The 69996-nt window shown below is 53.3% G+C and overlaps 2 protein-coding genes across 2 annotated transcripts; one reads left to right on the forward strand and one right to left on the reverse strand.

Annotated features, from left to right (window-relative positions):
• Positions 1-29075: 29075 nt before the first annotated feature.
• On the forward strand, positions 29076-33610 carry DLX4 (distal-less homeobox 4). Its single transcript, XM_030839878.2, has 3 exons — positions 29076-29340; positions 32764-32960; positions 33368-33610. Exons 1-3 carry the CDS (start codon positions 29076-29078, stop codon positions 33608-33610), a joined length of 705 nt encoding a protein of 234 aa, XP_030695738.1.
• A 16359-nt stretch (positions 33611-49969) lies between these two features.
• DLX3 (distal-less homeobox 3) lies at positions 49970-53432 on the reverse strand. The gene is made up of 3 exons (XM_030839775.2): positions 53108-53432; positions 51878-52068; positions 49970-50317 (listed from the first exon to the last, which is right to left on the reverse strand). Exons 1-3 carry the CDS (start codon positions 53430-53432, stop codon positions 49970-49972), a joined length of 864 nt encoding a protein of 287 aa, XP_030695635.1.
• Positions 53433-69996: the final 16564 nt, after the last annotated feature.

The following is a 69996-nucleotide window of genomic DNA, read 5'->3' on the forward strand; positions in this document are numbered from 1 at the left end:
AGGCACCCACACATCCTGGCCTGGCTCCTGGATGACCGTGGCCCATAGAGCTCAGGCCAGGCCCACCTGACTGCCCAGAGGGTGCTCAAGGCTGGGAGAGGGGGGATTCTGGACAAAGTCTCTGCTCTCCCTCTGCCAGATGTGGCTTCTGTTCTTTTCTGATGACCAAGATGTGCCTTGGCCTCAACTCGCCCCAGCCAGAGGAGGAGGCCGTATCCCAAGCTTTTCAGTCTCACCCAGAGACTTGGACCTATTATGTCAGCCTACCTGCCCCCATCAAGGCATCTCCTGCTTCCCTCCCAGCCTCCTGGCAGGCTGCCACCCACCAGTACCACAGAGGACTTATCCTAGCCCACCTATGCTGGGTGTCCTCACCCCGTACTTTCCCCCAAGGTCCTGGAACGGATGGGGCTGGGGCTGGAAGGGGGCCGATGCCTGCAGTGGCAGCCAATCACCTGAGGAGCTGACCGTCCTGACCTGCCACCGGTCAGTTCACCCGTCTCCCTGCCTCAGCGCTGTGCCTGCCTCCACCAGTCTCAGGAAAAGAAGAAGATTTGGGTGAAAAAAATGGCAGTTATCCTTCCAACATCTGTTCTTCCCATTGTCGAGCCTTTTCCCGCAGTCTCACGGCCTCCTCTGGCTTCCCGGTCCTTCAAGTCAGAGAGGATGGGGCAGGACAAGGGCCCTGGAGACAGGAAGTTTTTGGGGGGAGGCCTGATGGAGGGGAGGTTGCCGGGGGAGGAGAGGGCAGTCAGGATGTGCCTCAGGCATGTGCTCACGCTTACAGGGTGAGAAGGGGCAGGCCCCCTTGGCCACACTGGGCAGGGTCTGCAGCAGGAAGCTACAGCCCTGGGAGACCTGGGTCTCCGGCCCTGTGGGCCCCAAGCCCGGGAGAAGCTGTGGAGCTGGACAGCCTGGTGGGGTGGGGGATTGCAGCATCGTGGCCAGCTGCTGTGGCATGAGACGAAAGGCCAGGAGTGGGGCTATTGGCAGAGGGACAGGCGTCTGGAGACGTGGGGTGGGGGGAGGGGAGATAACCCTCTGCGAAGGCTGCCAGGTGTAGACATGGTGGAGTGCGGAGGACGCAGGCGGAGTCTTAGCCCTTGGGATCAGGGCAGAGAGCCTGGAGTTTGAAGGCTTCCCTATGAGGTTATGTTGTCCAGCCTGATGCCTCCACGCCCTCGGCCCCAAACCAAGCAGGCCCTGCCTGGGGATGCTCCTCCCTGGCCCCAGCCTTTCTTCCCCTTGCGCCCATCCTGAGCAGTGCTTCCTGAACTCTAACTCCGACCCACCTCTTGGCACGTTTACAGGCACTGCGCTCCATGGGGACCATCGGCTAGCCTCGGCCTCCGGTTCGTCACCAACTAACTGCTGGAGGACATCAAACGGCTCAGGACTGGGTCCATCTTGGTCACCTTTTGCCCTTGATTCTGAATTTCTCTTACTTTAGCTGTATGATTATTTGTCCGGTGTCCCCCTACTCCACCTTGGTAAGAAGGTTCTAGAGATCGTAGAGAAAAGCAGAAAAAACCTTCTTGCTTCCTAAATATCTCTCTTAACCTTTCTTCACCATCCTATACCCTCACCCACATCTCTGTACAGGATTCCATCTTTTCTCACGCAGAAATTACTTCAACTGTCCCCCCTAAAAGTCCCCCAGACTCCTCATTTCCCTCCAGTCCATTCCCCAGAGCTTCCATGGTGGTCTTGCTATCGTGAGGGTCTAACCATGTCACGTCTCTGCTCAACACCCTTCAATGCAATATGGCCCTTACAACTATCAAGAGGGCCCCCTTCTCCAGGCCCCTCAAAACGTGAATACAGCACTGGCGCTACATTTGTTGAAGCACCCTTGGATGCCTAGGTCATGCAGGATCTGGTACTGAGTGCTGCAGGGCATAAGCCAGAACTTTAAACATCTGCTCTTGTGGTTAACACTGATCATGCCGGGATGGACTTGCTCTAAGTTCGTGAAACAAAAAGCAACTGTGTCGGGGCTTCCCTGGTGGCGCAGTGGTTGAGAGTCCGCCTGCCGGTGCGGGGGACGCGGGTTTGTGCCCCAGTCCGGGAGGATCCCGCGTGCCGCGGAGTGGCTGGGCCCGTGAGCCATGGCCGCTGGGCCTGCGCGTCCGGAGCCGGTGCTCCGCGGCGGGAGAGGCCACGGCAGTGGGAGCCCCGTGTACCACCAAAAAAAAAAAAAAAAAAAGTGATTAAAAAAAAGAATAAAAGGCAACTGTGTCTGTTTGCCATCCCAGTGTGCCTCTGCCAGTGACATCAATGAACACTGTACAATTGCTTTGGGGTGAAATAAAAAATAAGTGGATATACTTGTTAAATCCTTCCTCCCAGCAGGCATACATGTAATAGGTTATTTAAAAAAATTCAAGAATAATGCAATGGATTCTTTCTTTTGTTTTCAATGGATTCTTATATAATAAAATCTCCTGGTGTATCAAGGATCCGTGTTCCTGCTTCCCCTCGAGTTCCGAAGTACACACAAATTAGCATAGTATTCAAGATAGATGCACATTGCAAGTGAGAAACATTTTACTCTACTAAATAATTCATATAACAATTTGTATAAATGTAAGTCTAGATGCACCGTACATGAAATCTGACAGCGAATCTTTGTATTGGCAATTCGATGGGCATTGAAAACTGGAATTACAAAGCATTATATTTTATAAAAATATCTCCTCATACATAGTTATGTTTACAAAATTTTAAACATTTAGATTTACATCAATAATTCTGATTTACTGTCTTGATGTTCATTAGCTATAATTTGTATTTTGCCTTTTAATTTTAACTGTTGTATTAGAATATTTTAGTCAATTAATATTCATCCGTGTAAAATCCACGGCTTTATGCACATTTAAAGTTTGTATTGTTATGAAGGCTTATTGTCAAGGAAGGCAAGAGGAACGTATTTCATTTAGCAGTTTGCTATCTCGATTTGTGGGCCTCCATTTGGACCCTTGTCCTGGGCCCTGCACATCTTGGGGTGGCCAGCTTCATCGCTGCCCACTTCCTGCTGGTCTCCTCGGCCTGGCCCACAGAGGCCTCCGCAACTTGGCCTCTGCCTACTCTTCCAGTCCCATCTGCTGGATGTCTTCCCGCGGCCCTGGTCGGGGGGTGGTTCCCAGAACACGCTGTGCCTGCGCCGTGCCTGAGATGACCTCTCCTCCCCTTGCCCACCCATACTTTTAGTCTTAGCCCACACGTGCCCGCCCCTGGCCCCAGCAGGCAGATGGGTGCCCTCGCGGATGCCCCAGTCTGTTTGGAAGCATCTATTAAGGCGCTTCTTCCACCATGAGGTGAGGCTTGTAGGTTGCCTCCCCCATGGATCAGGACCTTCTCACAGGCAGGGAGGGGCGGAGCTCCGGCAGTAGGCAGTGGCCAAGGTGGAACGGAGATCAGAGCTCAGTTCTGATTCAGTGCTGGGACCATGGAGGCTTTGATACCTCTGAAGTCTATAGGACTTGGACCCTGGAAAAACTAGAAGTTCTAGGGACAACTAGCTGAGAACTTGGTCTTTGCCCAGGTCTCAACTGCCTGAGTAGGACCCAGAGAGTCAAGGCCTGTGAGGAGGTTGGCAGGAAGCCCCATCGCCGCCCCCCGACCCCTGTCAGCTGCCCTGTAGCTATGGGGTGAGCGAGGGAAAGGGGAGGCAGGAAGCTGGAAGGTAGCCAGAATGGGAGGTAGGATGGAGGCTGGAAAGAGGCAGGGCCAGCCAAGGAGGCTGACTGATAGCTTCATCATCGTCTCTGGCTCCCTGGGGGAGGATTGTCTTGTTGGCAGAAGTTGGTGGTGGGGGGGCAAGTGGAGTATGAGGGGAGCCCTGCCTTCAGTCTCCTCAGAGGACGGCTTCAAACGTGTTGGAGCCCCAATATTTATTGAGCACCTACTACGTGCCAGGCACCGTGCTGATGTGCTTCACCTCACTTTCCCTAGAGAACCACAGCCTGTCCAACAGGGAGGCATTAGAGACCATCCAGTCCATCCTCCCATTTGACAGAGGAGGAAACTGAGGCTCAGAGAGGGGGAGTGACTTGTCCCATGGTGAGTGAGAGGCAGGGTCTGGGCTGAAGATTGGGTCTCCCAACTCCTCGCCCAGGGGGCTCTCTCACTATCCCTGGGACCTCCAGGACAAGGATGTTCTCTGCCCAGAGCCGATGGAGCCCATGTCCCATGTCCCCAGCATGGTAGCAGGCCCCGTGGGAGGATTTCCTGACGCTGCCATCCTCTGTGCCCCGCCCCACCCCTGCTGGTGCGTGACGCAGAGCAGTAAGGGCTCAGTTCCGCCTCAGTTCCCCTTTCTCCCATGGACTGGAGAGCCTGGCCTCCCTGGGTCTTGCCTCCCGGGGCCCAGCCGTCTCTTCTCTGGGTCCCTGAGCCCCTATCTAGCCTCCAGCTCCCCTAAGGCTCAGACCCCTGGGATCCTGATCCCTTTAACCCAACAGCCGGAAGAGGAGTCTGAGACAACCCCCAGCACTAGGAAGTGAGAGGCTGGGTCCCTTGTTTTACCTATTTAATTTTTTCATCATCATGATCCTTTGCCATCAGCATCCTCAGAACAATAACAGATAACATTTCAGTGCTTGCTCTGTACCAGTGGCTCCGCTTACAAGCAAGTACTATTATTATTTTTCAGCTGGAAGAACCGAGGTCAGAGAGGCTGAGTGAGGCCCAACAGCACACTATTGGAAAGTGACAAAGGGGCTGACTCCACAGCCCGTGAGAAGGACACAAAGCCGAGCCGTTCCACCCTATCTCCAGTCCCTCTAGCCACGGCCATCGACTCCTCCTGCTTCTCCTGGAACCCCTGAGAACCCTGCCATGACCCCTCCCCATCTGTCCACATCCCAAGACTGCAGGCTGGTCAGCCAGCGAGGCTGTCGGGAGCTGGGTGTATGCAGACCCACCACAGAAGGAACCGGTTTCCTCCTCTTAGCCTTGGTCCTCTCGCCCATCCCACCATGGCTGCGCTGGCAGGTGTCTCTGGATGTGCCGTGAACGGACAGGAACTCTGCTGATGACCCCTGTTCATTCGGCCAACAGGCATGGACTTGAGCTCGTCGTGTGCACCTGACACTGCACTGGACACTGAGCACACAGGTCCAGGCATGGACTCTGCCGCCCTGGAGCTGACTGTCCAGGGCTGGTGACGGAGAAGAAACCTGTTACCTTCATTCATTCAACAGATGATGATTCCCGTGCGCCAGGGTCTATTCTAGGCTGGGGATACAGAAATGAACAGAACAGTCCCAAATCCCTGCCCTTAAGGAGCTCACGTTCTAGAAAAGGGAGACAGAAAGTAGTTGAAAGAAATAAGCAAGTGATATAGCCTGTAGAAGGGGACGTGTGCTGTGGAGAAAAATAACGCCGGGAGGGAGTCAGAGAGTAGGAGCGTGGCTGCAATTACGTCACAAAACTAATTGGTGCTGTGACAGTTTGGGGGCTCCAGGAGCGTAGATAAGGGACCTCTGATCCCTCCTTCAGCTATGCTCACTCTCCTGGAGGGAGATGGGAACAGAAGTGGAGAATTTGGAGCGTCTGAATCTCAGGCCAGTGGAGCCTCCTGAAATGATCTCTGATGCCCACCTGTGTCAGAACTTGCAGTCTTTGTGCTGTGCGTACCCAGAATGCACGGGGACAGGCCTGCACACACGTAGGCACATGTTCAGCTGAACATGGGTGTGCACGTGGGCACGTGCTATCGAACGGGTGCCCAATTACTGAGCATCTATGCGATTTCAAGTACCTTGTGCCCAAGACGCAAAGAAAAGAAGGCATGAAACAACAGCCAGCATGAAGGCAGGGGATGCACAAGGGAGAACCTCAGAGCAAGAGGCTACAGAAAACTTCCAGGAGGCAGCAGAAGCTGACCTGGGCTGGGTTGCCTTCACTACATTAAGCTCAAATAACTACAGCTTGTCTGTAATGGAATGAAATGGGCTAGCTCAGAAGGTAGTGAGTTTTCCTCACTGCAACCACAAAGGAAGGCTTGACAACAACTTGTAAAGGGGGTTCACAGACTGAATTCTTCGAAGAATTCTAGTACTGGTGTCTTCTAAGGTGTCCAGTGAAGCTGAGGAAGCCACTGAAAAACAAGAGGGAAGATGAAGCACTTGGACTTCATCTTAGAGGGCAGTGGGGAACCGTGTAGCGTGTCTGGAGCAATGGAGAGACACAGGGAAAGCTGAGTTTTGGGAAGATGAATCAGACAGCGTTATGCTGGACCAGATGGGAATAAGGAGGGATGTGGAGGGGAGGAGACCAACTGCTGTACTAGCCAAATGCACCAACAGAGGAGTGTGCGTGTGAGGACACGTATATAATATGTGTGCAGGTAATAATCTCCAATGACTAGACAATCATCTCTTGTGAGAGCGTTGAATGGTCTCTATTCTTGAATCAGGGGCTGACCTCAACAATATCTCGGCCTCGTTTCCAAAGTTTTAGGCACGTGCAGGAGTCTGTATGGGTGTGTGCGCACGCCTCGGCAGCCATGAGTGTATACTAGCTGAGCACTCTACCCATCGAGGGGGCTGTGTACAGTGAGCAGCATCGTGCCCTGCAGCATGGCTTGGGGTTGGGGTGGTTTGCAGGCCTCTATTTGGGGGTGCAGCTGGGGAGCTGCATGCCCCTGTCAGAGTGTGTGAAAAGGGGAGTTCAGGGATTCTGCTGTCACAGGCATAACACACGGGTGTCTGGCGTGGGGAGGGATACACGTATGCAGGCGGAAGGACTGGGGAAGTCCAACTGTTGTGTGAGGCTCTGTGAGTGAGTTTTGCTCATTTGCTTGTGTGCAGGCTCAGGTAGAGGACTAACCAGGTGTGTGGCTCCAGGTAAGAGTCTGATTTCCATCTAGTCTGGGGATACCTGTATAGAGGGTCGCCATGAGCCAGGGGCTTTTCTGCACACCAGCCCACTGAACTGTCCTACCACCCTGCGGGGTACATATTCTTGTTTCCATTTCAACAGGTGCAGAAGCCCAGGATCTAAGAACCTTGCCCAGGGTTACAATACTGTCCAAAGCAGAACCAGGGCCCAGGCTTCCTGTCTCTGAGTCCAGCACTCTTGGCCACCTCCAGCATCTGAAGAGGTGAGTCACCAGAGCATCGTTGCGGGAGACAGTGATCAGTTTAAGCATCTCTCCCCAGGCACCCACCCCAGGCCAATGTCCACCTGCCTAAGTTCTCTGCCCCCATCCCTGCCCTCATCCTGACCTCTCCGGCCCCCCGGCAGGCTTGTCTGCTTCCCCCAGGCCCTCTCTCCCCGAGATGCACTTCCCCGGCCGCCACCTCATTGCAGCGCCTGCCCAGAACAGCTTGCCTGTGTATTATCCATATGTTTTCACCCCCAGCTGGGTGCTCAGTTATTGTTCTGGCGCAGGAGGGCGAGGGGGTGGCTTGTGGGTGTAGTGACGCCGGGCTGTCTGCTCAGTTCTCCGCTTGTTATTACCTCTCCTCCAGGCTCCCATTAGCCTGCCTGCTCCAGAGGCCCGCACGGGCTCCCAGCTCCTCGGCACCTTTGTTCCTTAATTATCACTGGGGAGCCCCGCTCACCTGCCCGCCACTTTCTAAGGAGCTGTCTGGCTCCCCTTCCCCACACTGTACCCCCAGGACCTAAGCCGGCATACCTCCTGGGACGGGGACTGGTGTCTAGCAGCAGCTCCCCTCAGGCTTCAGCAGGCTCCAGGGCCTCAGGCCTGGCCACTCCCCAGCCCCTCTTAGAAGCCCTTTAGTTTTTGTCTGCCGCGTCCTCTGAGAACCCTGCCCGGATTGACACTGCCTTGGCTCTCCTGGCTGGAAGGGACTTTACCATGTGATTCAGCACCCACCTCCCCATTTACTGCCTGGATTGAGCCATCTACAGAAGGTAGTCTATGAGTATTCAGGGAGAGGATGATTAACTTCTGCAGTCTCTACTTGAATGCCTCCCTAACGGGTAGCTCACTCCCTTCCAACACAGCCAGTTACACTTGGAGATGGCTGGGACTGTTATAACACTGCTCACCCACATCTCTCCCGAGGACCCTCTGATTTTCATGGTCTTAAATCTAGAGTCCACCTTCTATGTCTCTGAGTCTGGGGCTAAGTCCTGTCTTACCTGCTGGGGGCTCACTGATGCCCGTCTCAGGCAGGAAACCTTCCAGTGTGAGGCTTTGTCCAGGGGACACTTGATTCTCCTCTTGGGCTCGGGGACTCAGCCATGCCCCAGCCCAGCTCTGGCCCCTGGCTTTCCTCCTCTCTCAGGCCTCTGGCTGCCGTTCTTGAGCAGGAAGGTGAGGGGGAGCAGGTACGGGGGGGCTGGGGGGCACCCTCAGGCCAGATAGCAGACAGCCAAGGACAACAACCACGGAGGAGGGTGCTGGCTGTGCACAGGCCAGGCTGCAGGCGGGAAGGCCTCAGGGAGTCGGAAGGAGACAGGAATCTCCCCTCCCCAGCCAGTCTGTTGCCCTGCCTCCTGACCCTTGCCCAGCTCCCTGTCCAGGGCACTGTGGGTATGAGGGGATCAGGGACTGAGCTTCGGGTGAAGGAGCCAGGAGTGAGCTGACCCGTGCCCTCAAGTCAGGACAGCAACTGCCTAGGCTGTGAGTGCACAGTGCTTCTCTCCCCGACCCTCACTCACCTCATCATTTTTTTTTTTTCAGCTGAGTAATTTTTTAAAAATTTAATTGAATTAATTAATTTTTTTATACAGCAGTTTCTTATTAGTTATCTATTTTGTACATATCAGTGTATATATGTCAGTCTCCCAGTTCATCCCCTCCCCCCCGGCTTTCCCCCCTTGGTGTCCATATGTTTGTTCTCTACATCTGTGTCTCTATTTCTGCTGGTTCAGCTGTAGCATTTTTTAGATTCCACATATATGCGTTAATATACAATATTTGTTTTTCTCTTTCTGTATGACAGTCTGTAGGTCCATCCACATCTATACAAGTGATCCAATTTCATTCCTTTTTATGGCTGAGTAATATTCCATTGTATATATGTACCACATCTTCTTTATCCATTCATCTGTCGATGGGCATGTAGGTTGCTTCCATGTCCTGGCTATTGTAAATAGTGCTGCAATGAACACTGGGGTGCATGTGTCTTTTTGAATTATGGTTTTCTCTGGGTATATGCCCAGTAGTGGGATGGCTGGGTCATATGGTAATTCTATTTTTAGTTTTTTAAGGAACCTCCATACTGTTCTCCACAGTGGCTGTATCAATTTACATTCCCACCAACAGTGCAAGAGGGTTCCCTTTTCTCCACACCCTCTCCAGCATTTGTTGTTTGTAGATTTTCTGATGATGCCCATTCTGACTGGTGTGAGGTGATACCTCATTGTAGTTTTGATTTGCATTTCTCTAATAGTTAGTGATGTTGAGAAGCTTTTCATGGGCTTCTTGGCCATCTGTGTGTCTTCTTGCCTCCACTCATTCTGATCCAGTTGGGGAGTTTCCTTTGGATCTCCATCTTTGTGTTCTTTAAGTGGGTTTCGGTCTTCTCTCAGACCGGGGGCTCTTGACAGCAAGGTCGTGCCTCTCCCCTGAATCTGGGGGCTCTGTGAGGGCAGGGCTATGCCGCTCTCCTGTGTCTGGGGACTCCTTGAGGGCAGGGTCATGCCTCTGTCAATTTGGGCCCACAGTGGGACGGAGATTGGAGCCCAGCCACGGCCTGGTCTTGGCTCTGAGCTTTCTGCGTCCCAGGAGTGCTACACTGAGGTCAGGAAGGCGCCTGGTGCACGTCGGAGGGCCCTCGGGACAAGCACCGGCTGGGGGTGGAGGACTTGGGTTGGAAGCCACCTCCAGCCACCAGACTGTGACCTCAGCCGGGCAACCCCACGCTGCTCTCCGGATCTGACTCAGTCCCTTCCCAATTCTGCTGGGCGTCCATTCCCAGGGCTAATCCCCAGGAGGCCACCAGATGCCACAGGCCCCACCCAGACAGAGGCCATCCCCCCCTGGTTGGGCAGCCAGGGATTCCAGCAGGATCTGAGGGGGGAGCAGAGGGCAAAGGCCACTCGCTGGGCCACTTGTTCCACCACCCACCTCCCTTCTCTCCTCACTCAATTTGTCCAGACCTGAGATTTCTGTCTGGGCATCAGTGTGGGCCCTGATCAGGAGCCCCCCTCCTCATGGAGCCCCTGACCCAGAGGCACCCTCATACAGGCTGGGGACAAAAGGACCCCCAAAGGGCAAATGCGGCAGTTCTTCTATGATAGTCACTCCCTTGGGGTCTCCCAAAATCTGTCCTAGAACTTTTTTCATTATGAGGCAATACATGAAAGCATCGCCTCTGGAATGTTCCTTGGGGCCGTGTCCAGGTACGCAGAGGTGTCTGGGGGCTATGGGGCATCGAGATCCTAGAGGGGAAGGATGAGAAATGGCCCTGACTGATCTCAGCACTCACCTGCTCATCCAAAGGGATCTTGATCAACGCAGATCAGAGCACCTCCTTTCCCTGCTTCAAACCCTCCAAGGACCTCTCATCTCGTTCAAAATAATATGGAAATTCTACAAGGCCTACACCACCTGGACCCTTCTCACCTCCTGAGCTTCATCTTCCCCTTTCCCCTCATTCATTCCATTCCAGGGTTACCAGCCTTCTTGCTGTTTCTCATACAGAAACACCTGCCTCAGGTGTACTTCCCACCTGTGCCTCAGAGCCTTTGCATTGGCCATTCCTTCCAACTAGAATGCTCTTCCCTACACCTTTCTTTATTTTTGTCATTCGGAGCTCAAAAGACCTCTTCCTAGGGACTTCCCTGGTGGCGCAGTGGTTGGGAGTCTGCCTGCCGATGCGGGGGGTGCGGGTTCGTGTCCCGGTCCGGGAGGATCCCACGTGCTGCAGAGCGGCTGGGCCCGTGAGCCATGGCCGCTGGGCCTGTGCGTCCGGAGCCTGTGCTCCGCAACGGGAGAGGCCACAGCGGTGAGAGGCCCTTGTACCGCAAAAAAAAAAAAAAAAAAAAAAAAGGAATCCTCCTGCCAATGCAGGGGACACGGGTTCAAGCCCTGCTCCAGGAAGATCCCACATGCCGTGGAGCAACTAAGCTCTTGAGCCACAACTACTGAGCCCGTGAGCCACAACTACTGAAGCCCGTGCGCCTAGAGCCCATGCTCCGCAACAAGAGAAGCCACCGCGATGAGAAGCCCGCGCACCACAATGAAGAGTAGCCCCTGCGTGCTGCAACTAGAGAAAGTCTGCGCGCAGCAACAAAGACCCAACACGGCCAAAGAATAAATAAATAAATAAAAGAAAACTTTTAAAAAAAAGTATTAAAACAAAAACCTCTTCCTAGAGGCCTTCCTAGATGATCTAACTTAAGATAGTGCCCCTGTGTCTCCTGGCAGCCCTGTTTCCTCTAGCTCCACAACTCGGCTTTCTTCTTCCTCACAGCACGATTACTACCTGAAATGAATTTCTCTTTAATATCTTGGTGATTGTCTGTCTCCCCCACTGGAATGTAAGCTTTCTGAGGATGGCTGTGTCCTTAAGGCCCAGCACAAGGCCTGACAGAGTGGGTACTCAGGAGATATCTATTGAATGAAATGAGTGACCTGGGGAGAGAGAGACACACATAGAGATAACCCAAGTGCTGGCGGGGTCAGTACAAGCAAGGACCAGGGTAGTGGGCCGGGTAGGAGTGTAGCGGAGGGAGCTGGTCCTTTGGCTCCCAGGCCTCAAAGGGCACATCAAGGGCTGAGGGAGGAGGGGACAATGTAAGTGGGGCTGCCACTTGGTGCCTCCCTAGAATGACCCCCAGACCCCACTCTGAGGACCAGTGGGGAGACCAAGGAAAGAGGTCCCACAGTCCCTACTCCCTGGGCATCCCCAGTCTAGAGGGGACAAAAAACAGTGCTTGTCAATTCCTCAAGGTCAGGCCTCTGCACTGAGCTCTGAGCCTGGGTCTCCAAAGCTGGGGCTGTTTCTGCTTCACCCAATGCATCAGGCTCAGCATGTTGCAAACCCGACTCCTCATCCTTCCTGCAACTCGCTCTGGCTTCCCCAGTTCTGTCAACAGCTTCCCGCTTCTCCCAGGAAAGCAGGCCCAAACACCCAGAGTCACCTCTGACCGCTGCCTCTCACTCACCCCTGGCCCTCCAGACTCCTCCTCCTTATGTGGTGACCAGAGACCAGTGGTCCCATGTCCTCTGCACCCTATAAGCAGCTGGAAAATCAATCTACCAAGGCAGCTTCACCTACACTGGCCCCAAACGCTCCCAGTCTCCGAGACAAACTCCACCAGGGGCTTGGTGGGGGCAGGGAGAGGAAGAAGGACCCTGCCCAGTTCTGACCCCCATCCTCTTTGGGGGAAACTGGGTTTGGCTAGGAAGCACATGGACTCTAGAGTTAGGCAGACGTCAGTTGTCTCACTTTCTCCTTAATTTTATGACCTTGAGGAAGTTGCTTAACTTCTCCAAGTCTCAGTTTCCCTGTCTATAAAATGGGGATAACAATGTATATCTCACCAGGTTGCTTGGGGATTAAGTACGAAAACAGACAATAAGCACCTAGCAACAATCTGGAAGACAGCTGATGCTTAATAAACGGGAGGCCCACTCCTTCCCGTCTAACCTTCCTCCCCTGCTCAAGAACTCCCCTGCTGTTGCTCCCTGTTTCCTACTCTGTCTGATCTAAGTTCCTCCACCTTAAGAGTTGGCTTAAGGGTCTCCAGCTTCTGGCATGACCTTCTTAATGCAGCCTTCACTCCCAAGATTTCCCACACTCTCTCTTTACTCCTGTGTCCCCAGTGAGTACACCACGATCACCTTTCTGCTGCGCCCTCTGTCTACTGTACTTGTCCCGCGGGACCTCCTTCTCCAGGAAGCCCCCGGAACCACTCCTGCCCTGACCATTCTGTCTCCTGCACACACCTGCTACTCCCTTGGCCTCGTGATAGCTGCACTGTCGGAGTGGTTGGACACTCCACGTCTTTGGATGTCAGCTGCCCACTCAGGCTGGCAACTGTTTCCAGGTGGGCAGAGAACCCTTCCTGGATCCCTCCCCAACCGAGCGCGCTATGGTGCTAAACATATAGTAAGTGCTCAGGAAACATCTGTCTTTTGATTTGCAATAAATAAGGCAAATCAGTATAAAGCAAGCTGAGGTGCTGGGAGGGATTCTGGGAACGGTGGAAGTGCTGAGCTTCTCACCAGGGACAGGAACTTGGCTCAGGGCTTTATGTGTTACCTTTTCATTCTCACCACCCTGGGAGATAGTATTAGCCCCATTTTACAGGTGGCAAGACTGAGGTTCAACTTGGTTTGGTGACTCGACCAGGGTCACCTGGCTAGAAATTGACAAGGGTAGGACTTGATCTGAGGCTGAGAAGGGTGTTTTCTGGAGGAGGACATTCCCAAGGGGGAGGGTAGCCTGCTCAAAGGTTCAGAGGGGGAAGGCCCAGGTGAGTCTGGAGAAGGACAGAGTGGGCAGATGGGTTGGAGGGGACAAGGGTACCTGGGGGAAGGCCCTGGTTTGCCTTTGGAAGAGGAGGGTCTGAAACATCTCTCTGATAGACTAGAGAAAGGTACTAGAAAAGCTGGCTGCAGCTCGAGAATTTTCCTTATAGAAAAAGCCACAGCTAATCTCCTGCATCCCTGCTAGCTAACATACTCAGCCTCCTGTCCCCAGAGCTTAAGGACGGAGGGGCAGAGAAGATGGCGTCTCCATCCCCTCCCCGCAGAGGCAGGGATGTCAGGGAGGCTGAGAGTGACATCACCGGTGACCTCAGGTTTCTCACCCATCTTCCCAAAAGCAGTTTCTCCAGAGTCACTGGTCCAAGTGACTTGCCCAAAGCTCTCATATCACAGTCCCTGCTGCTGTCACCCCAGCACTTGTCCCAGATGTGGCCTTTGCGGAGCCTTACTTACCCCCAGCTCTCATTGGGGTGCTGGGCTTGAATTCCCTGGTTTCCAGTACTTGGCAAGAGACCCTCACAGTCCCCAGGCCCCCACTGACCAAGCCCTCCATGTGGGCAGCCAGGCCCAGCTGGAATAACACAGCTTCCCTCCCTCCCTTCCTCCCACAAGCACTGGACTATTTACAGCTCACCAGGGCCTTCACACCCATGAGCTCACTGGCGCCTTCCCCACCCACCCTGGGAACCCAGCAGGGCAGGCGCCATTAGCCCCATTTTGCAGGTGGAGAAACTGAGGTTAAATGCCTTGCCCAGTGAGTCCCCTAAAGCCCGGCCCCCTGACTCCTTAGTCTGACGCTCTTCTCAATTTCTCTAGGAGGGTGGCCCAAACACCCCTAAAGGGGACAGTTTCAGGCCAGGGTCAGAAGAGTGGAGGGATAGGTTCTGTTGAGTGAGCCAGTCACAGGAGCTAGAAGGAGCCTCCAAGGCAGAGGGCCAGGAGGGCAGGGATGGAGGGAAGCTCTCATGGCTTCAGCCATGGCTGGTAAGAGCCTGGCAGGGGCATGTGGGGGCAGGAGAGCCTGAAGGCTGGGCAAGCTGGCCGGGAGTACGGTTGGAGTGTTGGCTCCCCAGGCTAGAGCAGGGGAAGGGGGTGAGGTCCAGCCTCTGAGCTCCTTCCTGGGCAACCAGCCTCGGGTGCTATATGCAGGCTGCAGCAGGAGGGACACCAGGTAGATACCAGAGGGGACTTCCTATCCACAGAGTTCCCCTGCCACGTGGACAGGTTCCAGCCCAAGTCCCCCTCATCATCTCACATGAGGATTATGCCACCTCACCTCCTGCATTTGTTCCACCCCAGTCCTCCCAGTTGTCCAGCCTCCAGGACTCGCTCTCCCTCCCAACCTGCACCACGTCCCCGTAGCCCCTCCCAGAAGCCGTCTCTGATTCTACGTCAGACTCAGAACATCACTCTCCTCCCAGCCTAGGGAGTAAGAGCTCGAATCGTCTTTGTCCTTTGTCTTAGAGCCTGTGTATTGGAGGGTTCTGACTCCCCCATAAGACTGAGAGCTTCCGGACAGCAACTGTGTCTCTCCCATCAAATTGTGCAGGCCTCTAGCTCGGCCATCTTCAGCCTGGGCAGCCTCTGCCCATAGGGGACGCCCAAACAGTGTTGCTGAGCCCAGGCACCCTAGCTGCTGCTTGAACTGGACCAGGCGTGGATTACCTGCAGTGACACGGATCCAGGGGAGATGTCAAAGGCCCCTCCAAAGCTCCAGCTTACTTTTCAGTTAACCTTGTCAAAGGGAGGAGAGAACTTTTAGATAAGGAGAGAGGCCTCTCAGTTGCGGTAGGAGACTGGGTTCTGGACAATGACCTAGAAAGAACACTCCTTGACCTTCCAGGTTTGGGGATGGTGAATGGCTCGAGGTGCCCACACAGCCACAATGGACCCAGATGTCCCCCTTGGCCCTGCTCTGAAAGTCCCTGGGCTAGTGGGCAGAGGCCCCAAGCAAGCAACCCCTATTTCCTTCCCCAAGTCTCTTGGAAAGAGTGGTGAGTCAGTTGTGGCCATGAACTCATCCTAGGCAGTAAAAATAGGAAAACAAACAGGGCCCTCCTCCAGGCGGAGGAGAGGGTAAGGGTGAGGGGGAAATGGGTTGTTCCCCAGCTGGGCAGAAAGGACAGCCATCTTTTGAAGTCCTCAAGAGTGAGGCCGGCGTCCTTACGGCCCCTAGAAACTCAAGCACATCAAAGCCGCCCAAGAAATGTGGTTTGCGGGGCATGCTGTCTCACACACAGTCCCAGTCACACACAGTGACACAGCTGAGTCCCCGAGGGACACACAGTGACACACAGTTGAAGGCATGTAACCCACCCGGCATAGACGTGCACCATCACAGAGCCAGACTGGAAGGCACACTCGAGACATCACAGAGTCCCAAATCGTCACATACACCCACGACAGCTGTCTCCTCCCAGAGGCGCACACACCCAACACCCAGAGCTCTGGAACTAGCCTCCGAGAGGCACGCACCACACAGCGCAGGCCATGTCCATTTCTACACAGATAGTCACACGAACACACAGCCACACTACGGTCACTTGCAGCGCACAGCCACACAGCCCCCGCGCAAAGCGCAGAGCCACACCCAAGCCACAGAGAGTCACACACATGCAGTCTCAGTTACATACTAGTCACGTGCTCACATCCCCACATCGCCAGCTCCGTCACGGAGACCCACTGTGTTCACGGACCCTCTGCGGCTGAGACCTGGTGGGAGCTGGCCCCTGTGGTAGGAATGGGGGTGTCTGATTCACGGCTGCCAGCTTAACCCCCTCCCTCCGCTTGGCTCGACCTCCCTGGCCATGCTTTTTTCTGAGCACCTACTGTGTTCATTCTCCAGGCTTTGCTGAGTCTCCACACCCATTGCCACCGAGGTGATGGGCATGTAGCCTTGGAGATGATTGAGTCCAATCAGCTTTAAACCTCATCCATTAATTCCACATGCCCAGCTGGAATCATTCGGCCCAGGTGCTGTGCTGGGCGCTGGTGAAGAGAAAGGTTATTGTAAATCAGACCAAAATTTCCCACCAGTGTAATGGCTATTTCCAAATGTGTGCCTGTGTGACCCTCGATGGATCTAGTCCCGGATACCAACTTGCTGCCATGCCTTGGCCTTGGGGAGGCCCCCAGCAAGTCCAAGACTCTTCAATCTCATTCTTCTCACTGGCCGTTTCCAGGAGGGTGAATGGCTCTCGTGTAATTGACACAACCTCTGAGGGTGGCATGGGGGAGAGACTCAGGAAAGACTTCTGTGTCAGCATCCCCTCACCACCTCGGGGGGAGTGAGCCTTGACAGGCAGCTGGGGTGGAGAACACCCTGTACTAGGGTCCAGAGAACCAGGCTTTCTTCCAGTTCCAGCATGTCATCTTGGACCAGTCAAATCCCTCCTCGGGCTCCGCCTCTCCATGTGTAACACAAAGGCAAGGGAGCTGGGCCAAATCAGCTTCTCGTGGTGGGCAGTGGGGGAGGGGTTATTTTATTGATATGCAGATTTCCAGGTCCAGTCCAGACCTTCTTGATCCCAGAATTCCAGACCCACTGGCTCTGGGGACTTCTAAGGTGCCTTCCAGCTCTAAGGACTATGAAACTTTGAGAAGCAGCAGTGCTGGAGGCCAAGAACTACTCCAGGGGCTGCCAAGGGCCTCTCCTAGCCTGGGGTGCCCAGTATTCAGAAGCCATAGACACCCTCTGGGGGTGGCCACATCTACTGGTTTAGAGGCTTGGGCCAGTGAAGGGCTCAAGGTTAGGGCAGGTGACGCCAAATCAGAACTTTGGGACCCTGTTCCTGCCTGAGGCTGGGCTTCCAGTGTGGTCTGCGCTGTCTGGGGACTCTTGGTACCTTTCCCAGGGATAATGATGCCCAGGTTCTCTAGGACCGGGTCCCAATCTCAGGCCTGGGGGCTTGCCTAAGAGGGCGGCAGGCAGGGCAAGGTAGGAAAAGTCCTAGTTCAAGTACCTGGAGACTCTGAATCGGGGTTCTGTTTATTTTGAACCCAGTTTCCTCCGTTGAGTCAATCTGCTTCCGGGTTTCTACTCAGCTCCTTTGATGCTCATAGAATAGAATCATATGCTGTCAAATTGCAGGGACATTGGTGGGAACCTGCCCCATTTCTCTAGCCTGTGATGCAGCCAGTCAAGTATACACATCATCAAAAAGCCGCATTATTAGCTTTTCACGTGCTCTGCACTCTGCTGGTCATATACAGGATGTCATTTGATCCTTACAGTTTTAATGGTTGGTATTATTAATTCCATATTACAGTTGAGAAAAACGAGTATCAGAAATTCTAAGCCAGCTCTCCAAGCAGCAGAACTGGGATTCAAACCTACTGCCCTCTGCTCCAGAGCCCAGGCTCTCAGCCACACCTTAGAGCATCCCCCAGATTCTGACTGATGCCTCCAACCATGGGGACTCCCAAATACTTATTGAGGATGGACTGTACGCACACAGGTTGGAGGAGGCAAAACTCAAAGGGAGGCGAGCCTGTCCCCCAGAATGCCTTATTCCAACAGAGGAAATGAGATCTGAAAGAATCGCTCCGTACAAGGCAGAAGGAGTTGGTGCCTAAGACAAAGGGGGAGAGTGTGCCACCTTTGGAATGCTCTAATTACCTAAAATGTCTTCCTTCTATTGAACCTAAATATTCATTCCTCCAACTTCCATTTGGTTCTTGGTATTCTGGCCTTAAAAATCAGTCTGAAGCCTTTCACGCTTTTGCAGACAATTCTCACGTCCCGCTGCCTACTTTCCATGGGGCTGGTTGCCTTAATTCTCTCTAAGTCTTGATTGCTGTCATCTCTGCTTTGGAAAACCCCAGAGAACCTCAATGTCAGAGGGCGGGGGTTCCAATCCCAGCTCTTCCACATACTGGTTGTGCGATGCTGGGCATGGCTGTGGGCTGCTCCAAGCATTCGTTTCTTCGTCCGTGAAATGGGGATGGCAGTACTTGCCCCACCTGACCAGGTGAGGAGGAGTAGCTGAGATCCTCAGTGGGAAAGTATTCCATGTGCCGCTGAGAGGCAGACCCTCACACGTGTCCCTGTACTTAGGAGGAGCTGAGGGTGGCTCCGGGATTAGCTGGAGAATGAAAGCTGTCCTGAGCACCTTTTGTATGCAGGGCACAGTGCCAGATGCCATGAGGACAGGAGCTGAGGAAGGCAGGGTCTCTGCCCTGCAGGAGCTTTCTATCCTGGGATTGACACCTCCAGCCATCACTGGGTCCTCTGGGAACAAAAGCTTTATAATCAGGTTGGCTCTGGTATCTTCCAGGTAGATTAAGGACAGGCGCATCCCAGTGGGTGAGCTAAAGGAAACAACAGAAAGAGGAAGGGGAGCTAACATATGAGAAACGCCTACTATGGGTCTGAGTAATTTACTGAATCTTCAAAACACTGTGAGGGTGGGCTTATTACTATGTCCATTTCACAGGTGAAGAAACTGAGGCACAGGGAAGTTTTTTTTTTTTACAAGTACTCTTATTTTTTTTAAATTTTATTTATTTTTGGCTGCATTGGGTCTTCATTGCTACATGCAGGCTTTCTCTAGTTGTGGCAAGTGGGGGCTACTCTTCATTGTGGTGCGCGGGTTTCTCATTGCAGTGGTTTCTCTTGTTGTGGAGCACGGGCTCTAGGCGTGTGGGCTTCAGTAGTTGCAGCACGCGGGCTCAGCAGTTGTGGCTCAGGGGCTCTAGAGCGCAGGCTCAGTAGTCGTAGCGCATGGGCTTTGTTGCTCCGTGGCATGTGGGATCTTCCCAGACCAGGGCTCGAACCCATGTCCCCTGAATTGGCAGGCGGATTCTTAACCACTGCGCCGCCAGGGAAGTCCCCACAGGGAGGTTTTATTTGCCCAGGTAGGTAAGGTGTGGAGGCAGGATTAGAATTCAGATTTGCCTGGCTCCCAAGCGGCTGCGCCTTCCTGGCTGCACCATAGAAAGGGCCAGGATCTAGGGAGATGCTGCCATTTACAGCCTCTCATCTCTGAGGAGCAGTGTGGGAGGGTAGGGAGGGACAAGGGGCCTTTTGGCAGGAGCCTACGTCCTGAATGTCACCCTATGGCTTCCTGTGTCATCCCTGCCCCTGGGATTTCTCATTAATGTAAACAGAGGTACACCATTTCACTCATCTTCACTTATTCATTCAGTGCCTACGTACTGAGCATTTATTATGTGCCTGGGCCTGTGCTGGATACTGTGTTCCCGGAGGCAAAAGACCCCATCCCTGCCCTCATGCAGCAAACCCACCCGAGAGCATCCGAGAGGAGCAATGCTGCCAGAGGAGTGGTTACAGTATGGGGAAGTCGGGAAGATGTCTTAGAATCTACGAACTGTCAACTGAGAGAAGCAAGACTCGTATATATAGTGTGATTCCATTCATGTCAAGTTCATAAACAGGTGAAAGTAAGCAGATATGGGTGATGAAACTAAGGAAAAGCAGGGAAGTGAATAACACGAAACCTGGAATACCCAGGTGGAGGAAAGGCTTATAATTCAGAAGGGTCACTCAGTGGGGTTCCTGGGGAGCGAGCAGAGTCCTATTTCTGGACCTGGGTACCTAGTTTTAAGTATTCCTTAACTCTGTGTGCATATGTGTGTTTTAATTCACTCTTCTTTGTATTTTTAATCACCATTTTAATACACAGAAGTTGCCAAATTCACTGTTGGATGGGATCTAGGCTGACCTCCCACAGGGCCCTTCCCAGAGCCGTACCTAGTAAGTGCTTAAAAAGAGTGTACTGGGGCTTCCCTGGTGGCGCAGTGGTTGAGAGTCCGCCTGCCGATGCAGGGGACACGGGTTCGTGCCCCGGTCCGGGAAGATCCCACATGCCGCAGAGCGGCTGGGCCTGTGAGCCATGGCCGCTGAGCCTGCACGTCCGGAGCCTGTGCTCCGTAACGGGAGAGGCCACAAGAGTGAGAGGCCCGCGTACCGCAAAAAAAAAAAAGAGTGTACTGAATTGCAGGAGCTGGAAGTGGGGTACGTGGTCCAGCCAGACAGGAGGGGTATGACCTAAGGTCTAAAGATGAAAGCTTACTAACAAGGACTTAGTTCTTCAACGAGAACTTCTTGAGGACTGAGAGGATTTAGAGGTTATCTGGGTACTTGAGGGTCAGCAGGTCCCCAAAGAAGCCTCAGACTCCAGAATTAGTTTCCCCTTCCCTCAACACAGCACCAAACCTTGAGCAGTACAAAGAGCACGGAGTCAGAGGCCTGGACTGGAAATCCAGCTCTGTACACATTAGCCAGGTTTTCCCCGGCAAGGCACTTCACGACATGGGCCTCAGTGTCTTCATCTGTAAAATGGGCCTAATAAACGACCTACTTCACAAGTTACTACGAGGCCCCAAGGAAATTATAGACGTGAAAATGCTTTAGGGACTGCCATGTGCGTTTATGCTTATAAAGGTCATATTACCCAGGTATTTTTCCTGTCTTCTCCCCTCCTGCCGCCATTTGGCAAAGAGGGCTCAGAATAAAGCCTTACTCTGATTTAGACAGTCCCCAACCTCAGCACCCCCAGTCTTCTGGGCTTGTGATCTTCTGGGCCTGAGCTTAGGATGATTCCTGGAGCAAGTTCCCCAAGTTGCAGGAAGCTCAGCTGGGGAGGTGGCATTCCAGGCAGCATGTCAGAGGGTGAGTCAGGGCTAGGGCAGCCCTCCTCCTCCCCTGGCTCTTGGTTCTGGGTCCAGGCTGGGTCACTCTCATTTGCATACATCTGCATATATGCAAGTTTCACCCATGCACCCTGGCAGGGCCCTGGGGAAATACACCTGTGCAGAGGCACAGAGGGAAACCAGAATGGCTGGCTGCCCACTGGAGCACCCAAACCTAGAATGTCGGTCCACGGTCCATCCACCCATCAAATGCCTGAATCTCTGAACTAAACACATGGCTTCTTCCCCAGGCTCCTCTGGTTGCCCAGGCCTGGAAATTCACAGTCCTGCTTGCTCCTACCCTCTTCCCGTACAGTAGTCACCAGCCCCAGCAGAGTTTGTCTTAGAGCAACCCTTCTCACATGTCCCCTCCTTTCCTTCGCCTCTGCCACCAAGCCTCTGGGTCCACCCTCCTCACTTCACACACGACCCATTTGCAACAGCCTCCTAACTGGGCTCTCTGCCACCTGACTCTTCCCTTCCCAGCCTACTTCATACCCAAGCTGCTCCTGGGAAGCCCCTCGGCTCCCATCTCGGTCCTCCCCTCTGTCCACAGGCCCATCGTAAGCTCTTGGTTGGCGGTGTTGGAGGCTCTCCATGGTGTGGAATCTCTTCCTTGCCTTCCAACCAAGTGGTGTAGACCCTACACATATCTTTTCTGTGCCTCAATGTCGTCTTCTATAAAATGAGGGATAGTAATAGGACTCCCTTGCAGGGTTGTCTGAAGATTTCAATGAGGAAAGGCATGTTAAAGTGTAGTGTACAAGCCCACAAGAACTCTCCGCCATTATTGACATGATTACTTCTCCTACCACCATTCCACAGAGGGCATTCATCTCCTGGGCTCCCCTCTCCCTCCTCGGCCCTTCTTCTTGCCCTTGCTGAGTGGCGCTTCTTCAGGTAAGACAACTCCATGGTAGTTAAGAGGACAAGCTGACCTGGGTTACAATTCTAGCTTGGACAAGTTACTCAACCATTTTGTGCCTCGATTTCCTCCTCTGTAAAGTGGGGATAATACAGACACTTACCTCACAGAATCTGTGTGATAAATAAAATGATACATGTAAGGGCTCAGCATAGTGCCTGGAATAAGAACACACTTAAATGTTCACTGTTATTATCATCATTATTGTGTTACCGAAGACAAAGGGCTTCAGATAATCCAAGCTCGCCTTATCCCCCAAAGGCTCCGGAAGGTTCCTTAGATGCATTTTCAGGAACAGTGCCTCCATCTGGATCCCCCTGTGTCTCCCACAGTCAGAGAACCACTACTTGGCCTTCCCCCGCCCCTTTCCTGTGGAAAGCAACAAAGGTAGTGGTGCCCTATTGGGTTGGCCGGTAGTTGGGGAGTGGGGCTGAGCTTCCGCGTCCCCGCTAGTTCTGGGGCACTTTCCAGCCAGAACCTGGGCTGGGGAGGGCTTGTCTCCCCCAGAGTTTGGGAGCCGCCCTTCAGACAAGGTGGGGCCAGGACAGGTGCTGGTCAGCTCACAAGCTGAGAGGAGTCTTCAGGGGAGGGGAGGGGAGGGAGGGGAGGGGAGGGAGGGGAGAGGAGGGGAGGGAGGAGGGGAGGGAGGGGAGGGGAGAGGAGGGGAGGGAGGGGAGGGAGGGGAGGGAGGGGAGGGGAGGGGAGAGGAGGGGAGGGGAGGGGAGGGAGGGGAGGGGAGAGGAGGGGAGAGGAGGGGAGGGAGGAGGGGAGGGAGGGGAAGGGAGAGGAGGGGAGGGGAGGGGAGGGGAGGGGAGGGGAGGGGAGGGGAGGGGAGGGGAGAGGAGGGAGGGGAGGGGAGAGGAGGGAGGGGAGGGGAGAGGAGGGGAGGGGAGGGGAGGGAGAGGAGGGGAGGGGAGGGAGGGGAGGGGAGAGGAGGGAGGGGAGGGGAGAGGAGGGGAGGGGAGGGGAGGGAGGGGAGGGGAGGGAGAGGAGGGGAGGGGAGGGGAGGGAGAGGAGGGGAGGGGAGGGAGAGGAGGGGAGGGGGAGGGAAGGGGAGGGGAGGGAAGGGGAGAGGAGGGGAGGGAGGGGAGGGGAGGGGAGGGGAGGGGCAAACTGGTCCCAGAAGATGGAAAGGATAACTCAGCTCAGTTCAGCTCCCCTTGGAGGCCACGACCAGTGCAGCCCCCACCCCGTCCCGCAAGAACAAACGCTTCCCCCTCTCTGCCCACTTCTGTGTCCTCCAGCCTTTTCCAGGCAGCAGCTGATGAGCCTCTAGTGTGTGATCCTTTTCCAACGGGAATTAAGGAGGGTGATTGACGACGAGGGTAGTTGTGGGCGGAAGTAGCTGCGCGAGCCCCCTCCCCATCCTTGAACAGATGGGAGTGGGCCGGGCTCCTCCTCTCGGCTTCGTGCCCCTGCTCCCCTTAGCTGTGGCGGGTGCGGCAGGGTTTGGAAGAGCCGGGAAGAGTGGGGCAGGGACTGAGCTGCTTCTCACCCTCCCACCTCGTCCACCCTCCCCCCACACCAGGCCTGACACCTGGAGCCTAGTGTGGTGGTACCCAGGCTGCGGAGTTTGGTTTTGGGGGGTATTTTTGGTACTTGTGATTATTTCTCTCACTTTGGGGGTGCGGGTGCGACTGCGGCGACCGTGTGACGGTCCCGCTCCACCCCCCAAGGCAATATCCCCCTCATTCTCCCAGGCCGGGCCCAGCAGAGGTAAGGCTGTCCCGCTTCTCCCTGACTCGGCAGCCCAGATGAGACGCGGGGACAGGACCTACCCTTTTCTTATGAAAGAAAAACACTCCGGACCTGAAAAGGGTCTAGTCCCGGAGTCAGAAAGTGAAACCAATAACCCAACTGCTTAGACCTTCCGCCCGATCCAGGGGGTCCAGAGGGATGGGACTGAGTAACATGCGTGTGCCTGTGTGGTGGGCGCGATGTGGTTGTGTGTGTGTTGCTGGTGTGGCGTGGTGGCCTGCGGGGTGAGCGCTGCGGCTGTTGGGTTATGGCAGTGTGTGTCGGTGTGCGCCCGTGCACGCACCCTCTTCGTCGGTGCTCTCTAGAGGCTCGTTCCCCCTCCAGCCACGTCCTACCAGCGGCTTCCCTCCGGGGTCGGGCGACGGAGACTGGCGGAACGCCCTAGTTTCTGTACAGGGGTCTGGAAAGGTCTGGAGAAACCGGCCGAGATGCCTTCTTTCCGGGCGCGCGAATTCGTTGCAGCCGGGCTGGCCTTGGGGCCTCCGCCAGCTCTCCGCGCTCCCCGCGGGCATCCGGCGCGCCGTCCCGCCGTCTGTCCGCCAGACGAGACCGGGTCTGGGACACCCGCCCAGAACTCCCGCGCTCCCCAGCCGGCCGTTTCCCGCTCCCGCGCGGGGCCGGGGCCAAAGCCAGGAGCATGGCTCCTTCATCGCTGAGGGCAGCGCCTCTAACGCATCTTCAAAACCTCCCCATTTTTTTTTGTTGTTGTTGTTAACCGTTTTCTTTTTTTGTGGGGGGGAAGGAGTTATTTGGTCCAAGAGTGGTTAATGGTTTTGTCTTGTTTTTTATGTGTTTGGTGACTTCATATATGTGTGTACTTTAAACGTCTCAGTCAAACCCCAGCTGAAGACGTTTCCCGGAGCGGGTGTGAAATTTGGAAATAAAGCAAAGACGTGGGGAGAGTGGCTGAAGACCGAGCCAGCCGGAGACCCTCGTGCGGAGCCCGCCTGCTCAGCGATGCCCGGACCTCGAGGTGGCGCTGACCCCAAGGCCTCCCCCTCCTCCTTCCTGGGAGCTTCTCCCAGGTGATCTGGAAAATGAGGCGGGGACGACAATCCCAGAGACAGCTCTCGGGAGCGTGGAGGTGAGCGCACCCGGAGCGCGGCGGGGCGGGCAGTGACCTCAGGAGCCAGCATGCCGTCCCGCCCGCGCCAGCGCTCATTCACTGCTCCATCACGAAGAAGAAAAGAGACAATAATTCATCCACATCTCAGGAAGAGTCAGATCCGAGTGTGTGTGTGGCGGGGCTCGCGAGCCTCTACAGACTGCCCCTTCCGCGGCCTCGCGGGCCTCACAGAGGGGGGGTCCTTACCCACCTCGCTCCCCGCCCAGCGGAGGGAGGATTTCTCATCCCCCCCATCCCCGCCAAACCGAATTATTCACAAAGTTTCCCCAAACCGAGTTACTACGAGAGCCCCGACAAATCGTACTTAAATTCCACGGAGAACAGACGAAACTAAACTAAAATTTCCTTCGGGGGTCAGTAAGTGGGATGAAGGAGAAAGGGAGCTGATAATCCCGCAACGGCCGCCAAGGGCCTTGGACCGGGGTCGCGATGGAAACAACTCCCCAGGGCAGATCCACCACAGGTGCTGCGTGGAGAGCCTGCACCAGGTTGCAGACCCGACGCCCGGCTCCCCTCGCAAACGCCCCCCACTTTGCTCAGAAGCGCGCGGTCCGTCCGGTACCGAGTCCAGGGAGTGTGCTGTGAGCCCTGAACCCACCAGGTGTTTGGGGTGTCGGGAAGGGGCACTCGTTCGGATGGAGCTCCCGTCTTCAGGGCAGAGTCCGAATTCGGGGGAACTGCAAGCGAGGCATACGTCCCACCGCCTTGGGCGCTTACTCTGAGCCAAGAATCAATACCGAATCGGATGCGATTGCGTTTGCCGGGCGGCTGCGAAGAGCCTGCAAACCACCGTGCACCGCACGGATCTTTCGCGTCCACTCACGGCTGACTCCCCAGACCTCAGCGGCGCCGTGTCCCCCACTCGGGACCCCGCCCCACTGTCGACGTCCAGCCCCTCACTTCGGTGCTGGGGCTCTCCAAGCTGGCCCCTTTTCGCTAAGGGAGAAGACCCGCGTGAGAAAGAGCTGGGAGAGCCACTTCTGGCTTTTGTGACAAGCAGTGGGTTGAGGTATTGGTAGTGACAGGAGACAGTTCCTATGTTTTGCCTGCCTTCCTTCCTCCCCTCCTCCAACTCCCCCTTCTCCTTCATCTTGGTTTTATTACGTTTTGGGATTTTGGGTTTTGCAATTCATTCTAAAGCAAATGACAATGGCTTGGAGGTCTTGAGCGCAGCTCCCTCATTTTATTGGATAAAATAAGTCTGAGAGACTGTAAATGGCTGACCCAGGCTATCACAGCCAGCCAGCTCGTGGCTGAGCTGGGATGGGAACGCAGGCCTCAGGCCTCTCAGTCTCGCCCTCCCTTCCTTCTGATCAAACTCAGATTTACAGCCCTTCCTAGCCCCCGTGCCTATCCCTTCCACCTTTCCCCACTGCCCCTCCAGTCTCCAAAGTTGGTGAGATGTGGCACCTGTTGGAGGGGACCACTCCCTGGGGATTCTGCATCTGAGCAGACCACGATGTTTCCCAAAGAGGTGTCGCAGCCCCACACCCTCCAGCATGTGGGAAGAGGGAGCCCTGAAGAGGGAGGTGGTGATGGAAGCAGAGATTTCCTCATCTGTAAACTGGGGATAATAACAGTACTCACTTCACGGGTTTTTGGTGAAGATACACAAGGCTTGTATGTTGTGAGTGTGCTTCATAAATTCTAGAGGGCTGCAGGATGTTTCCTACTGGTACGTGGAGGTGAAGATCCTGCATGAGTTCAGCCACGCCCCCTGAGCTTAGGAGATGCTCTCACTATGGGTTGCCTGGCTTTGGAGGATGCCCAAAGTCACTGCTTTAGGGGTCTCTGGAAAAGCTGACCCTGTCCTTTCTTGCTAGGTCTAGCATGGAAAGGACTCTGTGTACATGGCCCTGGGAGGAAAAGTCCTGCAACCCAAACTTTAAGTTCCACCTCAAAAGCACCTCTTTTGTGAAAGCTTCCCTGACAGTCCACCCCACCTCAAAGAGTGTTCTCTTCTTTTGGCGCATGCTGAAATGCAGTCCTTGAAACCCATCACGGTACCGTTGTGTGGCCGCCTCTCTCCAGAGGAAAATGGTGGTGGCAGGAAGGAAGATTTGGAAGGGGATATCTCTGTAAGTTCTTAGCCCCAGCTCTAAGGAGGTGGTGGTGGCATGGCTAGAGTTGGGAAACAAAGGCGGAAAGGTGATCCCACGTGGAAATAGCATTTCTCAACCATGCAAACCCTGCACACCCTGTTGGATGAGAGGGAAGTGGGTTCCAGATATCCAGGGAGGGGGCTCCCTCACAGAGTTCCTTCTCCTGAAACCCCAAGACTTCAGGCGAGAGAACTCAGAGTCAGGTGCCAGGGGAGTGGTTTCTTGGAAAAATTCATCTCTATACCTTCCAGCAGGGCATCCAATTTGATGCCGACTTGCTCTTCCTTCCCTCAGGACACTTGACTGCACACCCTTTCAAATCTCTGTCTCTCGTGGCTACCCCCACCCCCCAGTGCCTTCTCTTACTCTTCTAAGCTTCCCTCTTTCTCTGTTGTCCTCTCCTACTCCCCAATTCTAAGACTGCTGCCTTCACGCTGCACCCTGATAACGAGAGCACATGTGTGTACAAACATGAATTATCTGCACATTCAAGTGACAGAGGGTTTGTATATGAGTCTGTTGGGGAATCTGTGAGGACTGACAGGTTTCTGGGCGGGGTAACTGTCCGCTAACATGGAACAGCCTAAATGTGTGTGGACTGGTGTCTCCTTAGATGCATACAAGTACATACATGTTTATATGGTTGGGTTTTCTGTACTTTAGAGTGCGCACCAACAGTTTGGGTCTGTTGCGGGTCTGTGTAAGACAACCAGAGTGCTTTTATTCAGGGGTGTTGCTATTCATCTTTGGGTGCGTAGGTGTGTACACATCACAGTCTGTGCTCTGCATCTGCAGATCCACACATGAACCTCTGTTCATGGAGGGATGCTAACGTGAACATCGTTGTAGACACCTGTGTGCTGGTAAACGCTAGTGTATGTTGTATTTGAATGGTGTCTCTGTGTAGTTGTGTATCTGTGGCCACAGAGACATCCACCCACCAAGATCTTAGAGGAAAGCCCTGTACACAGATGGGAAGGTTTGGCCACGGAGCCCGGCTGGCCGTATTTCCTACGCCCTCCGAGGAGCCATCAAACTGGACTTGCCTCCCGCTTTCGGATTTTGTCCGGCTTCGTGCGAGGCTTCAGCCTCAAGCGGCGCCAGGAAAGGCGGGGCGCCGCACTGGCAGAAGCTCAGACGGCGGACCCCTCCTTCGGCCTCGGGGGCCTGCGGAGCTGCGGTGTCGCAACCAAACCCTGGCCCCTGCCGGAAGCGGAAGCGACAGGGGCGGTGAGGCTCAATCGCGGCGGTCGCGGCGTGCCAGGCCAAGGGCGCCCTGCGGGGGTGTGCGCGCCGCGCGCGTGCAGGCAGGCTGGGCGCCGGGCGGTACCGCCTCCGACCCGGCGTCTGTTTACCAACAAACTGCCGGCGCTCGGCAGCGACGCATTCCGACGCGCTGAATAAGCTGCGGGGCTGGCTGGCTGCTCTCGACTCCTCTGCAGGTCCGTGGCGGCGGGATCACAACCGCCGCGCAGATCCCCCAGAGTCGGAGAGCGCGCCCGCAGGTTCCTTGCGCCCCCGCAGCCGCAGCGCCTCCGCCAAGGCTTCGCGGCCCTGTCAACTTCCTTGCGTTTCTGCGGTTATGATCGGACTGCCCCAATCGCCTTGCAACCCCGGCATCCCTCTCGGAGCTGATCCCGAGATGGCTGGGCCTGGGCCGTGCGCACCGCTCTCCTCCCATCTCCCGGTTCTGAATTTCCCTACCCAGGGCTGCCCCGGAGGGGCGGGCCCCGGCTGCAGCCCTCCATGAGGTCACCGCGCGTGGTAGCCAATCCGCGGCGTTTAAGTGGGCGGGGACCCCGTCGGGTCCCGGGAACCGAAGCCAAGAGCGAGCGGGGGGGGGGGGGGGCGGGGGGGCATGGATTTAGGGGGGAGGGGAAAAGCCATGGGGGGCACCCCCCGGAACCCCTTTCCCAGGCGCGCGCTCTCCGCTGGATGAGGCGCAGAGAGACACTTTCCCCGGGATAAGTGTGGGGGAGGCTGATTGGGGGCTCCAACGCCCGAGGCTCCGAAAAGAGAGAGTTGGCGGAGGGAGCGGACTCCGTGCGGGGCCATGGCCTAGGCCCTTCGGCCCCGGCCCCGGCCCCGGCCGCAATGACCTCTTTGCCCTGCCCGCTCCCTGGCCCGGACGCCTCCAAAGCCGTCTTCCCGGACATCGCCCCCGTCCCATCGGTAGTGGCTGCCTACCAGCTTGGCCTGTCCCCCGCAACCGCAGCCGCCTCCGATTTGCCCTATTCTGGGCCGTATGGCCACGTCCTGCCCTATCCCTACACTGGGCCGGCGACCCCCGGAGACTCCTACCTGCCCTGCCAGCTACCCACGGCGCCGTCTCAGCAGTCTCATCAAGAGTGGGAGCCAGGTAAGTACGGCCGGCCGCAGCGGCTCTTCCCACCTCCGGGGTCCTGCTCCAGTGAGCCCCTGAACTTCGCCCTCGCCTGGTTGGGCGCAGCTGGCGGGATTCAGACCTTACTCAGATTCCACGGTATCTGGGGTTGGGGGGAGGGCGAAGGGATGGGGCGGGAGACAGGGGGGAGGGGCGGGGGCGAGTTGATCTAGGTCTCCTTTCAAGACCGACCTGGTTTCGATTTGCAGTTATGTGAAGGTGGGTGGCAGGGCTCCCTACCCCACCCCCTTGGAGCAGCGGGGTTGTGTACCTACTTATAACGGAAAACTGAAACAATCCAGATGTGGGTGTAGGTGCCTAGCCCCTTCCCTAGGATTCTCTCCATCATGCACTCCTTCTCTCCTCCATGTCACCCCTCTCCGCGTTCTTGTCTCAGAAAGCAGTGCTCAAGCCACAGCCTGATAAGTAGAAATCAGGTCCCAGCTGGAGGGCAGTAGAAGTGGGGGTTTATTCGGGGCCCCTCCCCCTCTCCCCAGCTGGCACCCGAATGTGCCAGACCGAGACCAAAAGCTGACCTGGTAGAATCCGGGGCTAAATCCTACTACCCATTGTTCTAAGAATGTAGCCACAGGTGGGTCAGGCAGCCTCTCCTAGTAGATCTCAGCCTTCCAGCCAAAGGAACTGGCCATTCCTGTTATCTCCACCCCTTGCCTTTGGGGTAGGTCAGGCCCCAGTTACATTGCCTGGAGCACCTTTGAGCTCCTAAGAAAGTGCTCACTGGAAGGCCTCAAAGAAGCCAGGGAGCTGGCCTGTCTTCCTGGTCCTGGGCCTTGCACAGGCTGTACCCATGCAACACAGTACATACATCCATCTGTAGTGGCTTGGGTTTAGAGCTCAGTTCCCCTGCACTCCCTGTCCCCACCTAATTACCCCCACCATTGTCCTTGGCACAGTTTCCTCTAAGGATGCACATGCACTGGGTGACTTAGGGACTCAGCCAGGACCAAGATGTCTCCCTCCCTTCCCTCGTTGCTCTGCTGAGACACATGAGCTCCTAAACATCAGAGCCAGAAGCGACCCTAGAGATTCAGGAGCTTCTGAATGTAGAGATGGGCAAACTGAGGCCCAGAGAAAGGGTGTGCACGGGTCAAGGACACAGACTGTTTTCCAGGCTTGGCCCTTGCAAATTGGCTTTCACTGCATGAAGCCAGAAAAGAGGATTTTAGGGAACTTCCTCAAAGCCCCCCAAAGTTAACTGCCTTCTGTGCTAGAACTGGGGCTGCCTCTTTCCCGCTTCTGGGTCTGTGGTCGGAAGAGGAGCAGTTGGGGGGGGTGTTTCTACAAATGATCTAGTTTCTAAAAAACGAATCCCTTGGCCTCTTCTCTTCAGTATATGCTGATGTGGTACATTTGTGTGTGCGTGTGTGTCTGTTTAGTGGGGTGGGAATAAGATAATTTTGTCCTTAAGAGAATTCTTGGAATTGAGGTTGGTATTTTCAATCCTGTCTTCTACACTCTTGCCTTCCCTTTTCTTGGTTTAAGGACGAGAGAGTGGAGGGTTCCTTTCCTTTACAAAGTTTCCCCGGATCCAACGAAAACCACACGTGTCCTGAGATTAGATTATAGCATTTACCTACTGAAACTGGGGCGTCGGGCTCACTCTAGATTAAATGATTGGGGTGTGAGAGAGGGCTTGGGGGGTCTTCCTTTTGCCGCCACTCTTGTCCACCCCAGCCTCAGGGAGAGGTTTGGCTCCAAGTGAGCTGCGTGCCACCACCCCGATGAGCAGGCAGGTGCCGCTATGGTTCAAGGGAGGCCCTTGGGCTCCTGAATCAAGACCTGGGCAGATCCAGTCGTGACTTCTGCAACTGCTGTGGAGAAAGCAGCTGTCGGGAAAGGAACTGGGAAGGGTGGGGGGGTGTCTGCTGGCAGAGTTAGGGCGCGGAGGGCTTTGAGAGCTTAGCAGCTGGGGTAGGCTCCCCGCTAGCTCTGCCTCACGGTCCGAATTGTTTCACGCAGCCGGAGAGGCACGAGTGGTCGCCGGGGCGGCGAGCAGCCGGGTCTAAGCAGGGGAGGCCCGACAGGCGCGGGCGGGAGCGGAAACCCAACGGTTTTTCTGGGAATTGGCTGAGGCGGGGGTCGAGGGGGGTGGATCTGAGAAGCCCGCAGCGCCTGAGGCCAAGGGCGAGGGATGCGGGGGAGGTGAAGGCACAGGGTCACCGCGGCCGGTCGAGGGCGTGGAACCTGAAGTGCGGGGTGAGCCCGACCGGAGGAAGGGGGTGGGGGACGCGGTCGGACCCCCGCTGCGTCTGGGCACCCGGGCGCAGCGCTCTGTCGACTGAGGTCGGCCGGCAGCCCTGCGAGGAATGCAACGAACCCTAAGCCCGCGGGCATTTCGGCCGCTCCGTCCTCCCCAACCCTGCTCTCTACACGAATGGTCCCAATGTCCCCGTAGAGTGGCGTAGTTGGGGCCTCCCGGATCGGAAGAGGGGAACCCCTCGCCCACCCCCATCCCGGGGCCGAGCTGTTCCCAGACCGAGATTCCTCGAGAGGCTGGGCCGGGAGGCAGGAGGTGACCAGATCTCCCGCGGCGGCACCGCAAGCGCGATCCAGCAGCGACCCAGAGGGCCTGCGCTGCCGGCGCTGCGCTCTCTCCGAACCCCGGTCACCTTCCGTGCTGGCCGGGAACCCCTCCGTGGGTGCGGCCGGGCGGAGGAGGGGGCTGCCTTGCACCACCGGGCTTCTAGGGCCCCCGAAAGCCACTACTCTAGCCAGCCAGCCTTGGCGGATGGAAGAGATGGTCACTTTTCTGGAGGCTGTGCCTCCGGAGAGGGAGGCCCTTACAATAGGGGAGGTGATGGCAAACCCTGGGGCACTTTCCATACTCTGAAGCTGGGAAGGGTGCTCATCCTGGCGTTCAAGGCCCACTCTGCCGGGCCCCTCTGACCACCCCTCTTCCGGCAGCGGGGAGGCTGCCACGCAGACACTGTCTCGGGTCTCCGAACAATGCTTTTGAGTTCCCCCCCCCGTCCGGAACGCCCTTCCCCCGTGCTCTCCTGGCCTCAGCCCAGCCCTCGACCCAGCCCTTCTTCCCCGCCCCGCCCCAAGCTGGCGTCACCGCACGCGGCTGAACTCTGTCATCCCGCCGCTGGGCGCCGCCCCGACCCTCGCTCCGGCCAGTGACGCTGTCCCCCTTAGGGTCACAGGAGCGTTAAGAGTGGGAGCTCCCTGAGGGCAAGAACTGCGGCTAGTCCCACGTGGCACACAGTGGACGTGTGGGGTTTGAAAGGAGGGTGGAGCGGAAGGTAGAGAAGGGCCGAGCCCCAAGCCCGAGTTTTTGCTAACCCGTGGCCGGAATGCAAACGAGATGCAGATGAGCCGTGAGACGGCGCGTCAGCCCCTCTATGCGTGCACACATCGTCTCGGGCCGCCCCCCAGACCCGGAGAAGCCGCCGCTGTCCCCGGAGCCCTCGGAGCGGCGCCCGCAGGCCTCGACCAAGAAGCTCCGGAAGCCGAGGACCATCTATTCGAGTCTGCAGCTGCAGCACCTGAACCAGCGTTTCCAGCACACGCAGTACCTGGCTCTGCCCGAGAGGGCCCAGCTGGCCGCGCAGCTTGGCCTCACCCAGACACAGGTGGGGCCAGTCCCATCCTTCCTGCATGCTAACCCTCCCCGAGTGTGTTCTCTGGGAACTCACCCTCAGGTGTGAACGACTGATGAGTCCCCAAGCCCTGTTTTCACAGTTCTAGCTGGCCCCCAGTAAATTGGGGGAATGTGTTAAAAGGTGTGTGCGGGGGTGCGGGGGAGGTAGGGCGGTGATTCAGGGGGTAGAGGAGGGTACCCAGACTGGGAGAACTGTATTCTAACTCAGATGCAGGAACTCAGGGCCTTCAGGGGCTTATGGAGGGCTGGAGCGAATGTTCCCAACTTCTGCTCTTCTCCCAGGACGGCTCCCTCCCGCTGGGTCCCTTTCCCTTCGTCACTCCCTTCCACAGGCACACTCCTCCTGACCTTCCATTCTTTCCCCTTTTCTCCCCATAGGTAAAGATCTGGTTTCAGAACAAACGTTCCAAGTACAAGAAGCTCCTGAAGCAGAACTCTGGGGGACAGGAAGGGGACTTCCCTGGGAGGTCCCCCTCCCTGTCTCCCTGTTCCCCACCCCTTCCATCCCCCTGGGATCTACCCAAGGCAGGGGCCCTGCCCACCAGTGGCTATGGCAACAACTTTGGAGCCTGGTATCAGCATCACTCCCCTGATGTCCTGGCTCCACCTCAGATGATGTGAATCTGGGGAAGTGCAGGTCAGGCTCCCAGCCCTCCTCTAGCGCCCAGGCAGGACCCAGCCCACCTGCACCCCTCCTGGGCCAGGAGGAAGCCAGACCCAGATGGGTTTTCTCAGGAGGAGGAGGAGGTAGAGGAGAAAAAGGATGGGGTGGCGTCCTTGCCTCATAACCCAGACAGCCTTGGCCATTGCCCCCCACCACCACCAAGGACTGGACACCTTCCCTCCAGCTGGTCAGAGGCTCTGGAGAGAGACTCATTGGCTGGAGTCCAGACTTCCCAGGACCCCTAGTCTTGCCACTCCTCCTTGAAAGGACTGCAGTCCCGCCACAGCCTGGGGTTCAACCAGCAACAAACACTGAGTGTTTTTTCTCTTTGTGTGCCTTGGACCCTGCCCAACCCACGGGTGCGTAAAAGCAGGAGTGAAGTGGACACCCAGAGTCTCCAAGCTGACCACCATCGAGACCCACCCACTGATTTTTCCTGATTTCCCCCCCATAACTGATACACCTACTCACCATCCTATGATGTAGATGGGATGGAGTAGAGTTTTGTCCACCTATGGGTAATTTTTACCCTTTTCCTAAAAAAGCCCCTTTTCCCCATGTCTACCCACTATGAGTAGATAATGGACCCAATTACCCATCCAGTTCAATGAGTATTTATTATTAAGAGTCTGATTCCTATTCCTAATACCTAAACAAACCCACATGCACACACTCTCTGGAAGCCAGCAGGGTAACGCTTTGGGGAGAATGGGGACAAGTGTAGGTAGAGATGCCCCCAAATAGGTGGGGTGAGCCCAGCAGTTTAGCTCCTCACAGCTGTCTCTGTCGAATAGAACTGCTCGTATTTCTAACCAGTCTGACTAGCAGCCCCCAGGCTCTTACCAGCCCCCATATATAAGCATCCAGAGAGTAAAGTCTGTACAGAAACCTGGGCCTTGGCTGTGACGTATGTTCGTCTCATGACTTCTGCTCAGCTTTCTCTTCTCTCCCATCTGACCCTTCCAGCACTGAACCAGAGGCACTGGATCCTCCTCTACCACTAACTGGCTATCCGGTTCTAGCTCTGGAATGTTCTAGTAATATCCATATTTTCAGACACTCCAGTGTGAAACCAGAAGATGCTAATACAGGCAATGATCAAAGTCTGAGTGATCCTCACAGCAAATTCTCTCCTGGCCCAGTTCTGGAGGGAGCCAGGCGCCTCACAGCCCCCTGTGCCCACCTTCAGCCCAGGGAGAGCCCCTGCTCACCTTGGGGGAGGCCACACCTACTGACCCAGTCCAGTCCTCCCCTGGGAGAAGTGAGCTCCTTGGGGTGGAAAGGCCCCAATTCACCTAGTGGAAGGGGGAGCAGGAAGGAGAGGAGAAGGAGAACCCCAGAAGGAACTGGACTTCTCCATCCAACGAACATTTGTAGAGCCGCTGCTCTGTGTTAGATCCTGGGGATATCAAGGTGACCTAGGCAGACCCTGTGGGCTAACAGAGGCCAGACAATGACGAGCCAGTTGTGTGAAGTGGCAGGCTAAGGGAAGTGCAGAGGGCAGTGAGGGCATAGTCAACACACACACACGCACACGCACACGCACGCATGCGCGCACCTGGCACCCAGCAGCAGGGGGATTGAGGACAGGGGCTGCAAATAATTCGGGGAATCCAGCCCAGCCTGGCCCGAGGCCTTGGGGGAGGGGCCTCCAGTTCCAGACTAGAAGCTCCCAAGTCAAGCTTCCCTCTTACTACCTAAACCTGTCCCCAAGCAAACTGGAAAGCCCACCCGGGCACTTCTACCAACCCAGGCTGGCCACAGAGAAGCCCAAATTGGAGTCTTATGTAGGGGAGAGGGGTTATGAGAGTCAGTGGGAGCCCCCCACCTCAAAAGGGCTGCAATCAGCCCCTCCTAGGCCACCCCCATTCCCCAAAATATACATGGAGGGGTCTCCTGGGGGTGGCAAATGGCACAGGGTGGGTCAAAGACAAGCTCTAGGAGCAGTGAGGAATGAGGATGCCAGGAAGAGAAACGCCTTCCTCTTCCTCCCCACCGATGCCTTCTCCTGCCCCTCGCCACCCACCCCATCTCCACCGGCTCTCTCGGTAGCCCCAGCCCCAGATTCCTCCTCTGGGTCTTCTCTGAAGGCCACAGGTCCTCAAGGCAGCTGTTCCCTCCCACGGCAGGTTGCACACTCTTCTTTCCACAGACCTGAGATAAGATCTACCGCTCCATCTCGGAAAACCTCCAAAGGCGAGATTAATTGGACAGCCCGACAAGAGTCGCATCGTTAAAACAACAGCCCAGATTGTAAACTTAAGTAGCAGGAGTGTAATTACTCTTCCAGCCAGCGGCCAGCTGAGCTGACGGTGCCCCCTCTTCCCTACACCCATCCATCCTCCCTTTTCAGTGGAAACAGGAACCCTTGTCCACTTGGGAGCTGGTCCAGTTTCCCTGGGCTCCTGACTGCTGATGGAAATGCACCCCAGTGGAAGAGGTACCCCATTCCCTTCCCACAAACCACTGGAGCTGCAGAAAGGGAGGCTGTGGTTTCTTCCTGTGAGGACACCCCTCTGGGAAAATTGGGTCAGTAAGGCAGGGGGGACACTACTGAATGGTTTAGAACTGGGGTTTTGGCCTCCAAAGAGTCCTGCTCTGCTGTGTGACTTTTGGAAAGTTGCTTAACCTCTCTCTCCGCCTCCTTTCTCTCCCCGCTAAGATGGGAACACTAATAGGACCTGCTTCCCAGTGCGGTTGTGATGATGAAATGAGATGGTGCTTGTAACATGCTTGACATGGTACCTGGAGCTTAGTAAGCACTTAATAAGTGGTGTTCATAGCTGCTGTATGATTATCGAAGAGGAGAGGTCACAGCGATGCTGAATTCATACTGCCACGGCCTCCATTCACCTCCTGCCTCCAGCCCACCTGCCTCCTCAGGGCAAGGAGGAGAAAAGGGGCTGGAGACTAGAGAACGCCACACATCCCGGGTCATCACCTTTGAGAGCAGGACACAGGCGAGGACCTAAATGCAAAAGTGCCGGGATCTAGAAGCAGCTGAGCCTGGAGCCCACTCTCTCACCTGCGCGGGTCTCAGCCACAGGAAAGCTGACTGGGAGCTGTCCTGCCCTCTCCCCACGTGCTATTTTAAGACATGTCCCCCATCTCTCCCCTAACAAAATGAGATTCAATTAATTCAATTAAAGCAATTTTGGGAGCAGCTCCTGAAGGCTCTCGATGTGAGATAATTACAAGTAATTTGCTGCTGTGAAGAGGAGAAGGGCACACTGGGTCTGGGGGGAAGGAGTCGGCCCCCTCCCCACCAAGCACACACAGATCTAGAGGGATTCCACACTGCCATCTGAACTGCCCTCCCATTGGCCAAATTACTTGCAGGTGGGAAGAGGGAGCTTGCAGTGGTGGGAGGGGGCTGGGAAGACCGAGTGACAGACCGCCCCTCCCCCACCACACATCTGCCCTGCAAGGTGGGGTGCGGAGCTGGCTGTTCCCCGGACAAAATGTCTGCATAGCCCTAGCAGCTGATTACTCAGCTCCAAGCCCCACTTGAGTTTGGATGCCTGAACTTGCCTCTGGGACTGTATCCAGAGTCAATGGAATGCTATCCGGGTAGCTGAGGCCTGTGTAGATGAGGCCTTAGAGATCAAGGACTTCCCCAGAACTTATAAAGGATGTGGGTAGAGCGGGGAAGGGCCAGAGAAGACATACACTGACTTCTTGCTTCCAAGGAGGTAATGATACACCCACTCTCTCTCCTCCCCTGATCTGATAATCGCTTTCTAGTTCTGTCTGGCATCTAACCTCAACTCTTGCCATTGTAGTGGTGGCAGATCTCCTCCCAGCTTTCTGTCTTTGGGACCACTGAAGCCTCTTCCTTCAGAGAAGGAAGGTGTTGCAGGTGTGTCCCACCCCTAATGCACCTGGGATGACTCTTTCTTTGCCAGGGCTCATTGGGCCTGGGAGGAGGTGGAGGTGGGCATGGTGCCTAGAGGGGACTGGTGTGGAAGGTAGGAGGCTGGGACCAGTGTGTGGGGATGGGCTTCAGACCTCTGCAAAAACTCCTCTGAACCCTGTTCCCAAAGTACCTGGTTTTCAAGGGTTGAAGGTCCCCCTTCACCTGGGATCCCCTGTTCCAAGAGATGAGTTATGTTTTAACAATAAGGGTGGAAAAGAAAAATTCACTGACCCTAAAGTATTTCTCTTTCATATCTTCCCTTCTCTCCCATCCGTTTCCTGGCTTCTCCCATGCCAAGGAGGAGTGAAGAGGAGGGGCCCTTCAGCTCTATTCCCCCTTCTCCAGCCCTTTCTCCCACCCCTTCTCTGAGTAGCATTGCTGTTGGACCTGGGACAGCCAGGGAGAAATCCTATCAGCGAGTCCCTGGGCGACGGCTGTCTCTCCCCTTCCAAGATGAAAAAGTTAGAGAGAAAAGTGGCTGCCTCCTCATGCCTCCCCTTCCCCCTTTCCTGGCCAGCTCGGATTGGTTAAAAGGGGGGGAATTAAAGTTTCTTCTACCCCAAACCTCAAAGTACAAAGGCCCCGGACAAATGCACAGAGACGGGCAGATGCAAGGACCCAGGCACAGGGACGTCATAAGGGCACACACATTGCCATAGAACAAAGTGCACGCACACACACACCAGCATACGTGGAGTGGGCAGAGCTGCATGTGAGACACACGTGAGCATGTGTACAGGAAACCTTCCATGGCTGTCCATGGACATATACAGAGAGGTACACTCCCAGGTTATGTATTCACAGAGTGAAGCACAACACAAAGGGATGAACCAAGGGGAAATGCCCAGGGACTTAAACACATGCGAAAATAGACTGAAACATCCCCAGAAATGCACAGACTGGCTTCCCTGTGTGTGAGCTTCTCCCGCTCCCTTCTCGTTCCCACCCCCTTTTCCTGGCTGTCCATCTCCTATTTTCTGAGAATATTTCCCTGGTAAGCAGTTGGGGAGAGAGACTGAATGGCCAAGAACCTGATAATTTTATTAGAACTTTATTTTCTTTGTTCCCTGAAGCCCTGCCTGCTTCCTTTCCTGAGCTCCAGCAAGAGCTCCCGTCCCAGCCCTTCCTGGCACATCCTGGGGCTCCCAGACGTAGCCATAGATTCCAGCCCTGGCACAGAAACCCAGAGGCTGTCCTCTCGGAGGGCTCCACTGAACCCTCTGCGCCCCTGCCCTGCCAGCAACTCAAGGAGGAGGGATCTCAGGGGTCACAGGGTGGTGAGGAAAGCACTGCTTTGGTTCCTACTTACTGTGTAACCTCGGGCAAGTTACACACCCCCTCTGAAGCTTAGATAATTTCACTTCCTAAATCCTGTGTGTGTGTGTGTGTGTGTGTAAGGGGTTGATGTGTATCCACGACCACTTTCCATTGTAAAGCACAGCCTGTCTCTCCCATCAGACTGGAGGCTCCCGGAGTACAGGGCTGTGCTTCTCCCACCAGAATGGATGTCTTCTGCAGCTCTTTTCAGTCCCCACAGTTTGATGTCTCTAAGGTACTCAGCCCCAGTGGCATCCTGGGAGACGTGCCTGCCAGCCCAGGAAGGGAAAGGAGTTGCCTTCAAGCTTCCTCCAAACACCAAGGTTTCTGATGCAACTCTGTGCAGCGCCAGGCCTTCAGCGTCTCTGGCCCCAAGATGGAGAGGTCACTTCCTTTCCAGGGGACGGTTCTACTTTCTGTGGAATGTATGTGGAATATATTCCTCCAAGCTTCATCAGAACCATGCCCTTTCAGAGTTCAGTTGAATTTTGGGTCGGGTCCTTTGGCCAGCCCGAGGACTTCCACTCTGGCTTGTAGCCCCCATTCTCTCCCTCTCCGCACGTCAAGCTGATGCATAACATACAGGCCACATCATGAGGCCAGGAGCATGGCATCTAGATGATCCCACTCCAGTCGTGAGGCTCCCTGGAGGGCATCGTTCCTTCCCCTCTCTGCTCAGGAGTCCCCTTGGCCTGGAAGCCTATGCCCGCGGTCACCTTTTCTGTCCTGTCTGCCTGACCCATCAGGACTAGTGCTTCTTCCTCAGACTGGAGGTTGCCAGGGAGCAGGGCACTGGCCTCCCCTCTCCAACTGGGGGGCTCTCCCCTCGGTGGTTCCTTTCTCTGCCTGACCACCCCTTCCCTAAGCCTGATGCTCCCACTCTCTTTGGGGTGGAGGGCCTCAGTGCGTGGGGCGGGCAGAGGACTAAGTGTGAGTGGGGGCCTGGGATCCTTGCCCAGGTCCCATCCCTCCCACTTCCCACCATGCCTGCCACAGAACCACCAGACCACTCCTCTCAGGCTGGCCCCAGGAGCTGCTTTTTCTGCCCCTGCAAGCTGGGGCCTGCTGCAAACTCCTCCTCCCAGCCCTGGAGCCACCGGGAATTCTTTGCTCCAACAGATTCTGGGGGAAGCCAGACTGTGGGAGGCTGCTGACATGCCTCTGCTGGGCTCCTGTCACATTCCCCAAGCCCAGGGTGATCAGCTGGATCCACCAATGCAGGCTTCTTCCACCCCTGGTGACGTCCTCAGGTCCTCTTACCTCCTTCTCCAAAGCCTGAAGCTGCCCTGGGACCATCCCTGGCTTCAACTCCCTCCCACTCCCAGCCCCTTGGCAGCCCCATCCAAACAATAAGAATTATTCCCCCAGCCCCTTGGAAAGTAAAATGTGTCTCCTCCTCCCGAGAAACTTCATGGAGTCTCTGGAATGCAGACGCACAGCTGAGAGGCCTTGGGCAAGTCCCTTTACCTTTCAGGATCTTTATTTCCTCACTGTGCAGTGGGGATAATGATCAGAATGATTTCTCAGAAGGTCATGGAGGGGCTTCCCTGGTGGCACAGTGGTTGAGAGTCCGCCTGCTGATGCGGGGGACACGGGTTCGTGCCCCGGTCCCACATGCCACGGAGCAGCTGGGCCCCTGAGCCATGGCCACCGAGCCTGCGCGTCCAGAGCCTGTGCTCCGCAACGGGAGAGGCCACAACAGTGAGAGGCCCACGTACCGCAAAAAAAAAAAAAAATCTTCCTGCCAATGCGAGGGACACAGGTTCGAGCCCTGGTCCAGGAAGATCCCACGTGCTGCAGAGCAACTAAGCCCATGCGCCACAACTACTGAAGCCCGCGTGCCTAGAGCCCGTGCTCTGCAACACAGACAAGACACCGCAATGAGAAGCACACACACTGCAATAGCCCCTGCTCACGGCAACGAGCAAAAGCCCGTGTGCAGTGACAAAGACCCAACGCAGACAAAAATAAATAAATTTATTAAAAAAAAAAAAAGGAAGAAGGTCATGGAGACAGGGAGAGTGCACTCTTGGTGCACTGTGAAATACACCAGGTATGCCAGCGGATCACCAGGTATGCCAGGGGATATGGTGACCTATTCCTTTGCCCCAGTTCCCCCATCTGCCTAAATCCTCCTCTGTCCCACCAACTTACCACATAACGGTGAAGAGTATAGCCATCCCCAGGAACACGCACACAAGAAAAAAACGAAAGCCAGAGGCCTTTGTTCAAGTCCAACTCTATGACCACGGTCAAGTTCCTTCCCCCTCCCCTATTTCTTTGTTCTAATTGAGGTAACATCGGTTTATAACATTATATAATTTGGGGACGTTTCCTAACCTCTCTGTACCTCACCTTCCTCATGTGGGAAATGAAGATAATAATTAATAGCATGTGCTTCTTAGGGTGGTGAGAACTAAATGAGTTAAAACAACAAAAAGCACTATAACACAGTCAGGATTCAGCAAGGATTAGTTGTTAGTATTATCTCTGACTGCCAAGCGAGAAAAACCTTCTCTGTCCCTGAGATGTCTTGTGCAGATATCCCTGTTCCTCTGTTGGTCTCCACCTGTGAGCAGAACCCTAGTCTGACTGTCTTCCCCAAACACCCCACAGCGAGAGGGGTGGGCTGGACAGAAGCTGCTTTGTGAAGAGGGGAGGATGTTGTGCAGGACACTGGCTGAAGGGTGCGGACTTCTGACTGTGCTTCCAGGACAGCCCTCTGAGCAGCCCAGGTGAGAAGGTGCCTGAAGAGGTGAGATCATCCCGTACCAGAGTTAATGCAGAGGCAAGTGAAGTTCCCGACTTCTTCATTCATGAAAGATTACCTCTGCTATAACCCCAGAATCCCTCCTGCTAGACAAAAAATCAGAGAAAAAGCAAAAGCAGAGAAAAAACAAAAGATTTCTTTTAATGATATTTGATTGTATACCTAGAAGACTCAAGACACCTTAGGGGGGAAAGATCTTCCAGAAGTAAGAAAATTTCGGTATAGTGGCTGGATACAAGATATATATAGGATGCTGTTCACTAGTCTTACAATAAATGAGGGGAAATATTCCTGTTACAATGGAAACACAAATGAACGAACCACTGCAAATATGTAGATGTGGAGAAGCAGCTCTTTAGCTGACTAGTAACTGAAAGATACAGGCGTACCTCGGAGATATCGCGGGTTCAGTTCTAGTCCACCACAATCAAAATGAATGTTGCAATGAAGCGAGTCACACAACTTTTTTGGTTTCCCTGTGCATAGAAGAGTTAGGTTTACACTGCACTATAGTTGTTCACACTATACTGTAGTCTATTAAGTGTGCAATAGCATTATGTCTAAAAAAAAAACGTACCTTAATTTAAAAATAATGTTTTTGGAAAAATAGCGCTGATAAACTTGCTCAACTCGGGGTTGCCACGACCTTCAATTTGTTAAAAAAAAGACGGCAATATCTGTGAAGTGCAATAAAACAAGGTGCGCCTGTGTTAAACCCTGCCCTCTTCCCTTCTGCTGGTGCACATGGGTCTGTCCTGGGTGGCTGTCCTTCCATTACATCTGAAGCATGTGGCAGACTTAGGCTGGAATCGAGAAAGGACTTTCGCAGTAGAGGGAGGAATTCTATATGAGACTCCCCCTCCTTAGGAGGAAGGGTCAACTTTGGGCCCATTGAGGGCACCTAGAACTCGCAAGGTCAACTGAGGAGTGTCCTAACTGCATAAAAGCTGGTTTCATTTAGAACCGACAGTATAGTTTATTGAGCTCCATCACTGGGCCAAGCTTTGTGTTAAGCCCTTTATATGTGTTATTTAATTTCCTCAGAAATCCTGAAAGATACATATGATTAGCTCCCTTTTATAGATGAGGAAAGTGAGCCTCAGAGAGGGCAAATGACTTACCTGAGGACACACAGCGAATGAGCGTCAAAGTCAGGGTTAGAGCTCAGAAGTATTCATACGTGTGCCTGGGTGTTTGCACACGTGTGTCCTACTTCATGACACCCTGGTGTCTCCAAGGGCACAGGGCAGATCTGGGAACAGGAGGGAAAGCTGAGCCTGGCCCCGTCTCTGCTTCCTCTCCATTTCAGTCTTAGAGGCCATGGGGCGGTGAGAGGCCCGCAGGCCAGGGATTCAGGCTAGACTGGAGGACTGTAGGGGAAACCACTGAACCTCTTGAACCGCAGTTAACTCACCTGGGAAGTGGGATAATAATGGCACTGCCCTTGCCAGGCAGTTGAGATGGTGCCTGTAAGAGCACCTGGCTTGGGGCTTGGTGCACGGTGTGTGCTCCGTTAGCATCTTCACTGCTCAGATCTTGGGAGGATCTGAGACTGCACTTGGGAGACTTCCCTTCCTTACCAGCCAGCCTCCTGCTTCCTCTGGCCTCCTGCTTTCCTCAGCTTTCCCCCTGACCCTCCCTTAGCTGAGGGCATGTCATGCCCCCCTCCCCCATTGGTGATTCCTGAGCTCAGGGCAGGCCTGACTGGCCCCAGGGGTGGGCATGGGACAATGCCACACGCGTTGCATGATGTGGCCAGACGCCCTCAGTGCGCAGGGAAGGACATGCTGCTGCTGCTGCTTCTGCCACTGCCATTTACCAGGTGCAAGATGAACTGCCCAGAGTATACCCCCTCCCCCGCCCCACCTAATCCTCCAAGGTGCGGAGTCTCTGGTCCCTGCCTACTCAGCAGACATTGCCAGTCCTGCCCCCATTTTCTCCAGGAGACAACCCAGGAATTGGGGCCTTGAGGCCCCGCCCCGTCTCAGTCCCCTCCCCAGCTTTGCCTCCGACCAGGGTGTCTATCCCAGCTGCCCTGGGTCCCTAAGTCACTCATTCTCTCAGACAACCCACCTCGGTGCTCAACAGGCCAATTCCACACTCTCTTCCCTGCCAGGAGGTCTCCTAAATTCACTGCCCCTCCTTTGCTGTGTGACCTTGGGCAAGTAACACAGTCGCTCTGCGGCCACTTCCGGAAGAGATGATGCCTCGTGAGGGTGCAGTCACCGTTAGTTCCTTCAGTTGCTCAGAAGCAGAGATTGGTGATGGGGTGCCAGGTGCTCCTCTCCTTGTCTTGGTTGACCCCCAACAGCAGTTATCATTCCCCCCTCAGCCCCACACTCCCTCATCTGATGGGAGCGGGAGGGATTGTGTGAGGGGTCCCAAGAGCTCTTTTCACTTACTCATCTGGGCAGTTGATGTCCACTGAGTATCTTGCTCTCCAGTCAGCGCTACACGCATGGGGTGGACACACCAAAGCCCCTGCCCTCATGCTTGATGTCCCAGTTCAAACCCTGCCCAGCTCTGCCCCCAGGGACCTTGGTATAAAAGACTTCCCCAGGCCCCTTGCTCTGCAGCCCAGCAACCCTCCCCAGGGTGAACAAAAATTCTCCACGTGGTCCATGCCCAGTGCTATAAGCGGGGGACGAGACAGTAAAGGTGAGACACAGGCTCTGCCTCCACAGAGCTAGGACTGGGGGCCTGGGAAGAATCACTCGGCTAGCAGTGACCAGCACGGCTGAGCGACAAAGGAGAAAGCCAGGGGCTGGCGGCCCGGGCTGGAGGTCCAAGAAGGCTTCCCTGAGGAACTGACTTCTGGGGCTGGGGACTGGGCCCCTGAAAAGAGCTGGAGGCTGGCCTTCCTGACTCCCTGGCTCCAGCCTTCTCTGCCATCCCCCCAACCTGTTCCCTCTGGCCCAAGCCCCACCAGGGCCCCCATAAACATCGTCCTCCCACCCCCCTTCCCTGGGGCCAAGGAAACTCATCTCCAAGCACTTTTTGGCTTCTAAGCCTCCCAGCCTCAGGCTGCTGGGTGGTTGGTAAACAGCTTGTTAAGGTGATTAACGCTGCAATTAAAGCTGGAAAAACCGAGGCCAGGGTGCTGGCTGAAGGCTCTCCCTTCCCCTCCCCCTCCTGTTATCCCCCTGCCCTCCTCTTCCATCCCCGCTGGGCTTAGTTGATGCTACTCAGCCTGACTTGGCGAACCAAAGCCCTCCCCTAGGCTGGGAGGCTGCACATCAAGTGTCCGGTTGGCCTCAGCTGCCCAGAATCCCTTCCCTGCGGAGGTTGGGGGCTCTGCTGGCCCGGGGAGTGAGTGGTAGTGATGGTGTGTTGCTCAGGCGGGTGGTGTGCAGAGGCTGATTTGGGGCGAGGTCTCTAAGATCCACTAGTGCCTGGGACCCCTTAAAGGGAGGGGCCTCAAGGACAGGGGTAGAGACCATCCTTCTCGTCCACTTCCACAAGTGAGAAGGGCAGGGGCCGTCTCCTTCCAGTAGAGGGGCAGGAGTTTCCTTTCTCCAGGCTCTCAGAGTCAGGGTGGCTCCCAGCACGTCTGAGGGGCTGGGAAGTACCAGACTCTGAGCCTTGCATCCGGGGAAGGTTTTAAGGACCCGCTGGGTCCATGCCTCCCCTCCCTTCAGCATCAGCTCTAGCCAACCCGTGAGGGCCCTCGAGGTTCCTGCTCTCAGGCTCCCCCACAAACCTTCCTCTGCACCCCGTGAGTCCTAGGAGAGGAGTTATTCTGCAGGTGGGGTCTCCAGGGAGTATGTTCGCAGACCCCCATCTCTGCCTGTCATGCTGCCATCCTTCTTTCAAGGCATAATTCAAATCCCACCTCCCCGGTGAAGGCTTTCTACGTTTCCTTCCCACCCACCACCACCTGCCCCTGCCCTTTCCTCTGACAACCCATCCAGTCCCTCTGACTGCGTCAGGTTTGCCCAGCTGGGGGCCTGTCCAGGGTGGGCCCTGCTTCTGGCCATGGAGCTCGTAGCCCAGGTCTGTGCCTCCCTTCCCCAGGCTTCAGTCATCCGTGGTACCAGCTCCTAGAACAGTGCGTGGAACAGGGCAGGTGCTCAATAAATGTTGGTTGAATCCTTTTTGGAGCGCACCTAGAGATCGGTGGATCGACCAGTGTGGTAAGTGCAGCCAGGGGCCCGGGTCTGAATCAGGCACATTGAGGGTGGGATGGGGCAGGAGGCTGGGTGGGCAGTAAACCCCATCTGCACTGTCACCATGGTCAACAGCAACTTTGATACCCCGAGCAGTATGCACCATGTGCTGGGTGCCTTGGGAAACGTTTTACACATATTATCCATTTAGTCCTTGAGACAACTACCTGCCAGGCAGGTAGCACTATTCTTAGGTTACAGATGAGAAAACTGAGGCTTAGAAAGGTTAAGTGACTTGCCCAAGATCACACAGTCAGGAAAGCAGTGGAGGCAGGACTGACTCCAGGTCAGCTGACTCCAGCGTGCACATTCCTGACTACAGCGTTAAGCTTTTCCAAGCATCAGCCCTGGGGAAGAAGCCCAGCCCCTCCCGCCTCCACTTCTCCCAGGGAAGAACTCAGGGAGGAGGCCTGGAGGGTTGGGGTGGGCACAGCTGCCCAGCTCTCTGACACTCTGCCCTGGCGTCTTAGTAACCTGAGCTGCAGAAAAGCCCATGAAGAGCACGCATTCTCCAGACAGACCAGGGTTCAAATCCCAGCATTGCCATGTATTAGGTATGTGAACTTGACAGAGATTGGACCTCTCTGAGCCTCAGCTTCCCCATCTGAAAATTGAACACTATACCACCCCCCTCCCTGGCTGTTGCGAGGATAACATGCAAAGTGCCTGGCGTAGAGTAGGAGTTTAGCAAATCCAGCCCTTATTAAGGTTTGGAGAACAGTGATCCTCAGGGCAGACTAGGGTTCCCTCGCCCCCCTCTTCTTCCCTGAAGGTTGTCACGAGGCAACGGGTGTAGTCAAGAAGCACCTGGCAGAAGATGGGCTCGGCTGCCCCACCTAGGCACTCTGCCAGGTCCCCCACCCAAGTCCCTGTCCTCGTGGCTCTCCTACCCACCAGGGCTGTGAAGAGGGCCACCTGCCTGGCCTGGAGGTGAGGAGAGGAGGAAGGGGAGGTGAGGGGCGGGGCTGACCCTGAGGGAGGTCACCCGGGCAGTTAATCCAGCCTGACAGAGCAGGGATGAGCAGGGAGGAATTAGGGAGCTTACAACATCCTTTCATCCCGCAGCAGCCCGCCCGCCAGCCTGCCCGCCCAGCCTCCCTCCTTCCTTCCTCTCTCTTTCTGCCCTTTTTTTTCCCTCTCCCTCCCTTTGCTGGCAGCCCAGTCCTAATAAAATGCAGTGTCTCCAGTAAGTCTGCCCGGCTGCCGCCTCGCTGCTCCTGCCTGCACGCAGCCCTCAACCCAAACTGCTCAGCTCAGCCCCGCCTGGCAGCTGCCACTTAACCCTTGCCAGCCTGGCTGGCGTCCGTGGGCTGGAGGCCCTCCTCCCTTCCACCACCCTCGGGCGTGGTGGGAGGCGAGGCGAGGCGTATTTTCTGAGAGGCAGAGGGTGAGGCGAGGGCTGGAGGGCCCCCACGTTCTGGAGCCCTGCTGTTCCACAAGGCCCTTCTGTCTTCTGCCTTCTCAGCCTTATTCTGCTTTGTGCCTCACCGTAGCCACAGAGGCCAAAAGGGTCGGGCTTGTTGTTCCCATTTGACAGATGAGGAAACTGAGATTCTGACAGAGAGGTTCCAGGCGAAGCTGGGTCACCTGGGCTGCTGGGTGGTGTTGCTGACTCCATCCTAGACTTTTTCCAGCACAGGGAGCTGCCTATACCTGTGTGTGTGCCCGTGATGCTCGGGTGACTTGAGCGAGGTGTGTGTGCACCTGGGTACCCCTTGGAGTGTACGATTTGTATATTTGTGAGATGCTACCATGTCTCAGGTGTGCGTTTGGGTCTGTGTACTGGCCTCAGAGGGCAACACGTTTGCCTGAGGTGGGAGTCCGTGTATGTGCGATGGTAGAGAGATGCATTTCTTGGTACGTGTGTGTATAAGCGAGAAAGGTGGCTTCACAAACGTGTGCGTGCATTCACGCTGTCTCCCATCTGTGCCAAGACGTTTGTTCACACACACACCCCTCCGTTCCTCCTGCCACCTCCAGCTCTCCGTCCCCAGAGTCTGGCAGCTGGAAGAGGAGGGTGGCGGCACTGCTGGCCCAGGCCGGCAGCCGCAGCAGCAAGAGGGCTCTGAGTCAGGGCCCGAGCACTCCCAGGGAAGGTCAACGTGGAGACCCCTTGTCTGTTTCCATGGTCCAGCCTGGATCCCAGTGGCCTGGGGTCCCTGCCAGCTGTGGGACCAGTGGCGTTCCCCCTGCCTGAGGCCTCACCCTCACCCCCAGCTGAAAGGGATAGACAGGAGGGTGAGGGGCCAGGGCATGGAGGCAGGCGGTTTACACGCGTGTGCAAGCGTGTCTGCGTGTGAGCCCAAGATCACAGAGCAGCCCTGAGATGACCCGGTGGCAGTGGCGGAGGGCTGCTGGCTGGCAGGGGACGCCAAGCCACAAGCAGCGTGGAGTCAGGCGGGCCCAGGGCTGGGAGCCTCCACTCCCCAGACCGTGGGGGCAGCCATGGGGTCAGAAGTACCTACTACCCGGCGCCAGGCCCAGCCCAGTCCTCGAGCCCAGAGCCCCGGCACTAGGTCCCCAGGGCTCTGACTCCCCCAGGAGACCCTGGAGGCTCAGAGGGCTCTCCCCACCAGACACCTTCCCCAACTCCCGGCCCTCCGCCGAGAGCTGCCTGCCTCTCGCCTCCAGTTCAAAGAGCTCAGTGGTTATTTTCTTCTTTTTTATTAATGTTATATATAAAGATGGGTCCAATAAGAAAGCAGAAATGAGAAGGCTGGGAGGGGGTGGGACTTGGCTTCGTTCCTCTACCCCTGGGGTGGGACTCTTCGAGATCCACCACGTCTCTCCTCTCGCCTGCGCCTCCCACAAACCCAAATCCAGCCGGAGCCCACATCTGTTTCTCTCAGCTCGCGACGCACAGGCAGGTACATCCAGGAGGAAAGGGCCACATAAATAGGAAACCACAGTAGGGAGGAGGCTGCTTCTCTCTGTTGCTTTAAAAAAAAATACATACTATATATATATATATATATAGCTACAGTCTTCTACATCTCCTTTTCTTCGATGTTCGACCACATCAGGGGTGGAGGAAAGTTAGCTCTGGGGGGCGTCTGGGCCAGGAAGGGGCAGTGCCACTGACCCTTCAGACAGCCACCCCCTCACCCCTAAAGGCACCGAGTTATAACCCTTCCCATGTGCCCCGTGCACCTCACCCGACATTCTCCGTCTTGGTGGGAATTATCCGTTTCCAAGGCCACCGGAAAGGGGGTGTTTTGGGGTTTGTCTTGCCTTGGAGATTTAGGGTTTGGCGCCAAAACTGCCAACTTACTGGAGGAGAGGAATAGGTGGGGTGCGGGCGAGCAGAGGCACCCACGCAGGGGAGATTGGTCCTATCTGTTAACAATGCCCTTAGTCTTCCTGTTTTTCAACAGCTTTTGAAACCAAAGTTGTGCAAAGTCCTGTACATGGAAGAAGAAATGGGTCCTCGGGAAGGATGCCTGGGACCCACCCCTCCTCTCCAACCAAAGCGGGGGAGGGGAGGTGCTCCTTGAGTTCTCTCTAAAGCCACAAATATTAAAAGCTTCCCTTACTTGGGGGCTTTTCTTTGGTTTAACCCTCAAACCCTAAATGAGGGCTAAAAGTTCAGGGCGGGGCTCGTTGAGGTCCCCACCCTGAGTCCCAGTCTCAAGGTTCAATGTCTTTTTGGCAGAGGGAATGCTCAGTTAAGGGGCAGCCCAGGTCCCCATGGCAGGGACTTAGGCCTGGCAGGTCCCAGAATCCACAGTGCCTGGTGCCCCAGCCCAGGCCTGACCTGAAGACGCTCCACGGTGTCCCCAGTGCCCAAGGAATCCAGTCTAGGGACTCGGTACTAAGTTTTAGAATCTGGAAGATGATGAGCCATTTAAAGCCAATCCAGGCTCTTGGAGCAGAAGGGAAACAGCTGTCCCAGCTGCAGTGAAGTTCCCAAACATCTGGAGGGGCACCCCAGTGTCTAGGCAGGGGAAGGGAAATTCAGGGGGCATCCTTGGTCCATGCAAATTTCATCTGGAAGCTCTTGGGTCCCTGGAGGAAGGGGCAAGGGAAGGGGGAGAAGGGGTGTCCTTTCCCCTGTGCTCCTCGATGATTCCTGAGTGTCGGCTAGGACGGAGGCGCCTTCTGCTTGGTCCTGGGGTTCCTTCGTGAGAGGTTCAGGCCAGGTGGGTGCTCAGTACACAGCCCCAGGGTTGGGCGGGGGCCCGGGGGAGGCATGGTGCAGGACGGCTGGTTGAGGCGGCGGCTGCTGTAAGTGGGGTCCACTCAGGTTCTGTGCATGGTACCAGGAGTTGGTGGGGTCGTCCAGGTAGCTGGGGGAAGCACTGTACGGGAGCGGCGGGGGCAGCTGGCTGCGGGCGGGGGCTGGAGTCGAGTGGGAAGAGGTGTCCCAGAGGGCGGGTGACGGTGGTGAGTTGCAGGCCATGGAATCACTGTTATTGGGGCTGTGCTCCAGGGGCGCCTCCCCGTTCTTGTACAGCTTCTTGAATTTGGAGCGGCGGTTCTGGAACCAGATTTTCACCTGCCCCAGAGAAGAAAGGGGGAGCTAGTTAGCCTCGCAGAACGCTGAGTGAAAACCCATCGGGGAACCCAGCCTAGAGAGGGCAAGGCCAGCACCCACCGTCACACGAGATCCAGGCAAAACCCAGGCACCCGAACCCCCAGGCCAGCATCTTTTTTCTGTCGGGGACAGAACTTCGGCCAGGAACTACTGACTGCCTAGGTCCAAAGCGTGTGACCTTGGGGAAGTTACTTAACCTCTCTGGTTCTTGCTTTCCTCATCTACAAAATGGGGCTGATGACAGCACTATTACCTATGTCCTAGGGTTATGATGATGCTCAAATAAGTTAAGACAAATGAAGAACTCAGAACAGCCAGCCATCCTACTGACGTAGTAAAGCACTGAAGAAAAGGCAGCCCAGGTGGGAGATGGGCGGTTTGTGGTATTCTGTTCACATTGGAAACCCAGAAGCAGAGGTGCACAGATACACAGAGACACATAAGCAACTCCACGCGCGGCAACGTACGCACTCACAGCTTCACACACGAGACACCAGGCTATAAAGATACACACACGCACAGATACAGCCAGATAAACACCCTGCAGAGGTGAGCACCCACGTTCACACACTCAGGAGCCCTCCAGGGCTGGCTAATGGGGGTGACCTGGGGACTCGGGAGCAGGTGAGCCATGATTCCCCAGATTTCCCTTGGGGTTTCTCCCCCTCCCCCTGCTGCTCTCCACCCCATGACTGGTACAAACAATGAATCAGCTCCTCACCGGGTGACCCAGATTCCCGGCGGACCAGGCCCCACGCAGCCGCAACCCAGGCCCGTCTGTCAACACCTGTAGGGAGCCAGGCGTCCGCCACTCCTCCCCTGAGCAGTGACAGGCTGCTGGGGGCTTTAGGGACAGACTGGGGGTGGGGGAGTCCCACCTCTGAGTTCCTGCCCGCCTTTGTGGGGAATCTCTGTTCCTGGCTCCGGGCACACACAAAGGGGTGGAGCACTGGGTGCCGAGCAGGAATGCAGTCTTTTGATGCAAGCACACACTTCTGTACATGCACTCACCCCTGTGCCCAGTCAAGTACATCTGCCTTGCCATCTATAAGCACAGTGACCCGTGAAAGGCCTCACTCCTTAAGTGTGCTTTCCCACATGTACACAGATCCATTCGCCTGTGTGCAAATATATACATGAATACACGTATATGTACACCTCTTACACACACATGCCCAGCCTGGGGGGAGACACGGTGGAGACTCCTATCAGTAACCAACCCTGTGAGTGACCCACACTGTTGGGGGCCTGTGGGAGCTGTCAGTTCTGGGGTACAGGGAGGACATCTCTCCTTGTGAGAGACTCAGTGGCACCGGTTCACCAATCTGCACGCCTGCACACGTGCTAATGCACAACCTTCTAACAGAGACTGAGATCCGGGGGCCCCTCCGCCCACAAGCAAGGGTTTCAAGGCCCTGCGGGGGACTTAAGAGGCCATCTAGGCTCAGCAGCGCCTGGGGAGTCCCGGGGTCCCGCGGGGGCCCACCGAGTCCTCGCGGCTCTCGACCGCCCACCACTGACCTGCGTCTGCGTGAGGCCCAGCTGCGCGGCCAGCTCGGCGCGCTCGGGCAGCGCCAGGTACTGGGCCTTCTGGAAGCGGCGCTGCAGGGCGGCCAGCTGGTAGCTGGAGTAGATCGTGCGCGGCTTTCGGACCTTCTTGGGCTTCCCGTTCACCATGCGCACCTCGGCTTCCGGTTCCTCCTTCACGGACACTGAGGGCAACGCACGGGTCAGTGGGCGGCTCAGCCTCGGCCTGCGACCCCGGGGCCCTCATGGGCCCCGCGGGACACCCCACCCTCCGGCCCACCTACTCACCCCGGGACTTCCCGGCTGCTCGCTCCGCCGCCGGCGCCCCGGGTGGGAGCTGCGGCCACAGTGCCGGGCCGGCGGCCGCCCGCGACGCGGCGCTCCCGCGCTCCCAGCTCCGCGCCCCCAGAGCGCGGTCCCGGCGCCAAGCTACCACCGGACGCGCACGGCCGCCGCCTCGCTCTCCGCAGCTCCCGCCACCGTCTGCCCGCCGCCCTGTCACCCGCACCACGCTGTCGGTCGCTTCTCTCCCTCCTTCCCTTCCGTCCTCCCTTCCTTTATTGTTCTTTAAACTTTTTATTTTAGAATAGTTTTAGATTTTCAGAAAAGTTGCAGACACATCAGACTCCCTTCTTCTTTCCTTCCTTCGCCCTTTCCTCTGTTCCTTTCTTGTGCCCTTTCTCTCACTTTGTCTCTCCACTTTTACGCTGACTCCACTTTTCTCTTTTTCAGTTTCTCCACTCTCCGCTGCTGCTTCCTTCCCTGTTCCGGTAATTCTGAGGGGTCTCTCTCCGTGTCCCCCTCACCTTTCTCCCTCTCCCCCAGCCCAGATCCAAAGCGGGGTCGCAGAGCTTCCAGCGCCCGCTGCCTACCCGCCAGCCCTCTACAGCCCGATGGAGGACCGCCTGCTGAAGTGCCCGGAGAGCACCTGGAGCAGGAGGTTCTCTGACATCCACAGCCCCTGCGTCCTCGCCTCGCTCACCCGGATCCTCACCCAGGACCACGGCGCCGCACACGCACCACGCCCCGAAGGCGCGCAGTCTCGGGACTGGAAGGTCGTCTGTCCCCTCTGGGGGTCATCTAGCCCACCTTCTCTAACTTCGGACAGGTACATTGCTTACCCGGGGCGCCTCCCTAGATTTCCGCTCCAATTCCTCGCCTTTCTCTCGCTCGCTCGGGAACCTCCCCGTGTCCCCCACTCTCCCGCGACCCTGTGGTCCTCACCTGGGTCCTGCGCGGGCAGTGGCTGTTCCCGGTAGGCTCCGTATTGCCGGTAGGAGGTTCCGTAAGTATACTCGGACTTGGGCGAATACGCGCCCGTGCCTGCAAGCCCGTTGAGGTTGAACTGGTGGTGGTAGGTGTAGGGGTTCACGGTCTGGCCATAGGGCTGGCCCGAGTAGTAGTCGTGCTGGGGAGCGCTGTAGTAGCCCAGGTCAGTGACGGAAGACTCCGGCAGGGTGGGCGAGTCCTTGGAACCCGCATGGCAGCTGAGCGAGCTGGAGATATCGGTGAGGATGCTGCTGAGCTTGCGATCGAAGGAGCCACTCATCCTGGCGGGCGCCGCGCCACCCCCCGGGCTGGCCTCGGCCGGAGCGCCGGAACCGGCAGGAGCGCGGGGGAGGCGGAGGAGACGAGGCGGGGGTGCGTGTCCGGAGGGCAAGGGGAGGGCCCGGCAGCGTCTCTGGGGAGGGTCGGCCGAGGGGCGCTTAGACCATCGCCGGGCTTCCGGCGGTCGCGGCGCGCCTCTCGTAGCGTCCCAAGCCACCGTCAAATGCTACCAGCTCCGCCCGGCCAGCCGGTTATAGACTCAATAGTGGAGTCGCAGAGGGAGGCCCCAGCGCTCTGATTGGCTGCAAGTCTTGCCTTCCAGGCAAAACATGCTCTTGAGCTCTTTCGTTCCTCTCTCGCGCGCGCTCGCTCTCTCTCTCTCTCTCTCTCTCTCTCTCATTCTTTGTTGTTACCACAACACACACACACACACACACACACACACACTCACACAGACCCCTCTGTTCCTCCTCCTGTGGGTCCCTCCCTCAGCCCAGATAAACCCCCAGTGTCTCTGAAGGAAAGAGTGGGAGGAGGGTGTCTATCTGTAGAGTCCCCAGGATCCTTTAGTCTGTCTGTCTCTCTGGCTGTGGGTGGAAGGTGGGCTCAGGTGCGACAGAGAAGGAGGGGAAGTTGCCTATTGGGTGTTTGTGGAGGGAGGTGGTCCAAGGTGTGTGTGTGTGGGGAAATGACAGGCAGATAAACACGCCCGAAGTAGAAGCCCCCAGGGCTCCTGATAATGTTCTAATTTCTTTTAAAATCAGACGAAAGGAGAACATTTTAGGTTGAAGAAAATGGTTGAGTGTATATTCATATATTTATTGTCTTTACAGCAATGCAGTCATAAAGTGTAATTCAAAATATATATATTCTTAATGGAGGAAGGGGCCCAGCAGGCAAAAGTGCCCTGGGCCTATGAAAGTCATCACTGGGTCCAGGGAGGGTCCTATTGGAGAGGGCCTGGTAGGCAGGTGTGTGGGTGCGGGGCTTATAGAGAGGGTGGAGGTGCACAGCCTGTGTGTGGCGATGTTAAATTATCTCCAAAACTTTCAGAGATGGCCTAGGCTTGCTGGAGGGAACTGGGAACCTGGGGTCCCCATGAGGATGGGCGGGACACAGGCTGGATATCTGTGTGCTTCGGTAAGTTTGGGGGCAGATTCTGTGTATTGGGGACAGCGCCGGGGGAGTGTGGGCCTTTTTAGAGGTCAGGGGTAGGGGATGCGTGTACTTGAGGTGTGTGACGGGAGGATTTCAAGTGTTCCGCAGTAGGTACAGAGTTCATTTACATGCAGAGAATGTACGTGAGTGCAGGAGTGTGAGTGTGAGAAAGTGTACCAGTGTATATGGGGGGGCTGTAAGCAGTGTGAGTGGAGGACCATGGGATGGGGTGTCTGTGTGTGAAAGTGTAGTTGTAAACCTATGTACATAGAACTCAGCCCCTTCCCGGTCTCCGGCAGTTGGGAACCATGATGCTCCGCTGAACCCCGTCCCCACAAGAAAGCTCTGAAGAAGAGGCTCTGCTCCCCGGGGACCCCCACCCCCCAGTTCTGTCTAGCCCACAAGGCCAGGCCTCTAGGGCACCCAAATGGTTCCCAACGCTAGAGCGCATTTATCCATTCCACTCTCAATTCTGCTTCTCCGCCTTTCTTGGTGGGGGGAGGGGGAGCTCCTCCAAATATCATTTCCTTGCTGCGTATAACGTTCACGCAGGGCTCCCCGTCAATTCTTCTCCTGTCCCCTTTCCCTGCCTGGACGGCTGACGCGTCCCAGGGACACGCAGTGCCAGCGCTCCACCTTCTGGTCAGTCCTGGCCTCTGCGGCCTCCCCAAGTCTCGCCCAGCCCCGAGGAAGGGTCTCCATAGACTCTGTCCGGTAGAGAAGCGTGCAGGGGGCTCTGTGCCCCTTGCCAAAGTCAGACCGCCAGGGCGGGCTGCCAGGGTTCTAAGGGCTTTGATAGCTGCCGTTGGCTGAGACAGAGGGCCACAGTCCGCGGGCCGAGGGGCAGGAGTGCCCGCCAGGTCCAGGTGGCTCCGGGGAGGCGTGGGAAAGGTGGGGGCGGGGGGCGGGCTAGAGGAGAGCTATCTGTCTATCTCCGCGTCCCCCCAGCGCCTATCGCCCGCCGCTCCGAGCCCGTGGCGGGACGAGTTACCACCCGCTCTGGATGCCCTCTGTTCTGTTGCCAAGAGGGCGCCTAGAGAGCCCGCGGCGCTGGGGGCAGGAAGGGCACTGGGCAGGCCGGCTCCCCCTCCCAGGATGAGACCGGGGGAGGCGGGCAGGGCCTGCTTTGGACCTCCCAGCTCTCCAAAGCGTCGGATAAGCCCCTTCGCGGGGGCTCATTCATTCATCCATCCATCAACTGAGACAGAGAAGGGCCAGGTAATTCAGAGAAAGCAGAGAGTCGATCTTCCTCACGCGGTTCTCACAAAGGCCTCACTCCCTTCCCTCCTCACTGCCGCTCCTGAGTAAAGTGAAAGAGCACTGGGCTGGGAGTCCGGAATCCTGGAATCATGAAAGGGTGGTGGTGATGGTGGGTTATGTTAGGATAATTTCTATGCTGCATTCTGCTCTGAAAGTCCAAGAGTTCTAGAAGTGGATTAAAACTGCAGCATTAGGGACTTAAGCGAGCAATTAAACAATTGGTAATGTGAGGTTAGTATCTGGTGCCCCATTGCCTTCTGTGCTCCAGGACACCAGGGACTGCATCTGTCCAGTTCACTACTACCTTCCAGTTACATAGGGCAGGTCCTGGCACACACAACCTCAGTGCTCAGTAGATGTTTGTTGAATGAATAACTGAGACCCCCTAATACTGGAGAGGGGCTGAATCATCTTGGCTGGGTATGCTTGTGGGGTTAGGAAAAGGGGCGGCATGGAGCAGGCACCGGCGTCAAGCTGTCCCACTCTAGCGCAGAAGCAGCTTCCCAGATGGGGCCATATGGCCCCAAAGGGGCCTGTCAGACCAGCAGGACTGAAGCCACCAGCCACTGGGCTGGCACCTGCCAGCTCAGGGTGACGAGGTTGCCAGAGGATACAGTGGGACCAGTGCCACCCACTGCACCTCGCCCGAGCCAACAAGATGAGCAGGTGTCAGCCTGGCCAGAGTCCTGCCCCTGGTGGAGGGGTGATGGAGGAGCAGTCAGTCAGGTGCCTCTGGGAGGCTGGTGGGAGGGAGAAGGGGCAGTGCTGGCCAATGCCCAGGTCAGAGTCCATTGCCCACCCTCTCTCTGGCATGAAAACAGGTACCTTGTTGAAGCAGGCTGTTCCCTGAAGCCTAAGTATTATGCCACCTGGGCACGGCCACAACAGCTGGTCTCACAGAGTGCCATGTCTGAGGGGAGGAACTTAGGAAGGAGGACGGAAGCAGAGGGTGAGCCGGCCAGCCCTTGCTCTCTTCATTGCCTGGTGAGCTGGCGCCATCTAGTGGTCACTGTGAGGAGGCGAGTCCAGCTCTACTGGGGAGACCTGGGAAGCGGGCCACCTGTGGGACCCCACCAACATCCCCAGAAGGAATGTTATCTTTACTTATCGTAGGAGCCCTGTCAACACTAAATGTTCACTTTCATCATCACCTTGCCTTACTCTGCAGCTGCCGCCTCTCCCTCCTCCCGCCCGTTCTTGTCGAGCCAGTGGCTCCTTCCTTTAGGTTTCTCATGAATAAATCAAAAAGTGGAGTATTAGGGGCTTCCCTGGTGGCGCAGTCGTTGAGAGTCCGCCTGCCGATGCAGGGGGCGCGGGTTCGTGCCCCGGTCCGGGAGGATCCTGCGTGCCGCGGAGCGGCTGGGCCCGTGAGCCATGGCCGCTGAGCCTGCGCGTCCGGAGCCTGTGCTCCGCGGCGGGAGAGGCCACAACAGTGAGAGGCCTAAGTACCGCAAAAAAAAAAAAAAAAAAAAAGTGGATTATTAGATGGCCTCTGAGGTCCCTTCAAGCTCTGATGTTCTAAGATGTTTAATTCTAGAGCTCTTGTCTCTTAAGGGGGAAATTCCCCCTACCTTTTCACCAACCCCCTTGGAGATCCACCCCAGGCCTTCAGCACTTTGCAGCCGGGATGTTTTTCTTCTTTCTGGGGTCCTTCATCCAGCCAACAAATCCTTCCTGAGCTTCTACCATACTAGGTTCTGGGGATGGAGTAGTGAACAAGGCACACACAATGGCCTCCTCCACGGAGCCCAGGGTTTAGTGGGGGAAGTGGATACACATGCAGCCAGTTTCACTACAGTGAGTGTGGTATGTGCTGGGATGGGGGCAGCACACGCTGCTGTGACAGCCCAAGGGGGCCCAAACCCGTTGTGGAGGTGGGAGGATATCTGAGCTGAGGCTTGAAGGACGTGTGGGCCTCGGCCAGGAAAAGCAGGGATGAGGGGATGAAGAGGGTTCCAGCCAAGGGAAAAGCCTGTGCAAAGGCTAGTGAGACTTCCTGGGGCATAGCGCTGGGGCTGGAGTGGAGTCAGAGCCCCAGAACACAGAGCCCCTGGGACTCCAGAGCAGGAGGGTGGGCTTCATCTGGAGGCTTTAGGAAATCACTGAAAATTTTTAACCAGGGGAGATCGGATTTTCATTCCAGAAGAGTCCCTCTGGCAGCTGTGTGGGGTTGACTCAGAAGGACAAAATTGGAGGCTGGGAGGCTGCTGCAGAAGCAGGGGAGAGGGGGGAGCTGGGTCTGGGTTAAGGAAGAGGCAGTAGAGGTGAAGAGAAGTGGGTGAATTTGAGACATGGTTAGAAGGTAGAGTGATAGTGCTTGGCTGTATATGACAAGGAGCGGGGAACAGCAGGGAATAACATTCAACTTCTGACTTGGGCAACTGTGTGGAAAGTTGGGACCATTCTCCGAGAGAAAGAACACCAGGGAGAGGGGGTGCTTGATGGGGAGGAGGATGTGTCCTGTTTTTTTCAACTTCTCATTGGAGTATAAAATTTATGCAGAAAAGTGCACAAACCACAATCAGTGATTTGCACAAAGCAAACACGGCCGTGTAACTAGCACCCAGGGCGAGGAGCAGGTCGGGAATCATCACCTGCATGGCACTCAGATGCCCCCTCTTGTTCCCTTCAGCTATTGCTCCCCAGGGTCTTAACGCCCAGCACCACAGCTCAGCTTAGCATATAATTGGAAGTGTACAGTGTGTACTCCTTCATGTCTGGCTTCTTTTGCTCAACATAATGTTTGTGAGATTTATCCATATTGCTGGATAAATCATTCATTTTCAGTACTGTGGGCGGGTATTCTAGCATAGGAACGTGCCAACATTTGTTTATCTGCTCTACTGTTGGTGGGCATTTGAATAGTTTCCAGTTTGGCGTCCTCGGGAGCAGTGCTCCTGTGAGCGTTCTTGTACATGTGCTTTGGTGCACATATGTATACACTGTTGTTGGACACGAGGAGTGGGATTGTGAGCCGCGGCGTGGGCGTGCATTCTCCTTTAGAAGATTCTGCCGAGTAGTTCTCCAAAGTGCTTGTGCCATCAGCTCCATTTTTTTTTTTTTTTTTTTTTGCGGTATGTGGGCCTCTCACTGTTGTGGCCTCTCCCGTTGCGGAGCACAGCCTCTGGACGCACAGGCTCAGCGGCCATGGCTCACGGGCCCAGCCGCTCCGCGGCATGTGGGATCTTCCCGGACCGCCTGCATCAGCAGGCGGACTCTCAACCACTGCGCCACCAGGGAAGCCGAAGAATTTTTTTTTTTAATTTATTTTTTTATTTTTGGCTGTGTTGGGTCTTCGTTGCTGCGCGCGGGCTTTCTCTCGTTGCAGTGAGCGGGGGCTACGCTTCCTTGCTGTGCAGGGGCTTCTCACCACAGTGGCCTCTCCTGTTGCGGAGCACGGGCTCTAAGCACGCGGGGTTCAGTAGCTGCGGCTCGCGGGCTCTAGAGCACAGGCTCAGTAGCTGTGGCGCACGGGCCCAGCTGCTCCGCGGCACGTGGGATCTTCCCGGACCGGGGCACGAACCTGCGTCCCCTGCATCAGCAGGCAGACTCTCAACCACTGTGCCACCAGGGAAGCCCCATCAGCTCCATTTTGATCATGCTGAATCTGAGTGTTTCTCAGACATCTAGGAGGAGCTGTCCAGCAGGCAGTTGGCTACATGGATCTGAACAATCAGTAAAGAAGCTGGGATTGGAGATGTAAATTGGGGGCTTGGGACAACTTGTGGTAAGTGAAGTTCGATGGCATGGGTCTGATGGTCCAGGACGGGGGGGTGGAGAGAGAACAGAGGGTCGAGGGTCTCTCAGGGCAGCACCTGTGAGAGAGTGACCAGAGAGTGTGAGGCAATGCAGAGGGAGGTGGCCCTGAGTTTGTGGGGGGCTGGGAGAGTGTTTCAAGGAGGACGGAGTGGTCAGCAAAGTCAAATCCTGCTGTGAATGGCCAGATGGGGACTGAGATGTGCCCACGGGATGACATCTCAAGGAGGCATTTGGTGATTTCAAGGAAGAGTGGGTTCAGGGGAAGGGAAGTTTATGGCCGGCTGAAGGGTAAGTGGCAGGGAGGGTGTGCAGAGAACAAGTGAAGTTTGACTCTGAAAGGAAGAGGAATGGAGAGGGTGGTTGCTGGAGGGCATTTGGCACATGGGGAGGGGTGTCTGTGTGCTTTAAATGGGAGGAAGTCTGTTTAGAAGTCAATTACAGCAGCCAGCAGAGGGGACTTGGGAAAGGATCTGGAAGCCCACCCAAGGGGTTAGCCTTACAGCAAGTTCTCTCTTCAACTGAGTCAAGAGGAAAGATGACCCAATAAGAGCTAGCTTTCACTGAACGTTCTACGCATATGAGTTCGTTCACTCTGCCCACCGCCCTGTGAGGGGGAAACTGAGGCACAGAGTTGACAGAGGGGGAAACTGAGGCACAGAGAAGCTAAGTAAATGCTGGATTCACAGTTTGAGCCCAGGCAATCTGACTTTTCACCTCTGTGGTAGCTACTCCGTTCTCTGTACTTTTCTGGATGCTTGAAACATTTCAGAGGAAACAGAGCTGTTCAAGACATTTGGGGGTTCCTGTATAGGTGTGTATGCAAAGTAGGTGTGAAGTTAGTAGCTGAGGAGAGGGGAGATGGTGGCTGGTCCCAGAGGTTTAAGGACAGTGGAGAAAGGTAGGTCCCAACTGTAGCTGCTGCCATGGGAACCGGGGAGAGGACTGGCCAGGGGAAATGGAAGAATACCCAGGGCCCCTAGAGCCCTCTTGCTTGTGAGAGGTCATGGGGTTGCAGTGACCCCAGGAAGCATGGTGGGGGTCCCAGGTGGTGGGTTGCCCTCCAGCTGGGCTCAGCACCAGCTGTGGGCAGATTGTTGAGTTGACCAGGTAGAGGTTGCTTAGCAGGCAAGGGAGGAGCGGACCTTAGCGAGGGTTGCTCAAGTGGTTTCCAGGGGACTCTTAAGTTGGGCAAGGAAAGAAGTGGAGGGTAGAGTGATTGGTGGAAAGTGGAGGAGAGTCCAGGCTGGGGTCCCCACGAGGTCAGAGGGAGGCAGCAAGGAGATCACAGAGGGGACGCTTTTGTGGTCAGAGAGCCCGAGATTGGAGTCTATTCAAACTGTGGGGGAGGGGGCAGTGGGGAGAAAATCTTGAATGAAGCTGGGGAGGGAGGGTACAAATATAAGAGTTACACCACACTTCTCAGAAACCGTGCGAGCAAAATCAGAGTGGGGTGAAATCTTTTTTCAAGTGTGGAAAGGAAAAACAACAACATAGAGTTTTTTCTTTAATTAAGTAGTGTTGATTTAAAATATCATGTTAGTTTCAGGTGTAGAGCAAAGTGATTCAGATATATATTTTTTTCCAGATTATTTTCCACTATAGGTTATTACAAGATATCGAATATAGTTCCCTGTGCTATACAGTAAATCCTAGTTGCTTACCTACTTTTTGTATAGCAGTTTGTATCTGCTAATTCCATACTCCTAATTTATCCCTTCCCCCTCCCTTTCCCCTTTGGTAACCATAAGTTTGTTTTCTATGTCTGTGAGTCTGTTTCTGTTTTGTAAATGGATTCATTTGCACTATTTTTTAGATTCCACATATAAGTGATATCATATAATATTTGTCTTTCTCTGTCTGACTTACTTCACTTAGTATGATATTCTCTAGGTGCATAACAATATAGAATTTTGTTTGCATTTTGTTTTTTTGTTTGAATTTTGGTTCCATTTTATAATTTCTATCTCTTTATTGATATTCTCTATTTGTTCGTACACCATTCTCTTGGTTTTCTTTAGTTCTTTATCCATGCTTTTCTTTAGCTCTTTGGGTGTATTTTTAAAACAGTTGATTTAAAGTCTTTATCTAGTAAGTCCAATGTCTGCTTCCTTAGGGATGGTTTCTGTCAATTTCTTTTCCTGTGAATGGGCCATATTTTCTGTTTCTTTGTATGCTGTGTAATTTTTTTGTAGTTGTTTAACAGTAGACATTTTGAATTTTATAATGTGGTAACTCTGGAAATCAGATTCTTTTCTCCTCCCGAGTTTGCTGTTGTTGCTTGTTGAGGGATATAGTCATCCATTTGTTTAGTAACTTTTCCAAACTATTTTTTGCAAAGACTATGTGCCTTATCGTGTGTGGTCACTGAAGTTTCTGTTCTAATATCTCAGTGATCAGTCAGTGACTTGATCGTTTTTTTTAAACTATGTTTTTAATACTAACTTTATTTATTTATTGGCCACATGGTGTGGCATTTGGGATCTTAGTTCCCCGACCATGGGTCAAACCTGTGCCCCCTGCATCGTGAGCATGGAGTATTAACCACTGGACCTTCAGGGAAGTCCCAGTGACTCGATCTTAAATGCCAACATTTAGCATCTCCTTTCTTTTTTACACACTCCTCTGAGAGCTGTAAGTATCTACTAGATTTCAGAGTTCCAAAAAAGTCAATTCTGTCAATTGTCACTGGTTGCTTCAGTGGAAGGGCTGATTTTTGGAGCATCCAACTGTACCATTTGCCTTGATGTCATCCCTGATTTGTTTTTGAAGCTTACTCTCTCCAAGATATATTGTTAAGTAAAAAATAAAGTAAAAAAATAAAGATGGAGAGAAATGTGTATAGGATGTTACCAGTTACCTAAAAAAAAGGGGGGGTATATTTGCTTATAAACAGTGAAAGGATAAACCTTAAGATTAAAAAAAGAATAGTTTTTAAAAATAGAACTACCATATGACCCAGCAATACCCATATACCCTGAGAAAACCATAATTCAAAAAGAGTCATGTGCCACAATGTTCACTGCAGCTCTATTTACAATAACCAGGACATGGAAGCAACCTAAGTGTCCATCAACAGATGAATGGATAAAGAAGATGTGGCACATATATACAATGGAATATTATTCAGCCATTAAAAGAAACGAAATTGAGTTGTTTGTAGTGAGGTGGAGGGAACTAGAGTCTGTCATACAGAGTGAAGTAAGTCAGAAAGAGAAAAACAAATACCGTATGCTACCACATATATATGGAATCTAAAAAAAAAAAATGGTTCTGAAGAACCTAGGGCAGGACAGGAATAGAGACGCAGATGTGGAGAATGGACTTGAAGACCTGGGGAGGGGGAAGGGTAAGCTAGGACGAAGTGAGAGAGTAGCATTGATATATATACACTACCAAAGGTAAAATGGATGGCTAGTGGGAAGCAGCTGCATGGCACAGGGAGATCAGTTTGGTGCTTTGTGACCACCTGGAGGGGTGGGATAGGGAAGGTAGGAGGGAGACACGAGAGGGAAGGGATATGGGGATATATGTATGCCTATAGCTGATTCACTTTGTTATACAGCAGAAACTAACAAAACATTGTAAAGCAATCATACTCCAATAAAGATGTTTAAAAAAAGGATAGTTTTTAAGTGAATCCGTATTGAATATAGATACAAAAATCTTTATCAAAATATTAGCAAATAGAATTCAGCATTACATAAAAGAATTATACACCATGTCCAGATGGGACTTATTCCAGGGAAGTAAAGATAATCCAATATTTAAAAATCAGTCAATGCAATCTACCATATTTACAGGTTAAAGAAGAAAAATCACATGATCCTATCAATTAAAGCAGAAAAAAGCATTTGACAAAATTCAACACCCATTCATGATGAAAATTCTAAGCAAACTAGGAATAAAGGAATTTCCCAAACTTGCTAAAGAACATCTACAAAAAAAAAAATCTGTAGCTAACATCATATTTAATGATGAAAGACTGAATGCCTTATCCCTAAGATAAAGAACAAAGTAAGGATGTGCACTCTGTCACTGCTATTCAACATAATGCTGGAAGTTTTAGCCACCTCAGTAAGGCAAGAAAAGGAATTAAAAATAAATACAGATCAGAATCCAACAATATATTAAAAAGATCATACACCATGATCAAGTTGGATTCATTCTGTGGTCACAAAGATGGTTCAACATATGCAAATCAATCAATGTGATATACCACAATAACAAAAGAAAAGACAAAACCCACAAGATCATCTCAACAGATGCAGAAAAAGCATTTGATAACATTCAACATCCATTCATGATTAAAAAAAACCTCTCACCAAAGTGTGTGTAGAGGGATTATCTCTCAACGTAATAAAAGCCATTTATGACAAACCCACAGTCAACATAATACTCAATGGTGAAAAGTTGAAAGCCTTCCCACTAAACTCTAGAACAAGACAAGGATGCTCACTCTCACCACCTCTATTCAACATGGTATTGGAAGTCCTGGCAACAACAGACAAGAAAAATAAATGAAGGTTCCAAATTGGAAGGGAAGAGGTAAAATTGTCATTATATGCAGTTGACATGATACTCTATATAGAAAACCCTAAAGACTCCACACAAAAACTTGTAGAACTAGTAAATGAATTCAGCAAGGCTGCAGGATACAATATTAGTATACAGAAATCGGTTGCATTTCCTTACACTAACAATGAAATATCAGAAAGAGAAAGTAAAAAAAAAAAAATTCATTTAAAATTGTGTCAAAGGAAATTCCCTGGTGGTTAGGACTCCACGCTTGTCAGGGAACTAAGATCCTACAAGCCACATGGTGCAGCCAAAAGAAAAAGTGTCAAAAAAAAAAAAAACCCAAAAAACTAAGAATAAACCTAATCAAGGAGGTGAAAGATCTATATGCTGAGAATTATAAAACATTGATAAAAGAGACTGAAGATGATTCAAAGAAATGGAAGGATATCCCATGCTCTTGGATTGGAAGAATTAATATTGTCAAAATGGCCATACTATCCAAAGCAAGCTACAGATTCAATGCAATCCCTATCAAATTATCCATGACATTTTTCACAGAACCAGAACAACAATCCTAAAAATTTATATGGAACCAAAAAAGACCCGGAACTGCCAAAGCAATTTTGAGGAAAAAGAAAAAAGCTGGAGGCATGACCCTCCCAGACTTCAGACAGTACTACAAGGCTGCAGTAATCAAAACAGCATGGTACTGGCACAAAAACAGACATATAAATCAATGGAACAGAATAAAGAACCCAGAAGTAAAACGCATACACCTGCGGTCAATTATTTTCAACAAAGGAGGCAAGAATATACAAAGGAGAAAAGACAGTCTCTTCAGCAAGTGGTGTTGGGAAAGCTGGACAGCCTCATGTAAACCAATGAAATTAGAACACTCCCTCACACCATATACAAAAATAAACTCAAAATGGTTTAAAGACCTAAATATAAGACATGATGCCATAAAACTTTTAGAAGAGAACATAGGCAAAATATTCTGTGGCATAAACCATAGCAGTATTTCTTAGATCAGCCTCTGCTCCCTAAGGTAAAAGAAATAAAGGTAAAGATAAACAAATAGGACCTAATCAAACTTAAAAGCTTTTGCACAGCAAAGGAAACCATAAACAAAATGAAAAGACAACCTACGGAATGGGAGAAAATATTTGCAAACAATGCAACAGACAAGGGGTTAATTTCCAAACTGTGCAAACAGCTCATAGAGCTCAATATATATATTAAAAAAAAAACGCACTAAAAAAATGGCCACAATACCTAAGTAGACATTTCTCCAAAGAAAACACACAAATGGCCAACAGGCACATGAATAGATGCTCAACCTCACTTGATTTGATTTGATGCAAATCAAAACCAAAATGAGATATCACCTCACACTGGTCAGAGTGGCTATCATCAAAAAGTCTACAAATTATAAATGCTGGAGAGGGTGTGGAGAAAAGGGAACTCTCCTACATTGTTGGTGGGAATGTACCTTCCTGCAACCACTATGGAAAACAGTATGGAGGTTCCTTAAAAAACTAAAACTAGAGCTACCATATGGTCCAGCAACCCCATCCCTGGGCATATATCCAGAAAAGACAAAAACTCTAATTCTAAAAGATACATGCTCTCCAATGCTCATAGCAGCACTGTTTACAATAGGCAAGACATGGAAGCAATCTAAGAGTCCATCAACAGATGAATGGATAAAGAAGATGAATGGATAAAGAAAGTAAATATAATGGAATATTACTCAGCCATAAAAAGAATGAAATATTGCCATTTGCAGCAACATGGATGGGCCTAGAGATTATCATACTAAGTGAAGTAAATCAGACAGAGGAAGACAAATATTATATGACATCATTTATATGTGGAATCTAAAAAATAGTGCAAATGAATCTATTTACAAAACAGAAAGAGACTCACAGGCATAGAAAATAAGCTTATGGTTACCAAAGGGGAAAGGGAGGGGCGGGAGGGATAAATTAGGAGTATGGGATTAATAGATACACACTACTATATAAAAAATAGATAAGCAACAAAGATTTATTGTATAATATGGGGAACTATATTCAATATCTTGTAATAATCTATAATGGAAAATAATATGAGGGACTTCCCAGGTGGTCCAGTGGTTAAGAATCTGCCTGCCAATGCAGGGTATGCAGGTTCAATCCCTGGTCCAGGAAGATCCCACATGCTACAGGGCAAATAAGCCCGTGCGCCACAATTACCAAGCCAGCGCTCTGGAGCCCACGAGCCACAACTACTGAGCCTGCGCACCACAACTACTGAAGCCCCTGTGCTCTGGGGCCCACGTGCCACAACTACTGAGCCTGCGCTGCAACTACTGAAGCCCACGTGCCTAGAGCCTGTGCTCCACGACAAGAGAAGCCACTGCAATGAGAAGCCTGTGCACCACAATGAAGAGAGTAGCCCCCACTCACCGCAACTAGAGAAAGCCTGCACACAGCAACGAACACCCAAAGCAGCCAAAAAAATAAAAATAATTTTAAAAATAAATTTTTTTAAAAAAAGAAAAGAATCTGAAATATATATGTGTGTGTGTGTGTGTGTGTATATATATATATATATGTATCTGAATCACTTTGCTGTGCACCTGAAACTCACTATTATAAATCAACTATACTTCAATTAAATAAATACATACAGATCAGAAAGGAAGAAACAAATCTGTTCCTATTTGCAGGTGACATGATGTGTTACAAAGAAAATCCAAGGAATATATTAAAAAAAAAAAAAACCCTCCTAGAACTAGTGAGTTCAGCAAGGTCACAGGATATAAGATGAATATATAAAAATCAATCATACTTCTATATAATAGGAATGAAAACTGAAAGTAAAAATACAATACCATTTACAAATGCTAAAAAAAGAAATACATAGGAGTAAATCTAACCAAAAAAAAGTAGACATAAATTCAGCTAATGTTGTGTTGTCAACTGTGATTTATGGTTCACTCTAATGGGTCATCATCATTGCATCACTCTGAGTGACGGCACTGAAGTGAGTAACTTAAGAGACTTTAGCAGTCTACCTTTGACTTGGCCTGTGGATTGAGATGGTGATAGTCTCATTTTTAACAATGTGAATACTGTGACCATGTATTTTAAGAGTTCAGATAATGAAGATGAGAATAATTACAATACCAATGACACCACCAGGTGAAAAAGGCTAAAGGACTGTGGGGTTTTTTTAATTATTTATTTTGAAGTCTACTTAATTTACAATATTGTATTAGTTTCAGGTGTACAGCAAAGTGATTCGGTTATACATATATATGTGCATATATCTATATTCTTTTTTAAAAAATTCTTTTTCATTATAGGTTATCACAAGATATTGAATAGAGTTCCCTGTGCTATACAGTAGGACCTTGTTTTTTATCCCTTCTATATACGCCAGTTTGCATCTGCTAATCCCAAACTACCAATTCAACCCTCTCCTACCCGCTCCCCCTTGGCAACTATCTGTCTGCTCTCTGTCCCTGATTCTGTTTCTGTTTCACAGATAGGTTCATTTGTGTCATATTTTAGATTCCACATAGAAGTGATATCATAAGGTATTTGTCTTTTCTCTTTCTGACTTACTTCACTTAGTATGATAATCTCTAGCTGCATCCATGTTGCTGCAAATGGCATTATTTCATTCTTTTTTATAGCTGAGTAATATTCCATTGTATATATGTACCACATCTTCTTTATCCATTCATCTGTCAATGGACATTTAGGCTGTTTCCATGTCTTGGTTATTGTGAATAGTGCTGCTATGAACATAAGGGTGCATGTGTCTTTTTTTTTTTTTTTTTTTTTTTTTGCAGTACGACACACAGGCTCAGCGGCCATGGCTCACGGGACCAGCCGCTCCGTGGCATGTGGGATCTTCCTGGACCGGGGCACGAACCCGTGTCCCCTGCATTGGCAGGCAGACTCTCAACCACTGCGCCACCAGCGAAGTCCGCATGTGTCTTTTTGAATTATAGTTTTGTTTGGATATATGCCCAGGAGTGGGATTGCTGGATCATATGGTAATCCTATTTTTAGTTTCCTGAGGAACCTCCATACTGTTTTCCACCAACTTACATTCCCACCAACAGTGAAGGAGGGTTCCCATTTCTCCACACCCTCTCTAGCATTAGTTATTTGTAGACTTTTTAATGATGGCCGTTCTGACCGGCATGAGGTGGTACCTCATTGTAGTTTTGATTTGCATTTCTCTAATAATTAGTTATGTTGAGCAACTTTTCATGTGCCTATTGGCCACCTGTATTTCTTCTTTGGAGAAATGTCTCTTTAGGTCTTCTGCCCATTTTTTGATTGGGTTGTTTGTTTTTTTGTTGTCGAGTTGTATGAGCTGTTTGTATATTTTGGAAATTAACCCTTGTCAGTCGCATCATTTGCAAATATTTTCTCCCATTCTGTAGGTTGTCTTTTCATTTGGTTTATGGTTTCCTTTGCTGTGCAAAAGCTTATGAGTTTGATTAGGCCCCATTTGTTTATTTTCATTTTATTTCTATTGCCTTGGGATACTGACCTAAGAAAACATTGGTACAATTTGTCAGAGAATGTTTTGCTTATGCTCTCTTCTAAGACTATTATGGTGTCATGTCTTATGTCTAAGTCTTTAAGCAATTTGGAGTTTATTTCTGTGTATGGTGAGAGTGTGTGTTCTAACTTCATTGATATACATGCGGCTGTCCAACTGTCTCAGCACCACTTGCTGAAGTGACTGTCTTTTTCCCATTGTATATTCTTGTTTCCTTTGTTGAAGATTAATTGAGCATAGGCATGTGGGTTTATTTCTGCATTCTCTATTCTGCTTCATTGATCCATATGTCTGTTTTTGTGCCAACACCATGCTCTTTTGATTACTGAAGCTTTGTAGTATTGTCTAAAGTCTGGGATGGTTATGCCTCTTGCTTAGTTCTTTTTTTTTCAGGGTTGTTTTGGCAATTCTGGGCCTTTTGTGGTTCCATACGAATTTTAGGATTATTTGTTCTAGTTCTGTGAAAAAGGTCATAGGTAATTTGATAGGGATCGCATTAAATCTCTAGGTTGCTTTGGGTAGTATGGCCATTTTAACAATATTAATTCCATAAGTTTGTTTTCTATGTCTGTGAGTCTGTTTCTGTTTTATTCATTTGTACTATTTTTTCGATTCCACATATAAGTGATATCGTATAATATTTGTCTTTCTCTGAATGACTGTGTTGTTTTAATGACAGAAAGACATATAGAACTGGAATGGGGAGGTAAATAATCAAAACAGAGAACTGCACAATATGCAGAATAGAATTTGGGCTTGAAGAAGGGGCCGTGAAGCAAACACAGAGACTCATATATATGGAATCTCAACAAATTTGGGATGAATCAGGCAAGTAATTATAAATCAATCAAAAGTTTTTCATCTCCCAAAAGACACAATCCTCACTCACAAATAGTGGCTCAGGCATCCTACACGAATGAGCAGGTATCATCATATAGTTTCCTTGACAGCACTGTGAAACTGAGTGAAGTTACATTACCTGATTCAGGCGGTGCAACTAAAATGTCCCCTGGGAGAGCAAAAGGGGATTTTTCAATAACCTACGTCATGGCCTCCAACAGTAGAGAGCTGATTTTGTCAGATCTCACCAACAGTCATGCCATGCATTTCAAGTCTGAATCATGGCAACAAAAAGATGTTCCACCCCAGCTCTTAGGTACCTTGATTTGAAAAACAGAGTTTCAAATGGTCATCTTGATTTCTATGAAGGTTTTTAAAAATCCACAGAAAGCACAAAACGAAAGGTTGTTGATATCTTATCCACATACAAAGTAATCTTGCTCATCTATCTTGGATATTCA

This window comes from Globicephala melas, chromosome 20 (assembly GCF_963455315.2).
Source record: "Globicephala melas chromosome 20, mGloMel1.2, whole genome shotgun sequence".
In the NCBI taxonomy this organism is placed as follows: Eukaryota; Metazoa; Chordata; class Mammalia; order Artiodactyla; family Delphinidae; genus Globicephala; species Globicephala melas.

Bases quoted from the DNA above. Each gene is read 5' to 3' on its own strand.
- DLX3 (XM_030839775.2), bottom strand. From the start codon at position 53,432: ATGAGTGGCTCCTTCGATCGCAAGCTCAGCAGCATCCTCACCGATATC. The intron at 52,069-53,107 runs GTGAGGACCACA...CGTTGCCCTCAG, and splicing joins ACTGCCCGCGCAGGACCCAG to TGTCCGTGAAGGAGGAACCG. The intron at 50,318-51,877 runs GTCAGTGGTGGG...TCTCTGGGGCAG, and splicing joins TGGGCCTCACGCAGACGCAG to GTGAAAATCTGGTTCCAGAA.
- DLX4 (XM_030839878.2), top strand. From the start codon at position 29,076: ATGACCTCTTTGCCCTGCCCGCTCCCTGGCCCGGACGCCTCCAAAGCC. The intron at 29,341-32,763 runs GTAAGTACGGCC...GCCGCCCCCCAG, and splicing joins TCATCAAGAGTGGGAGCCAG to ACCCGGAGAAGCCGCCGCTG. The intron at 32,961-33,367 runs GTGGGGCCAGTC...TTCTCCCCATAG, and splicing joins TTGGCCTCACCCAGACACAG to GTAAAGATCTGGTTTCAGAA.